Source organism: Citrus sinensis, chromosome 9 (genome assembly GCF_022201045.2).
Source record: "Citrus sinensis cultivar Valencia sweet orange chromosome 9, DVS_A1.0, whole genome shotgun sequence".
In the NCBI taxonomy this organism is placed as follows: Eukaryota; Viridiplantae; Streptophyta; class Magnoliopsida; order Sapindales; family Rutaceae; genus Citrus; species Citrus sinensis.
In genome coordinates, this window is record NC_068564.1 from 14201684 (window position 1) to 14273772 (window position 72089).

At 34.2% G+C, this 72089-nt stretch overlaps 1 protein-coding gene and 2 pseudogenes across 2 annotated transcripts; all 3 read left to right on the forward strand.

The window, feature by feature from the left end:
* Positions 1-2933: 2933 nt before the first annotated feature.
* LOC102608883 (uncharacterized) lies at positions 2934-12311 on the forward strand (annotated as a pseudogene).
* Positions 12312-16745: 4434 nt separating this feature from the next.
* LOC102617065 (potassium channel SKOR-like) lies at positions 16746-30696 on the forward strand (annotated as a pseudogene).
* A 17848-nt stretch (positions 30697-48544) lies between these two features.
* On the forward strand, positions 48545-55986 carry LOC102626129 (outer envelope protein 61). Of its 2 annotated transcripts, XM_025102097.2 has the most exons (12): positions 48545-48836; positions 49467-49543; positions 50204-50434; positions 50840-50896; positions 50999-51127; positions 51474-51551; positions 51676-51746; positions 52064-52113; positions 52242-52431; positions 53413-53995; positions 54302-54445; positions 55415-55986. In XM_025102097.2, the coding sequence occupies exons 3-12, from the start codon at positions 50204-50206 to the stop codon at positions 55559-55561; spliced, it is 1680 nt and encodes a 559-aa protein (XP_024957865.2). In that variant the 5' UTR covers positions 48545-48836; positions 49467-49543; the 3' UTR covers positions 55562-55986. The 2 variants fall into 2 exon arrangements, with proteins under 2 accessions (XP_024957865.2, XP_006487133.2); XM_006487070.4 differs by lacking the exon at positions 49467-49543 and having other exon boundaries at positions 48547-48836.
* The last annotated feature ends 16103 nt before the right edge of the window (positions 55987-72089 follow it).

Genomic DNA, 72089 nt, shown 5'->3' on the forward strand with positions numbered 1-72089 from the left:
TTTTAAAGCCGTCCTAAACTGGCAAACACAGAATGCCAGAGCACAAAATTCGGCTTTCAAAACCCTTGATGACAAAATTGAAAGGGTTGCGACTCAAGTTAAGCAGACTGACACAAAAGTTGATAAGATCACGGCTCAACTTGAACATATATACCTCAATCTGCAAAATCAAGTCTCTCAGCTTGATACAAAACTTCAGATGATGATTCAAAATCGGTACTAGGGTCCAATTCAACCAAAAAGAGGCAGAAATTAGAAGACTAAAAGCTCAACTAGCCAGAATAGATGCAGATAAGCAACAACCTTCCTCATTTGCCGAAACTCCTACCTTGCCTCTCCATACACCAACCTTCAATACCTACCAACCGTTTTATACACCATCTACCTCCCGACAGCCGGTAGATTATGCCAAATTTTTTGGATTGTCCCATACTTTGTATAGGTAAACTCCAACTCCAACTCCACCTAAACAAAAACCCAAACCCACCAAAACCATAGAACCACCACCAGCCCATCAACAACCACCATCTGTCCTAGATCTACAATCTTCGAAAGAATTAACTCCTAAACCTTAACCAAAAGACAAAGCACCTTTACATCAGTATTCGTCCCAAGTTTGTTCTCATTTATCTGAATCAGAAGACACTTCTTTTGATCAAGAATCCTCTGATGAATCCTCAAAAGAATCCACTCTTTCTTCAGACTCTGAAGCAAATTTGGCTGATATCTCAAAATTGTTAATGGTTCAACCCTCTACAGGGTCCAATGATCCATCTCCTTCATCTCCTCCTCCAACAACACCGATTGTTGAATAAACATAGTCAAATACCAACCCCACTACACCTTCTCATGACAATCCTCCTAAACCTTCAAATGGCCCATGGTTTACCTTTGATGATATCCCGAAAGTCAAATGGCTAGTCCGATTCCAAGAATTTTCAGCATAGATAGATGTTCAGATGCTCAGAACTGGAGCAACATCTCAAACAATCCTTAAAGAATTCGGTTCTCGTTTTACTGGCCAATACAGACAACTTCAGTTAGTCCAAGCTGAAATTCCTCAAGTTCTTGGTATCATTTATGAACAATTTCTTGGAGAAGCTACTGCTGCTAATGAACAAACACGACGAGAATTCCATCAAATGAAATGTTGTTCGTTACAAAAGAATGTCTACGATGTACTACAAGCTTAATGGCTTTAGTGATCCTTCGTTAAAGCACGTCTTTATGGCATCTCTTCCCAAAGAAATCCAGCCAGATTTACAAAGACAATTCACTATTCATCAGTTGGATATCACCAACCTTTCTTTAGGAAAAATCTATCAGTTGGCAGTAAATTGGTTGGAGAAACTCTGTGAACAAAAAGAGTTTTTCAAAGATCTGATGGAAAACAACTAGCAATCAAAAGTGCCTGCAAAAAACCTCATCTCTCTATCAAGTGTAAAAGTAAGAAAGATTGCACTTGTTTAACCAAGAAAAAATCTCGTTTCCAGAAATACCGCACTTCATCTAGACCCAAAAAACCCTACCACTTTTTTCGAAAAACAGGATCTTACTCAATCCTCCAAATCCAAAAGCAGCCGATGTTTCATCTATAAGAAAAAAGGGCATTTTGCTAGAAATTGTCCAAACTGCCGTTCTAAATCAGTTCGTCTCATTGAACATCTTCAAGGTTCTTCGTTGCTCTCCAACGATGATGATGTTCAATCTTTTTTTTTCAAAACAGGAAGATTATGACGAACAAACTGCTTTTGTTCTTACAAAAGATCACTCTGACCCAGATAGTGTCTCAATAATCCAAACAATACAACAAACACACACAACCTAGGTAGTCATACCAATTCCTTCAATCAAAATCCATCTTTTACCCGAAAATTTTGACAAACCAATTCTTGTCATTGGATTCATTGACACTGGAGCACAAAAAAGTATGCTCAATCCATCCATTCTTCCATCTCATTTTTGGGAAAAGCATAAAGAGTATTTCAGAGCAGCCAATTGTGAGTTATTCCAAACCAACCTGATTACCAAAAAACCAGTTGGTATTTAGTTTTTCCCAAATTGTGTTCTTTGGATCAAAATTATTGGATCCACTCTACCTGATAAGGATCTTTTAATTGGGTTCGACATACTTCACCTGATTAAAAACATTCACATTACAACCTCTGGGATTCGATACAAACAAATGTTTTAACCATACACTGATGTCCTGAGACTGTTTTCCATCTCAAACTCTCCCTCTTTTTATGACTCATTCAAAACCCAGTTTCTTCCTTTCTGTCCTAAAAGCCATAGTCAATTTTCACATCCATGTCCATTGTGGAAAAATAAAAACTTTTTCATTAAGCTTCCCTTTAAGCTCAACGAAGACATCAATCCTACCAAAGCTACCCATCCTGGTATGACACCATCTGATCTTAAATTAGCCCAACAAGAATGCTCTCAATTACTTGAACAAGGGCTTATTGAACCCACAAATTCAGATTGGGCTTGTCAAGCCTTCTATGTGGAAAAACGGTCCGAAATAGTCCGAGGCAAAAAATGTCTTGTCATAGATTATCAGCCTCTTAACTGTTTCCTCCGAGATGTAAATTCCCTTTGCCAAAAATTCAAACTTTGTTTGTCCATATTCGTGATGCTAAGGTCTTTTCCAAATTTGACCTTAAAGCTGGATTCTGGAAACTAGGAATTCATCCTGTTGACCGTCACAAAACTGCCTTTTGTATTCCAAATGCGCACTATCGGTGGAAAGTAATGCATTTGGTCTCAAAGTAGCACCTTCACTTTTTCAAAAGGCCATGATCAAAATCTTTGAGCCCATACTCCATCATGCACTTATCTACATCGATGGTGTGCTCTTATTTTCTAAACATCATGACTCCCATCAAGATTTACTTTCCTACTTTCTCAAGATAGTGGACTCACATGACATTATGCTTTTTGACAAAAAGAGCATCTTAGGCCAGGAATTTGTAGAATTTCTTGGAATGGTCATTAAAGATGGTCATTATCATCCTAGTCTACACATTGCTCAAGAACTGGTCCATTTTCCTAATGAACACTTGTCCAAAAAACAAATTCAGCAATTTCTAGGCATTGTGAATTATCTTCGGGATTTCTTCCCTCATGTGACAATCCACACCAGCCAGCTATCAAAAATGCTTAAGAAATCTGCTCCATCATGGGGTCCCTCTCAGACTGCTGCAGTTCAACATCTAAAGAAGATTACCCAGCATCCTTTTCCACTAAAGATTCCCATTGAAGGACAGTGCATTCTCCAAATAGATGCAAGTGATGAGTACTGGGGTGCAGTACTTTTAGAAAAGCTTGATGGAAAAGAAGCTTACTGTGCTCATGCCAGTGGTCAGTTTAAAGAATCGGAAAAACACTATCACGTAATCTACAAGGAGATGTTAGTCATAAAATATGGAATTCAAAAGTTTAAATTTCATCTCATTGGCCATAATTTTCTTATCAGATTAGACAACTCCTCTTTTCCAAAAATTCTTAATTTAAAAAACAAAATACTTCCAGATAAACAACTTCTCTGTCTTAAGACATGGTTTTCCAAATATGCTTTTTCAGTCCAGCATATTAAGGGAGATCAAAATCTCATTCCTAATATGCTATCCAGGCCTCCATCTTCAGCCCCTCTTACTCTCATATCCTCCTCTGTTACAATACCAGTGATCTTCATGAATTCTCCTTTGCCAAACTCAGCCTTTACAAGGAAATCTTTCCCTTGTAATCTCACGTTTTCCAGTCCCTATCAAATCCAAGACTTTGCTAAGAAATTTTTTTTTTGGTACTTCATGAACATATATCATGCTCAGTCATATGGTTTTCCTAGTTTTCACCCTGATTACCTTTTTCTCACAGGACTTACCATTGACCCCTCCAAAAATATTACAGAAGATAAACTGTGGTACCTATGGTGCCTCACTGTTTCATATGCTACTAAGCTTATCTTCCCTGTACATACAATATTCAGACATCTCACTGACCCAACCAGAGCCCATTCTTTGTTATGGACTCTCTTGGTGGAGAAAAAAACTCAGCCTTATCATAAATCACCATCACCTCAATCTTCTCCCTGATCAAGAAGGTGAACAATTCACCTCAATCTTCATTGTCCATCGTCCCTACTTTCAACACCCTGTCACTAAAATCTTCTGGACACAGGACCAAGCCTATGAGTGGAAAACCATCCCTCATAGTTTTCCCCTGACACGTGACCCTAACCTTGTTTCTACCCTGAAAAACTACCTCCTTGAACTAAACCATGTTCGGCCCACACCAACCAGCATTCAACATACCTCCTTTGGTCCATATCATGAATTTATGGCTGCAAAAAAAATCCCCGTGTTGCTTCTGCTTGATCCTTTTTATAATGCTTCAATTGTGGCTTTTTTAAATCCTTGCATGGAAAGAATTAAATCCAAAGCCCAAAACCGCCACTTTCATGCTTCAATTAATAAGCCAATAATGATTTGGCCATGATTTCCTAAAGCCAAAAGGCTTTATTCTCTTTCCTTTCACGTGCTGGCCACTTTTGGTTTGCAATCTTTGTTTTCCAATTTTGCTTTCATGTGATGGCTTGGCTTGTTAATTGGCTTGGCTCCCTTTTTAACTTCCATTTTCTAATTTTAGCTCCATGTGCAACATTAATTTTGCTTGGCCCATACAAGCTTTAATTAGAGAATATTCTTTATTTTCTAATTCCTTCCAATTCTTGATCTCTTGTGCACTTTTGACTCTCAATCTTCAATCAAATTTCTTTCCTGAATGCTCCGATTTAATTTCTCTTTAATTCCAGAATATACCTAAAATAACAAAATAAATAAAATTAAGATAAAAATTAACACAATAAAATATAATTTACTAAATTAAAAATTAACTAAAATAACTAGAATATTTAAGACCAAAACAAGAAAAAGATGGAGAAATTAATAGCAAAATATATGGAAAATATACACTTATCGCCTCACTAATGCCACTAATGCCATTAATGCCTAATTTTAATGCTATAATCTCATATTTAATTATGCAACATTTTGTTTAGTGTCTTTTGGCTTCTTCAAACTTTATAAACATTAAGTATTTAAGATTTGTTATGTTTGGATTTTTTTTTATTATTTAACCAACATCCTCTTTAGAAATATTCTTGTGTTTTTTATTTTTTGACTTATTTGAACTTTAGTATTGTGTGCTTCATGGAATACTCTTTTCTTCATTAGTTGAACAATGATAAAGATAGTTGGATGATAAGGGTTAGCCTTTGTAGGATGTGAGAGTTTGTTAATACCAAGAAGAATGGACAATTGATTAGTGCGAACATGATTTTTATTGATGAAAAGGTTGTATAAAAAATTCATTCTCCCATTGTTTTCTCCAATTTTTTTCCCAATTTTTTTACACTTAATGTAGCATTTTTTTTCATAGGAAAATCTAATGCATGCAACAATCAGGAAAAATTTAGTGATAAGGTTTAGGTACATGTTGAGTGATGGTTATTTGTACAGTGTCAAGAATTTGAAAGTTGTTTCAACTACAAGAGAGTATAGACCACTTTCAAATAAGTATAAGGTTATTTTCTTCCTTATAACTTTGCTTATGAGGTTAGAAGAAGGAACTGTTAAGATTCCGATCAATGAATTCCAATTCATATCTCCGAATTTGATTGATATACGTGTGAATGATAACCCAATCCTCTCAGGTATTTTTTTAACTATTAATGTTTGTTAATCTTTAAGTGTATATTAGAAATTATTGATCCTTATGTTTTAACATGTTTATGTTATTTTATTGATCCATAATATTACAGATGTTGTCAGAAGTTATGTGGTGTGGGTGATGAGATTAAGGATAAAACTATCACAAGCACATAGGATGAGGGATATTAAGATCCTATTCAAGTTCCCGTCATACCCGTTACAAGAGCTCGAGCAAAGAAATTCAAAGAAGCGTTTAATGGTTTGATTCAAGCAACTTGGTCTCAATCAAATTCATGGAGGCCCGTTGAAGGAATCGCATATGATAAATGCATGATTCAGGCTCTTGAAGTTTCCAAATAGTCACTTCCATGAAATAGGGAGTTGGCTTGCACATTATGGTGGGAAAATATATTATTTTTTTTCAAATACTTTCATGTTTCTTGAGGAGGCTATTAGGGAAACAAATCAGTTATTTCTATTTTAATCGCCTAGTTTCTATTTAATTGATGTAAGGCATTTAAGCCAATTAAGATCCTGATTTGATTTAGATTTTTTCCTATTTACTTAGATTAGGATTCTGATTTGGTTTAAATTCTTTCCTATTTACTTATATTATGATTATGATTTGATTTAGATTCTTTCCTATTAGGGAAGATTTAGATTCAGATTTGATTTTTGGGTTATGATTTATTTCCAAAAATTCTTGTAACCAACCTTATATAAAGTACTCGTTTTCAATAAAGATATAAAGAAGTTTTTTTTATGCAATTGGTGAGAGAGTTAATTGTCTTTGGGTCTTTATGAACTCTTTGAACTTATCGGATTTCCGTGGCGTTCAAACTCTTGACTTATCAATCAGACCATCCATAGCTGGTTGTGGCGTCTTCACATACCAAGGTTCGTGCTTTCAATAAGCATTGGGTCGAGGTTCCATTACATTCTTGGTTTACATTCGATCTTGGAAACTAAATTGATTAGGGTCGCGTCAGTTCTTGACGGGGTTCGTATCATTTGGTATTAGAGCTTAGGCTCCAAGGTCAGATCCATCTATCTTTATTGTTTTTCATTCTTGTTTGAATTTTTCATCTTGTTCTAGTATCTATAAATAAATAAAAAGAGGAATAGTGTCGTGTGAATAGTATTTTTAAGCTTTCCTTTTAAAATCAATTTTGCATCTTTGTGGTTTAATTCTCCTTAAATCTACAAGTTTTACCTATTCTTTTTCCTTAAAAAAAAAAAAAGAAACTCCAATCTCCTCTTAAAATCTTTCATTTTTTTTCTTTCATTATTTGTGTCTTGGAAGTCCACAATAAGTTTTACCCCATCGGTGAAAATTTTGCCCAAAATCAAAACTTGACTTTCGTACACGTTGCCTTCTTACTCTTGAAATTAAATTCTCCTTAGTTATCATCTTTTTGAATTGCTGCTGAAATCCTAATATTGGTTTGATTAGTTTGATAAGAACAGAGTGAGGATTACTAAAAGTGGAAAAAGGCAAGAGAGTGTGAGCGTATTAGAGGGTAAAAGCCAAATGAGTCATTTTTCTTGAGTGAAACCCGTAAGGGAGTGAGGTGAGGTCCTTCTACATTATTTCCAATGTTCTTTTGCAGATAATAGCTATGTCTCACAACCTAAAACGAAACACAAATGAAGAGGATCAATCTGCAACTACTCAGAATTTACAAATTCAAGCATTGATGGGAGAGATGAGAAGGATGATGAAGGCTGAATTAGAGCTCATCCATGAGCGTTTGGATCAGGTGGAGAACACACGTGCAGGGCAGCCACAACCCGTTCCCCAAACACATAGGAGAGAAAGAGCTCCAACTAAAGGAGAGATTGATAACTATTATAGGGATGAGTATGATGAAGGAGAGGACTCAATGGGTGGCTATAAGAGAGATAGACAAGGTAGGAGAGCTAGGAATATAGATGATGGATTGAGTGGCATAAAGATGAAGATTCCATCTTTTCAAGGAAAATCTGACCCAAAAGCATACCTTGAATGGGAGAAGAAAATGGAGTTCATATTTGACTGCCACAATTATTCAAAGGAAAAAAAAGTAAAATTGGTTGGGATTGAGTTTTCTAACTATGCTATTACTTGGTGGGATCAGCTTGTTATAAGCAGGAGGCGAAATAGGGAACGTCCAATTGAGACATGGGATGAAATGAAATCATTGATGAGAAGGCATTTTGTACCTAACCACTATTATCGAGACTTGTACCAAAAATTACAACGTCTTACACAAGGTAGCCGAACCGTTGAGGATTATTATAAAGAAATGGAGATTGCCATTATTGGAGCAAATATGGAGGAGGATAGAGAAGCTACCATGGCACGATTCTTAAATGGACTTAATCGGGAGATTGCAGATAAGGTTGAGTTGCAACATTATGTGGAGATTGAGGAGATAGTCAACAACATCAAGATTGAGCAGCGACTCAAGAGGAGGGGTAACACTCGTGCAGCCATAGCTCGAGTTCTACTCCTTGGAAGCCGAGCTATGTGAAACGAGACGAGAGGCCACAAGCATCTACTACACTTAAGCTAAGATTCGAGCCCTCCAAGCACAATACACAAGGTAACACCGTGACTCTTGCCATTAGGAATCGTGACATTAAGTGTTTTAAATGTCAAGGCAGGGGGCATATTGCAAGTGAATGTGCGAATAAAAGAGTTATGGTATTGCGGGACGATGGTGAGATTGTAACTGAAGATGAGACAGAAGAGAATGAGATACCACCATTAGAGGATGTCGAAGATGAAGAGTATATAGCCCTTGGGGAATTGACTTCAGTAGTGAGCTTTGAGTGTGCAAGTAAAGGAAGACGAAGTAGTGCAACGGGAAAACATTTTACATACTAGGTGGTACGTTCAAGACAAAGTATGTAGTATGATTATTGATGGAGGAAGTTGTACTAATGTTGCTAGTACTATCATGGTAGAGAAGTTAGGGCTTTCGACACTTAAACACCCACGGCCATACAAACTACAGTGGTTAAATGACAGTGGAGAGGTGAAAGTGAACAAGCAGGTACTAGTGACTGTTCGGATTGGCAAGTATGAAGATAAGGTGCTTTGTGATGTAGTGCTAATGCAGACTGGACACTTGTTACTGGGCAACCTTGGCAATTCGACAGACGTGTGAAACATGATAGCTTCACCAACAAATATTCATTTGTATTTAATCAACGCAACATCACTCTTGTTCCATTGACACCAAAGCAGGTTTATGGAAACCAAGTGAGCCTACAGAGAGAGAGAAAAAGAGATTGAAATTCAAAAAGAGGCTGAGGAAAATGTGAGAGAAAAACAAAAAAAAATACGGCCATTGAGGAAAATTAGATGGAAAACAAAAGAATTTCTACGCGAGAGCCAGTGAGATAAAAAAAGCGTTGTTCTTACACCAGCCGATGATTGTACTTTTGTACAATGAGGCATTTTTAAACACTAACGAATTTGACCATACTTTGCCTAATTCTATTACTTTTCTTTTGCAGGAGTATGAGGATGTCTTTCCTGAGGAAACACTACATGGTTTACCTCTAATCCGAGGGATTGAGCATCAGATTGATTTGGTGCCCGGTGCAGCCATTCCAAATAGACCAGCCTATAGGAGCAATCCGGAGGAGACCAAGGAACTTCAAAGGCAGATTAATGAATTAATGGAAAAATGATACATGAGAGAAAGCATGAGTCCATGTGCAGTTCCCGTTTTATTAGTTCCTAAGAAGGATGGGACGTGGAGGATGTTTGTTGATTGTCGAGCCATCAACAATATAACAATAAAGTATCGACATCCCATTCCTAGGCTAGATGACATGCTTGATGAATTACATGGGTCTTGTGTATTTTCCAAAATTGATTTGAAAAATGGATATCATCATATTAGAATGAAAGAAGGAGATGAATGGAAAACTGCTTTTAAAACAAAATATGGTTTGCATGAATGGTTAGTCATGCCTTTTGGTCTGACTAATGCCCCGAGCACTTTTATGAGACTTATGAATCATGTCTTGCGAGCTTTTATTGGCAAGTTTGTTATTGTTTATTTTGATGATATCCTCATTTATAGTAAAAACATAAACGATCATGTAGTGCATTTGAAATCTATTTTAGATGTGCTTAGAAAATAAAAGTTGTTTGCTAACCTGAAGAAGTGTGCTTTTTGCACCGACAAACTTGTGTTTCTAGGATTTGTTGTGAGTGCACAGGGTATACAGGTTAATGAGGAAAAGGTACGTGCAATCCAAGAGTGGTCGAGTCCCACAAGTGTAAGTAATGTGAGAAGCTTTCATGGGCTTGCTAGTTTCTATCGATGATTTGTGAAACACTTTAGCACATTAGCCGCACCGCTTATTGAAGTAATAAAAAAAGATGTTGGATTCAAGTGGGGAGAAGTGCAAGAGAAGGCATTTCAAATAATCAAGCAAAAGCTGACCAAGGCTCCTTTATTGTCTTTGCCTAACTTTAATAAAACATTTGAAATTGAATGCGATGCCTCATGTATTGGTATTGGCGCAGTCCTAATGCAGAAAGGATAACCAATTGCTTACTTTAGTGAAAAGTTGAGTGGGGTAGCCTTAAACTACCCTACTTACGATAAGGAGTTGTATGCATTGGTTCAAGCGTTAAAAACGTGGCAGCACTACCTATGGCCTAAGGAGTTCGTGATTCACACCAATCATGAGTCCTTGAAACACCTTAAAGGCCAACACAAGTTGAACAAGAGACATGCTTGATGGGTAGAATTCATTGAGACATTTCCATATGTCATTCGTTTCAAGCAAGGTAAGGAAAACATTGTTGCAGATGCGCTTTCCCGCAGGTATGTCTTAATCTCAACACTTAATGCTAAACTACTTGGTTTTGAACATATTAGGGAATTGTATGCTAATGACCATGATTTTAGTGTTGAATACCAAGCTTGTGAAAAGACCGTAGTCGGTAAATACTTTAGGCATGATGGCTATTTATTTTAGGAGAATAAACTGTGTGTGCCTAACTGTTCTTTGAGAGATTTGTTAGTAAGAGAATCCCATGGAGGAGCGTTAATGGGGCATTTAGGAGTTGTAAAGACTCTAGCAGTTTTACAGGAACACTTCTATTGGCCACATATGAAACGAGATGTTGAAAAACTTTGTGGTAGACGTGTTACTTGTAGGCAAGCCAAATCGAAAGTGCAACCTTATGGCTTATACACCCTTTGCCAATACCTAGTGCACCTTGGACTGATATTTCGATGGATTTTGTACTAGGTTTACTGAGGTCTAGACAAGGGAAAGACTCAATTTTTGTGGTTGTAGATAGATTTTCAAAGATGGCACATTTTATTCCATGTCACAAAACAGATGATGCTTCTAATGTTGCTGACCTATTCTTTAGGGAGATTGTGAGGTTGCATGGTATGACTAGGACAATTGTTTCTGATAGGGATGCTAAGTTTTTAAGTTGCTTTTGGAAAACCTTATGGGTTAAGTTAGAAACTAAGTTGTTGTTTTCAACTACTTGTCACCCTCAAACTGATGGTCAAACAGAAGTTGTGAATAGAACTTTATCTACTTTATTGCGAGCTATCATTAAAAAGAACATCAAAACTTGGGAAGATTGTTTACCACTTGTTGAGTTTGCTTATAATCGTTCCGTTCATTCTGCTACTAAGTATTCACCGTTTGAAATTGTTTATGGTTTTTATCCTTTAATCCCATTGGATTTAACTCCATTACCTGTTTCTGAGCATGTTAACTTAGACGGCAAGAAAAAGGCTGAAATTGTTAAACAGATACATGGGAGGACGAAGTTCAACATTGAGTGGAGAATTGAGCAATATGCTAAACAAGCGAACAAATGGCGACATAAGCTAGTCTTTGAACCCGGCAATTGGGTGTGGTTACACATGCGCAAGGAACGATTTTCGGAACGAAGGGACTCTAAGTTATTACCTCGAGTGGATGGCCCATTCCAAGTTTTGGAACGGATCAATGACAATGCATACAAACTGGATTTGCCTGGTGAGTACAATGTAAGTGCTACTTTTAATGTTTCTGATTTGAGTTCTTTTGATGTTGGTGATGATTTGAGGACAAATCCTCTTCAAGAGGAGGGGAATGATGAGATTAAGGATAAAACTATCACAAGCACATGGGATAAGGCATATTCAGATCCTATTCAAGTTCCCGTTAGACCCGTTACAAGAGCTCGAGTAAAGAAATTCAAAGAAGCGCTTAATGGATTGATTCAAGCAACTTGGGCTCAATCAAATTCGTGGACGCCCGTTGAAGGAATCACACATTAGGCTCTTGAAGTTTCCAAATAGTCACTTCCATGAAATAGGGAGTTGGCTTACACATTATGGCGGGAAAATATATTATTTTCCTTTTTCAGATACTTTCCCGTTTCTTGAGGAGGCTATTAGGGAAACAAATCAGTTATTTCTATTTTAATCACCTAGTTTCCATTTAATTGATGTAAGGCATTTAAGCCAATAAGGATCCTGATTTGATTTAGATTCTTCCGTATTTACTTCGATTAGGATTCTGATTTGGTTTAAATTCTTTCCTATTTACTTACATTAGGATTATGATTTAATTTAGATTCTTTCCTATTAGGGAATATTTAAATTTAGATTTGATTTTTGGGTTAGGATTTATTTCCAAAAATTCTTGTAACCAACCTTATATAAAGTACTCGTATTCAATAAACATATAAAGAAGTTTTTTTTTATGCAATTGGTGAGAGAGTTAATTCTCTTTGGCTCTTTACGAACTCTTTGAACTTATCTGATTTCCATGGCGTTCAAACTCTTGACTTATCAATCAGACCATCAATAGCTGGTTGTGGCGTCTTCACATACCAAGGTTCATGCTTTCAATAAGCATTGGGTCTAGGTTCCATTCCATTCCTGGTTTAGATTCGATCTTGAAAACTAAATTGATTAGGGTCGCGTCAGTTCTTAACGGGGTTTGTATCAGTGGGTGATATTAAGATCGTTGGAGCTGGTTAGAAAAAAAGAGATATAAAAGTTCTAATAGATTTGCTAGTTGAATATAATTTGGAACTTATCAACAACTACAAAATGTATAAGGTCTGTACACTTACAATATACACATTAATATATATTTTTAAAGTTAACAAAAAAATAATTAACTTTCATAAATAACATTAGTTTTATAAGGCTGCCTTATCTTTAGAAAAAAAAAATCAATTCATATTTTTTATCAGTTTCATCAAGTGCAAAGTAAGAAAAAAGAATAATACTAAATTTTTTTTTCAAAGCCGAGCGAATGGCAGTTCTATTTCCTAGTATATATATAAAGCTGGGACTAAAAGAACTGATGTGGCATCATTATTTCTCATCTTTTTATATTCTCTATTATCTAATATATTCATCACTATTCCTCATCTTTTTATATTTTTTATTATCTAATATATTCAACAATATGTAACCATTAAAATTATTAATTATAAGCCTTAGAAACATGCATTTCTTTTATTATGCTAGCAATTAAACCTTCGTAGCTTAAAATACATTAATAACTAATTAATATAGGAAGGAATGCTCATTCATATTCCCTCAACAATATATAAAGTTTGGACTAAAAGAGTTGATGTGGCATCACTATTCCTCATCTTTTTGTATTCTCTATTATCTAATATATTCAACAATATGTAACCATTAAAATAATTAATTATAAGCGTTAGAAACATTCATTTCTTTTATTATGCCAGCAATTCAACATTTGTGGCTTAAAATACATCAATCAACATGGGAAGGAAGACTCCTTCATTTTCCCTTAGCAATGCCTCTATCAGGGCCTAATTAATATAGGAAAGAAGGCTTCTTCATCTCCCCTTAACAATGCCACTACCAAGGCATAATTTTAATGTCATAATCCTATATTTAATTATGCAACATTTTGTTTAGTGCCTTTTGACTTCTTTAAACACTAAGTATTTAAGATTTGTTATGTTTGAATTTTTTTTTTATTCTTTAACCAACATCCTCTTTAGAAAGATTCTTGTGTTTTTATTGTTTGACTTATTTGAATTTTTAGTATTGTGTGCTTCATGGAATACTATTTTCTTCATGAGTTGAACAATGATGAAGATAGTTGGACGATAAGGGTTAAGTTTTGTAGGATGTAGGAGTCTGTTAATACCAAGAAGAATGAAAAATTTATTAGTGTGGACATGATTTTTATTGATGAAAATGTTGTATAAAAAATTCCTTCTCCTATTGTTTTCTCTAATTATCTTTTTTTCCCCAATTGTTTCACTTAAGTTAGCTTTTTTTTCATAGGAAAATCTAATGCATGCAACAATCAGGAAAAATTAGTGACAAGATTTAGTCACATGTTGAGTGATGGTTCTTTGTACAGTGTCAAGAATTTGAAAGTTGTTTCAACTACAAGCAAGTACAAACCACTTTAAAATCAATATAAAATTATTTTCTTGGTTATAACTTTGATTAAGAGATTAGAAGAAGGAATTGTTAAGATTTCAATCAATGGATTCCAATTCGTATCTCCGAATTTAATTGATTTGTGCGTGAATGATAACACAATCCTCTCAGGTATTTATTTTAATTATTAATGTTTGTTAATCTTTAAGTGTATATTAGAAATTATCGATCCTTATATTTTAACATTTATGTTATTTTTCCATATGATATTAGAGATGTTGTCGAAAGTTTACGTGGTGTTGGTGATATTGAGATCGTTGGAGCTGGTTGGAAAAAAAGAGATATAAAAGTTCTAATAGATTAGTAAGTTGAATATAATCAAGAAAACTATGATTATATATATTTTTAGTTATTGTTTTATCATAAGAATTGATTGACAGTTTGACTTCACTAATCTTATTAGTTATTACCTAATTTTAATTTTTTTTTCAATGAATACATCCAATATTTGTTTGAAGAAACACCGTTGAAAATACAATGAAAAATGGTATAGGCCTTAGAAATTATTCAACGTATTCACAAGAAAAAATGATAATACTAAATTTATTTTTCAAAGCCACGCGAAGCACGGTTCTATTTCTTAGTTAGATATAAATGTTGAGATTCTTATTCTCTATCATTGTTGTTTTAACTTTTATCAAATAGATGGCAACGTGTTGGGTGTCTAAGATATTTTATTGTATTTATGTGGACTTTCAATTATTGAATTATTTATTAATATATTTTTAAAGGGATTTATTTATTAAATTTGAAAAGTAGAGGTGGAAAACATCTAGTCCCTAATCACTTTTACATCAATACAGTGAAAATAAGGCTGCGTATCGAGAACATAAAGCCACCATCTTTCTTTGACTACACGAGCATCTCAAAGACAAAAAAGGCGATTGCCACATGCAAATAATAGATTACAAAGGGTTATTTCTCCATTTTAACTATTATTATTATTACATTAAAATCTCAATGAATTTATATTTTTTTATTAAATAATATATTTTTTAAATCTCGAATTGGTAACGTACTAAATTATAAGTCATTTAATTAATATTTACTTAATTAATAAATATTTTTAATATATTAATTTATTGAGTTTATATATACAATACTACACATAAATTTTCATAATTAAATTTTATTAAAAAAATCGACGGAATATAAAGAGACATCCAGACTTATCGGTATTATAGATAAAAGAGACATATATAAATTAAAACACAAAATAAATTCATGTGTGCTTATATACCGATTTTGCAATTTTTAAAACCATTGTAATAAGGCAGTGGCTACGGTGGAGCTGTCCCACTGTAGAGCACTGATGATAACTATTAGATAATAGCAATAAGTACATATTTAATATTTATTTATATGATCATACGGTCATTATTAATGTTTCACTGTATAGTAGTTCCAACATAACTGGACCTAACAAGACAACTTTCAAATCATCTTTGATTTTTGTATAATTTGTTCAATAATCAAGGATCTCTTACCAAGTCATCATGTTAGTATTGGAAACATTAAGATTCAAAAGATAAGCATATAGATTAGTAGATTACTCGTAATCAAAGGGTAATTTAAAAATAACACAAAGAATGCCTCAATCTTACTCAAGCTTACTCAATCAAACTCCAGCCGTTTTAAATTAAAATTACCGAAGCCTTCTTGCGAAGCACACATAATCTCCAGAGCAGACAAAAATTAAAGGGAAAATTTGTGTGCCTGAAACTGCCAATACCAATAAATTGATTAAACAAAAGTAAAACAACTGTGTAAGCCACTAGTTAGCTTACTGGTGGCATGGTCGCCTACTCTCTTCATCTTGAAGTTGAAAGTTATCAGTTTTTTACGTGTATTTTGGGAGTAATCTTGCTCTTTTTTTAATCGTATCTTCCGGGCATTTCAAATATTCTACTTTACATCAGTCTATTTTTAGATGTACATATACTTTTCAAAAAAGTAAATGAAAATAAAAAACTTCACTGTATAATAAAATTATTTTATAGTAATATTTTATATAGAAATAACTTCTATCTAGTCAAAGAAAATTTTGATTCTAATTTAATTTAATTATAGATCAAAGTAAACTCTATAGTGTAATAAATTATAATTTTGTAGATTTTTCTTAAGCAACTTACCTCTACATAATAATAATTATATGTATATTATAAAAATATATATACTATGTTCCATTAAATATTTTAGATAAAATAAAATATGTTTTTTTAAAGTTGTTTGGGACAATAGTTAATTTCATAAACTTTTTAAATTACTCTGCGTATTTCTAACACTAAATACATATTAGTTTTTTAAATTGGATCTATCTATTTTATTAATATTTATACGTTAGATTTGAAATGCTCCAATAATTAATTATCAATAGAGTAGCATATATATACACGCACTTTACTACTATATCACTTGATCCAATAATAATTACGTTAAAATAATAATTTTTATAACTATATATCTATTAAAATATAACTTTTTTTTGTAATAAAATTAATTTGGTTCAACACCGTCACGTTTGAGAGATTTTATTGTATTTAGTTTTTCTGGCTGTAAATTAGAGATGACGCAAACGCATGGAGCAAGTTGTGGTGGTATCTAGCATGCTGCCGCTTAAACAAAAACATCCAACCATTTATACTTTGAAAGTCATTTTGGTATAAGGCCCCCATTTTTCTCGTGATTCATCATCTCTCTGTCTAGTCTCTAGAAAGAGGTAATCCATACTTGCAGTTGGACTCTTTTTAATTTATTAGCTTGTATTTTTTTTTTTTCAATTTTTGGATAGAATTTAAAAGTCAGTTGAATTGAGTTGAGGGATCTTGGGGAGCAGAGCAAAGCAGAGGAGATCGATTGTGGGAGATTCTGATAAAGAAGGAGAGTATGAGGTGGATGATTTGAGAGAAGGATTCAGATCATCGAGAGGAAGCAGATTCAATTTGATTGCAAATCAGTTTGGATTTGGATTTGGATTTCGAAGAAACTTCAGCGGACATCTTTAATCACTGGTATCAGACATTTCTCCAAAGGCTCAGTCATTCATCCTGATAACAAGTCTGTCTGGTTTCTCTCTCTGTGTGGAAATTCAATCTCTTTTTTCAGAATAAATAATATGGTCTCCGTGATTATTGGGAAAATTTGGGATTAACTGGAGGAATGATAATTTATGATCACGGAATTCTGTTTGATTAATATACAACTTTAAAATTCTTTACATTAAGATAAAGATTAGTGTCAACCGTCTAAAATTCATCGAGCACTGTACGTCGGTGTAACCTCCCCAATCGCTAGAAGAGGAGACTTTGGCATGGTTGCAACCAGTGCTTTTGTGTACCATCCTCCTGGCATTAAGTTTTTCATCGGCCCAAAGTATACATTTTCAAGTTTGAGGTGAAAGGGTAATACTTCCCGCCACTATTCTACACGTGTTTGCTTTTTATTGGCTAACGCTACTGCCGTCATAAAACTGCGTCACTACTAACTAAGCCGAACATCTTTAAATTAAATGCAATGTCAGTGAGTGTCCCTACTTTCTAATGCTTTTCCAAGTTGTGTCCAAAATAAAATCCTCAATCCACAGTTATAATTTATAAATAATTAAAAATTTTGATTTTCTTAAGAACTTATATTTATTTGTTCTATTGAATTCCAAATTGTGCAATGAAATATTGATGATGAGTTTTGCATGTGCTTAGGGAGATACAATTGAGTGCACGTGCTGTAAATTTTAACAAATAAACTTTTCGTTTGGCATTTGCATAGAGAATTCAAATGTATTGGTGGAATTGATTGTAAAATACCAAATAGCTGATTTCAGTTGTTCGGTAACCTACTACAATGTGGGAATAATGTTGCTACTTTCACGAGCTGAAAACTCAGTTCTTTTGTTGAAAGATTTTTCAAAGAAAATTTGTGATACTTCATAATTCACGAATTGTGATTTCAAAAAAAAATTAATAATTTTTTTTTCTAAAAAAAATTGGGGGCAATTAGGGGGGAGGAAATATCTATAAAAAAAGTTAAAAAATAATTGAAAAATTGTGTCCATTTTTTTAACAATTGTTATTCGTACGTCAATTTTACACAATTCAACAATTACCCTTTTTGGTCTTGGGATTAATTTAGTTTTCATTTTTCAAAATATTTTTATAATTAACTTTTTTTTGTTCAGAGAAATACACAAAAGTTTCAGGGTAAAACCACAACTCTTTTTGATTGGGAAAAAAAATCGCTTCCTTACTTTAGGGGATGGGGGTAAATTTATTTATTTATTTTTAAATTTTTTTTTAAAGTATATTTGGCCTTTAATGGGTCAATGAGTCGTGTTTGTGTCGTGTTAATTTTGCGTCGTATTAAATTTAGGTCGATCCAAACACGTCTCATTTAGTAATCGTGTCAAAATTGTTGAGACATTAACCCGACACAAAAAATAAACAGGTTACCCAACTAACTTGCTTTATATCTATATACTTAACAAAATTTCATCAAACATTTAGAGATTGTTATATATATAATTTGTTGATATTATAAAATATACATATCTACCAATATTTTACACATTTACACTATTGAAATTCTAAATCTATATAAAATCTTATAAATAAATGACTGTATATTTGTTCATCCTTCCAAAACAAAAAGAAAAGAGAGAATCATGTTTAATATTTGAGTTTTTATGACAAGAACCTACACACAAATTTAGAGTAGAAAATATAATGATGTCATTGGTCGCGTAAATGGGTCAAAAGCTTTAACCTTAATCTGACACGAAAAAAAAAATCGTGTCGACTCGGACCTGATTCATTTAATAATCGTGTCAAATTTGATGATTCGTCCCCATTTATTCGTGTCTTACATGCATCGGGTAATCAAGTCGTGTTAAATTTTATCAGTTCTACTTTCAAGTATGCCTAGATTTAGTTTCTTAGAGGATAGATGGTCATAGACTCGGTTAGTGGGTCATAAGTTTGTAGATCCACCGATGATTTTACATAAGGATCGAATACTTTGCTACATTGCAGAGTTTTAAATTGTTGTACTATGGTAGTGAGATAATTCTATACAAAATTTTCTCCCACAATAGATAAAACGTAAACTACTAAATAGAAAAAAAATCATACATAATATATTTTTTAATATTATATACAATACAACCAAAGTCTAACACGTAGTAAAAATATTTAATTAAAGCTTAACAGATAATTGAAGCCCACTAAGCTTAGGATAAAAAATCAAAGGAAATACTCCCACAACTATTAGGGAGATTGAAGCCCTCTTTGCATGAGAATTAAGGAAAGAGGAATGCCAACCAATAAAATATTTTTAAAGATAAAAAATAGATAAAGTTCAAATTAATTTTTAATCCCACGTCCTCTAGTATACATCTTTTATTTTTCAGTACCATATAGTATAAATATTAATGTAACACATTAAAATATAACTTAAATAATAATAACAAGTATTCTATATTATTAGTCTGAATAATGGTTCAAAATTTAGGTCATTTTAAGTAAAGAATCTAAATTAAAATATATACGAAATATAAATAATGGAGTTAAAGATTAAAATGATGACTGCAGGTGGTATCAGATATGGACAAAATTCATACTGATATGGGCATTATATTCATCGTTCTTCAAACCAATGGAGTTTGCATTCTTCAGGGGACTACCAGAGAACCTCTTTATATTGGACATTGCAGGACAAATTGCTTTCCTAGTTGACATCATCTTGCAATTTTTTCTTGCTTATAGAGATAGCCAGACCTATCGTTTGGTCTACAAGCGCACCCCTATTGCTCTTAGGTAATTCAAATTTAATTTAATTTATTTGCTTCCTCTCTCATTCTCTTACTTCTAACTAAGTAATTAATTTTAAATTCTCTTTGCATCGCAGGTACTTGAAATCTAGTTTTATCATTGATTTACTCAGTTGTTTGCCCTGGGATGTTATCTACAAGATATTATTATTTCTTGATTGTACTACTTTTATAGTGCATAAATATTTGGTTATAACTCATCCTTAAAAACCGGGAAATTTACACCAATAGCCATAACAATTTTGGCTTTTTTCATTTTAACCCCCCAAATAAATTTCTATCAACATTAGCCATAAAAGACCCTTTTAGACCAAAATACCCCTCTCTTTCATCTCTCCCCCAACACTCTCTTTCACCCATCTCTCCCAAACCGAACAAACTCCCATCATCGGCGGCAGCTTCATCCCTCGTCGGCGGTGGTTTCATCCCTCTTCGGCGTCCGATCTACCATCTACAGTCTTCAACAAAATCTAGGTTAGCTATTTTTTTTTATTTTCATTAATTTAAAATGAAATTTTAGAATAATAATGGTGGTGGTGGTGGTGGTGGTGATTGTGGTGGTTGTTGTTGTTTTGGGAGTGTTTCTTTCTCAATTTGGGAGTGTTTCTTAAGGAGGGAACCGTTGCCCAGCGAAGGGCGCTAGAGCGCGCGCCGCTCTCCCAAGCGACGGGCGCTAGCTCGCGCCCATCCCTGGGCAGCAGCGCGCGCGCAAATGGGTGTTGTTTCACCAATTTGGTGCGACAGCAAGCCCCTCGCACCAAATCTGGTGCGACAGGCTGCCTGTCGCACCAAATTACTATGACTTTATAATTTTTTTTCCGTCAAGTAAATTTATTTTATTTTTGTTGTAAATGCAATGTAATAATGTTTTAAATATTACAAATACATTTCGAAATTAGAATCGTCTGATATCGAAGTAGGCAGGATGTATTTTCGTTATGTCGATCACTTTCCGGGTCGAATTTCAAGCATGTGTAATTTATCTTCGGTCGTAAAAGCCATCGATGAAAAATTAACAAAGCGACAGTTGAATATGTTCAAGAACGATATATTTGGGCATTTCTTGGAGTGTCAAAGTTTTCCATTTAGTGGGGTAATTTTGTACAATCTTTTACTGAGGCAAGTGGCCCATGAAAAAGATAGTCGTGAGGATCAGTTATGGTTTCAAATTGGTGAGCATTTGATTCGCTTGTCAATTGTTGAATGGTGCCTGGTTACTAGACTTCCACGATATAGCCCCTTCAGATGAGTACCATCTACAGCAATGACAGGCCGAATGTACTGCATAAAACCCTTGATGGAAGATCCGAGTGCTACAAAATAGTACAAGAAATTACCATCTCCATCCTGCTCGAGGTGAGTGACTGTACCCTTATTCGCTGTAGTTAGTACGTGAGAGTATTTATGGAGCAAGTTGTATGACTTCGCAGGGTTGCCTCCAACTATTTCAAGACCAACTTCTCTCGCCCGATATGCCTGCTGGTATGTTAATTGAACACCGTATTCCTGTTGCATATCTGCTCTTATGTTATTCGGAGTATAAATTCTCTTGTCTTGAATATATTTTTCTACGATAATATGACTGACAACCCGGCTCCTTACTTGATTACGTCCATCAACCAATACCTCATTATGACAAGTGTGTACATTATCAATTCTCCACACCACCCAAGGAACGTTTTGCTCGTTCGAACTTCTAGTTGCTCGAATACGCCATTTACATGATTCCGAACAACAGTGAGCCTCGAAACATGTCGTTGTAGACCGTGCAATCTTGAAATCAAACTTATCCCTAAAGGCAACCTTGCGTAGTTGTAATATAAACTCATTCTTCTCAGTAAATAGCTTACCCACACTAATATCATCTGAGTCACAACTGCTAACAAAGCTTGGAGCAACCATGTTCGAAGGCAAAATTGGAGCAAGACTTGTGAGGGAGTCAATTCTCCTTCTCGATCGAACCATAGAAGGAATAAGTCTATTGCCTCTGTTATTCACATAAGTATTGTCTTCACACTCATTCTTATGCTGAAACGACGGAACATTCGAAGGACCGGCTCCTCCATCATCACCATCATTATTGAAATGAGTGCCCCTCATATTATTAAAAGGTTCTGCACAAACATTATCCCCCTCTGTCTCATCATGAAAATCATCATTGTCCCGAAAATCATTGTTGTGATACGGAGAATACCGTTGCTCCAACGACGTCGTTATTGGAAATACCGTTGCTCCAACATCCTGTAACGTAACGCCATTATCATCAATGTTGTCATAATTGTCGTGCATTGGAGAGTAATATTATTGCAGCGATATTGTCCTTGGCAACACCTCTTCTTCATTATCGAGGCCAGACATTTTGCTCGAAACAAAGTTTCTGTATCAACATGTGGCTCAATACCTTCACTCGGAACTCGAGGTGATGTGGTCATGAATATAGGAATGCATCCAAAATTGGCTACGTTGGATGCCATAGGTAACACAACCCTCACCATTTCATCATCAAATATATCCATGGGCAGTACACATACACAATATAATGTGTTACTAGACCTCAAAGTTGTCTTCATTGTGATACTATATTCATTAGGGTTAATTTGTAACACATCGTATACTCTTGCCAATAACAGATCAAAGAGATAATTTTTCCCAACCAAAAAAGCTCTATTTTTACCGTTGATATACTCTATATGCCCATCCTCTAATGTCTCCCACCAACCATCGTAACGCAATTCAAGTACAACTGAATCTATTAAGCTTGAAATTATAAAAAAAATAAATTATTTGAGCCCTATCAAATTAATAGTTAATTGCAATGAATGTGGCTTTTTGTGCGACAGGCTGACTGTCACACGAAACTTAGTGCGAAAGGTTGCCTGTCGCACCAAAACTTGGTGCGACAGGCAACCTGTCGCCAGATTCACCCATGAAACCACGATTCCCAGTTCACTCAAACTCTCGAGCAAGTTCAGAAAATAACTCATACCACTATGTGATGCCGATTAGTGTTGGATCTGGATAAATTATGATCAGATTTCACTTTTTATCGTTGCCTTTTGCCTTTTGCCGTTGCCGTTGGTTGATGATTCAAGAGTGGGAAGCTACCTTTGGTTTGACGAAAGGGGAGAAAGAAAGTTACTTTTGGTTTGTAAAGAAGGGTAATTTGGGGAGAAAAACGTGTGTTTGGCTAATGTTGATAGAAAAAAGTTGAGAGGGTTAATTGTGAAAATAACAAAAGTTTTATGATTATTTTTGTAAATTTCCCTTAAAAACCGGCTTATAACATGGAGAGAGAGTCTGAGGACTTATAACCGCACATATTATTTCTTGAGTGTACTGCCTTATAAACTCACCTGTGAGAAAAGGGAGACCAAATGCCTATAAGCACATATGCCAAGATTTGTGATGTGGGACTCAATTAGAGTCTGTCACAGTCCATCCCTCTTTCAGGAATTAACAATCACGACGGTTCATACCTTAGTTAGGTGACACACGAAGGTCATGAGACCAGGACCAGCCGTAGCGAGGGTTATCTCTAAGAAAACAACTTGTTCTGGTACTAATTGTTAAGGGTACATCGGGTAAAACTCATCCTTAAAAATTGGATTGTAAAGAGAGGGAGCCCAAGTACTTATAAACTCACATGCCAAGCCTTAACTTACCAATGTGTGGACTTGATTAGAGTTGTTACAAACATAATGATCTTTCGGAGTTGTAAATGTGCAGATGTTGCTATTTTGACCAAGTAGTTTTCAAATTCTCGGGAGACAGTTGGCTAAATATCTGAGACTTTTTTGTTTTTTCTTTCCAGGCTTGTGGAAGAAAAGAAGAAGTTAGGTACCTTTTATGGATTAGGTTATATCCGGTACGAAAGGTGATTGAATTTTTCCAAAAGCTGGAGAAGGATATACGAATCAATTATCTGTTTACCAGGATTATTAAGCTTAGTGCTGTTGAAATCTACTACACTCATACTGCTGCCTGCATATTTTACTATTTGGCTACCACTCTGCCTCCTGAAAAAGAGGGGTACACATGGATTGGAAGTTTGAAGTTGGGTGATTACAGCTATTCAAATTTCAGAGACATCGACATCTGGACACGATACACAACATCTATGTATTTTGCCATTATAACCATGGCCACTGTTGGTAAGTTACCTTTCTAATTCATATTTGTACTCTATATAATCTACAGCATCGCGGATTCATATTATTTTCCTTCATCGTTTGTGTCTTGTAAAGTTCAAATCTAGAAAAATTTATTGAGTGATTGAAGTGCTTTGGAATTTTAATTTTCAATATCTCAATGGGGAAAGCAATGGACACTCAAAATGCCACTTTAATGGAAACAAAAGCTCTAGATTATCTGAAATGCAAACTTATTGTTTTTAAATTACATATCTTGAAACATTAATGGGGAGCCATTGATGTCAATACAAATGCAAGATTTTAACAGTACAATTAAACATATGTATGTGAAAAGGTTGGATCAAGATTCTGTCATCTGAAAAATTTATGCTTGTGTATACATACTAAGGCTTGAAAATGAGATATGGTAATCTATTTCAATCTATGGAAGGCTTATTTATTCAAACATGATTGATTGTTAGTTGTGACAGGCTGACAGCATAGCAAATAGTTGATCTCCACTTGTGATGAAAGCAATTGCCCTGTTATCTAACATATACATTTTGAACTGGATGTTTTGCGCAACAGGTTATGGAGATATACATGCTGTTAATCTAAGGGAGATGATATTCATAATGATTTATGTCTCCTTTGACATGGTTCTTGGAGCTTACTTGATTGGTAACATGACTGCATTGATTGTGAAAGGATCAAAGACCGAAAAATTTAGGGACAAAATGACAGATCTCATTAAATATATGAACCGAAATAGACTTGGTAGGGACATTCGTGATCAGATCAAAGGCCATATGCGGTTACAGTATGAGAGTAACTACACTGAGGCTTCTGTTCTCCAGGATATCCCTGTCTCCATTCGTGCTAAGGTAATACCTCAGTAGGAGCAATCACTTTATGTTTTTCTTCATTCCTTCTATCATAATTGGTTACTTTTAAAAAGAAAAATGATTAAAGCAAAGAACCTTACACAGGAGAAATTCTATTTTCAAAATATACTCATTTAATGTGCGGCAACACATATGCACGTCAATAAATCTAGATCCTTTTGTCTCATCATTTGCTTTCCTTCTCACCTACTTGAAGTCCATAATTATAGAAGAAAGTCTGTGTACCTACTTGAAGTCCATAAATATAGAAGAAAGTCTATCATATATGTGGCGTGGACATAATGTGAAGATATGCTCCTAAATAAGTCTAGATCCTTTTGTGTCATCATTTGCTTTCCTTCTCACCTACTTGAAGTTCATAATTATAGAAGAAAGTCTATAAACCTACTTGAAGTCCATAATTGTAGAAGAAATTCTATGATCATATATGTGGTGTGGACATTGAAAAAATTAGCCGAAACTGCTTCTTTGAATGTCACATATATTGTGAAAGCCAACCTCATCTAATGATTGGACTTAAAGTAGTTTCCTCCAGCAGACTTTTTGAGACATGTAGAAATCTAATATCCATGTGTATGATATTTTCAAATTTTTGCTGGTCTAGATAATAAGAAAGTATATTTGACCATAATCTGGAAAGATTCTTCCCTATTGGCCAGGATTTTCAGGACAGGAATCATCAAATTTAATTTTACATTAACCCAATACCCAAGGAGAGGAATTCCAGGAGGAAGGTTAATGAAAAGAGAGGCTTCCCTCTGTCTCAGAGTTACAGAAAATGGTCTCTAAATCAATGGGGAATTATGTTTTTCATTTTCTTTTCATTTTTCTCAAAGATAGTACCTGAATGATCTCCACAGGATCACAAGCCAAAAACTTTTGTGGCATTTGAATTGACTTCCATCATAGAAGGAATCTGAAAATGGGCACATAAGTCAATGTTTACCTAGTGAACAACCTTTGTCATACGTGATAGAACATTTACCTTTTTAAATCATTTTAATTATAGTATCATTCACCATTTTTTTGTAAATTTGTTTAAAACATATGTTATGTTATATAATATCTATTCATGAATGTTGTCTGTTATATATTACTTATCAAACATAATTTGTACTGTATTTAACAGTACAGATTATCACATTGACATAGTTTCCCTTTCTCTTATCATTCTTTTTTTTTTTCCTTTTGCAGATTTCTCAAACATTGTACATGCCGTATATTGAAAAGGTTTCTCTTTTTAAGGGATGCTCTTCAGAGTTTATTAATCAAATTGTAAGTTTTAGCCGTCCATTTACCTAGTGCATCATGCAAGAAAATGCCATAAATTGAATGTTGAAATAAGGGAAACTAACACTGATGCTATTTAGTTACCCATGACTTGGCACTTCTTTATTGTAATGAGTAGAACATGGCAATGGGTGCACCTTGAAACATGTGTTATGTACTACATGTAACGATTTCACAACTCTTAGCATACATCTTGAATTTTGTATGGCAAGGATGGATGTTTGGCTGTAACATAAGTCGTTGAAAAGGCTGTTTTGAACAGTATGACTTGTGAATTTAGTTTTAGTGCATTGGTGTAATGCAGTCACAGGGCTGGTATGTAATGGCTAGGCACTCTCATAGAACTCTCCTCATCTTCCATAAACATCCTCACTTAACTACTACCGAGAAATGAAAACAATCCATATAAATTATCTTTTGTATTTTTCTCTGTTTTGGCAGGTTATTAGACTCCATGAGGAATTTTTTCTCCCAGGAGAAGTGATAATGGAATAGGGGAATGTGATAGATCAACTTTACTTTGTCTGTCATGGGGTGCTGGTATGATCAAATATCCTTTTGTTTGCAATGTCAGTCATTCAGTTTGTTGTTTTCCTCATTTGCTTTATGTTCTCTGTCTTCTCAATGATTTTTCAAGCTCATTATTATTTTGCTTATATTCCCCAAGAATGAATGACATTTTTCAGCATGTTGCTGTGATTGTTCTTGCCACCCATTTATATATGTTATTTTGTCCTTTTTTCTCCTTGCTTGGCTTGAAATATATGTAAGTTTTTTTAAAAAAAAAAATAAAAACACAGCTTCACACATTTATATATGTTAAACTGGTTTTTCACATTGGGCTGCATCAACACATGTTGAAAGTGGCTGTATTTCATGCTGACCAGTTTAAAAACTTGTAAGTACAATCTATTTTAATATACCAATTTTTTTTTTAAATTGGCTCTTCAACGTATAAGGCACTTTTGATGATTCAACAGTCCCCCAAAAATAAAACAGAAAGAAAACATTTACTGGTTATTTGAGGGGAAAAAAATTGATCTTATAACATGTTATTTTCGTTGTTGAAAATAATGACACTGCAGTGATCAAGTGAACAATCTCTACTTCAAACAGAAAACAAAAACAATGACCAAGGGGAAATTTCTAGCATTGTATATTTCATATCTCTTATGTGCAAGTCTATTGTCATTTTATTTCTTCAGGTGTCAAATTACAATAAAATTGAAAGACAATATCCCTGCTGCATATTTGTGCAATGGTTTCCAAGTGTCAAATATGTGGTATGGCCAGTTTTGCAACATTTATAAGCAATAGATTCTTGTTCACCGCCTAATATATGTTGGTTATCTTAATTGATATTCTAAGCCACTCTTATAAACTACAAATCCATGGAATTATTTAAAATTAGCAAAATTTACCTTTGTGCAAGAGGATGTTGGTGTGGGGGAAGATGGATCAGAAGAAACTGTTTCACAACTACAACCTAACAGCTCATTTGGAGAAGTCTCTATTCTTTGCAACATTCCTCGGCCTTATACAGTTCGTATATGTGAACTGTCTAGGCTTCTGCGGATTGATAAACAGTCTTTTACAAGTATTCTTGAGATATATTTATGTATTAATATATGACTATGCTGATGAATTAATTGCTACTGCTGAAGTTCTACTTTTCTGTTTGTGGCTGTAGTAGGTAGAAAAGCATGACTAAATATCACTGGATTTTTCATTTAAACAATAAATAATTAAGTAGTCAATTTTTGCAATTACATAATTGACAGGGCAAAGAATCCAATCTTCGACTTAAGCAGCTGGAGTCAGACATCACATTTCACATTGGTAAGCATGAAGCAGAGCTTGCATTGAGGGTTAATAGTGCAGCTTACCATGGAGATTTGTATCAGCTAAAAGGTTTAATCCGTGCTGGAGCTGATCTGAACAAGACAAATTATGATGGAAGATCCCCCTTGGTATTGGTTTATTTTTCTGATAGTAGAAAATGGTAGGTCCAGGTCATCGTAGCCTGTTTGGAACTGCAATTGCTAACATTGCTACTTATTTGAAAATTTAATTCTATTATGGAGTTCTTAGTAGTGATATAACCCGCACCATTGAGAAGTTGTGACAGGATAGTTTCTTGTCTTTGCCTATGAAATTAGTACTGTTGAAGATTAAATTAATGCTATTGAACAATGGGTTTTGTACTGCATTTAAATGATTAGATAAATGCTAAAACTCTACGATTTCTACTTCTGGAATATTCAGGATAAAGACAAATTAAATATAAGCATGAAGAACAACCTCTACTACTTTTTATGTTACCTGTGTATATGTTTAAATTGAACAGAAAAGTTTATTTTCAGTTGTACTTTACCAGTTCTTTATAGGCCCAAGCCTTATTGCTAACTCCTTATGGATGAGAGTTCCAAGAAACATGCATTCCAATTTAATTGATATGAGATTAATGGGTTTTTGAATTTCTATGCTGTTGCAAGTTGTCATGGAACCAGAATTGCTGAGAGTTTTTCAACTAATTGTTGCCATCTGATCATGATCTTTTGCTTTCAACAGCATCTGGCAACATCAAGAGGGTATGAAGATATTACACTTTTCCTTATTCAAAAAGGAGTAGACACTAACATTAAAGGTAATTGTATAATGAAATAATTTCCATATTAGTTTGTCTATGAAACTTTAATCTGTCCGTCAAGTCATGGTAACATGTGTCGTTGATTTGTTTTACACAGATAAATTTGGGAACACACCCTTGCTAGAAGCCATTAAGTTAAAGAAGGGGCCTCCTTGAATGTAGATGACGCTGGTAGTTTGCTATGTACTGCTGTTGCCAGGGGGGATTCAGATTTCCTTAAAAGAGTTTTGTCCAATGGCGTTGATCCAAATTCCAGAGATTATGACCACCGGACCCCACTTCACGTAGCTGCTTCAGAGGGATTATATTTGATGGTAAAGTTGCTGTTAGAGGCTGGTGCCAGTGTCTTTACAAAGGACAGGTACCATTGAAAACTTTATTTTGCCTCATAGATATATGGATACAGTCATGCTATATATGTGCATTTAATTCAACCTTTTTGATGCCTTACTACAAATGCACTGATCTGTTTGGTGTCACTCTCTGTGAACCACCTTTGATGATTGAGAAAGAAACCAAAAAATAATAATAAAAAAATAAAATAAAAGAGGAAAAATGTATTCATTGGAAGTCATTGCTTTTTGAATACTTACTGTGCAGATGGGGAAACACCCCTCTTGATGAGGGCAGAATGTGTGGAAACAAAAATTTGATCAAGCTACTTGAAGATGCAAAATGCACTCAGCTGTCAAAATTCCATTATTGCTCTCAAGGCATGATAGGTATTGCTGAAAATCTATTACTACTTCCATTATGCTAACTCTGATCTATTTGATATGTCTTATCTTAAATACTACCCAAACTAGCTGCTGAACAAATTAGTTTTTCTAAAGAAGGTTAAATTATGAATAAAAACAATGAAAAAAAAACTGAATTATAGGTATGTTTATAGAGGATCTTGTTAGTTGGCAAAAAGTTGTCACCATTGGCATAGCCATGTAGGTTGGTCTTATGCTGAGATAATTCCTAATACAATATCTTTCAGGAAAAGGACAATGATAGTATTTATACACTGATATATCTACATGTAGATGCTCAAATGTAATTAACAGACTTGTTAGATGATCCAATAACTTGGGGATCCAAATGCAAACAACTTGCTCAGTTCTCTATTTTTAACTAATAGAATGGGGATCCTAACATAGGATCAATCATTTAATCAAAATCTGATGGATGTTGAAATACAAAACACAAGTAATAAAATATTTGTTAGTAATGGAATCTTTTGTTGATAATTACAAGTAAAAAGCACCCAAGGAAATGCACTGTGTTCCCTTTCCACCCTTGGGATGAGAAAATGCATAGAAGACATGGAATTGTGTTGTGGGTCCCACATAACATTGAAGAGCTTATCAAACTTACAGTAGATAAGTTAGATTTTCCAGGTGGTCATTCGATGTTATTAGAAGATGGAGGTAAAATTCTTAATGTAGACATGATTAATGATGGTCAAAAACTATACTTAATCAGTGAAACACAGTAGGTTATCAAATGAAAAATTGGGTGGCTATCAAATGAAAAATTGCAGCTTAATTCCTGTCTTATATTTGCTTACATATCAGTATATCTGCTGCATTTCTACATTCTTTACTATATATGCATAGATGATATGTCTTACGCATATACATGTTGTATAAGACAGCATATACATATTTGTAGCCATCGGCTTTGATTAAGCATGTATTTTGGTTCGGAATTTTAAAATCTGAGCTTATGAATTATGAGTTACGATGCTCTCAGCAATAATAAGAAGAAGCTTTAATTGAAAATGTATTGAAGATAGCACAAGTTGTATCATTATTTACAGGTCCTTCATTGCGTCGATATCAAGCCAAAAGAATTTTATATCTTTTGTTTTTCGGAAAATGATGCCCGAATCAATTTCTAAAACAGTAAAAAAAGCGACAGATAAGATTTGAAGATGCAGTGAAGATAGCTTAAGGAACGAAGGCTTGTTGTCTATCAAGTGAGGGACAAGCCCGAGTGATGTCAATTCTCAAGCCATCTCAAATTGATCTTAAAAAGTCAAAAAAATTAAGGGGAAATAACGAAAAGCAAACTCAAATTGACTTCTCTCAATATTCTCTAAATAATTACTTCAACTTAAGATTTCTGTGGAGTGGATAATTCTCTACACTCTGACACTCTCTTCTTTAATTAAATATTTATTATAAAAATATTTTTGATTAACTTCATATTTTCTCTTCCAATTTTTCAGCTCCTCAAACCTCTTTGAATAGAATTGTTTGTTTTAGGAATTGGCTAAAGTTATAAATTTTAATGCCAATTAGAAAGTATAATCAACAAATGTCCGAATTCAAGTGACACAAAGAGTGGAAATGAAGAAGAAAAATAATCCATGGCCAGAAGTGTAGTAAAAGTGAGAGATTAATTTGCAAGAAGTGATGGTGGAAAGAGAACATACACATACAATGAGATAGAGAAGAAGACAGATTAATGGGAAATTATTAAGAAATATTTATTTTTTTGCCACATCCATCTTAAAACCTCTTTGAATAAAACTGTTTGTTTTAGGAATTGGCTAAAGTTATAAATTTTAATGCCAATTTGAAAGTACAATCAACAAATGTCCGAATTCAAGTGACACAAAGAGTGGAAATAAAGAAGAAAAATAATCCATGGCTAGAAGTGAGTAAAAGTGAGAGATTAATTTGCAAGAAGTGATGGTAGAGAGAAAACATACACATACAGTGAGATAGAGAAGAAGACAGATTAATGGGAATTTTTTTAAAAAAAATTATTTTTAAAGATGGATGTGGCAAAAAATTTAGTGAGTTCAAATAACATATTGATAAGCATATAATACATATATTTTTTATGCTTAATATATGTTTGGGGAAAATTTTGATGCTGAAATAGACTAATGACTTGATGATATGTCAACCAAATTAGAGTTAGTTTGATTGAACGAGAGTATAACTCACAAAGAGTTTGAAGATTATCAGAACCCAAATTTAGTAGTTATACCAGCACATGAACAGTGCACACCATTATGGGAAAAAATAAAATATCTCTTTTTCTGACTTAAAAGAAGGAGTCAATAGGAATAAATATTCTTTGACCAAAGCAATAAAAAGAACTCATGTCAGTTATCCTTTGATGCCCCTAAAAAGCAACAAGACTACAATGTTGAGGGCCTACATGGCCAGCTATGGAAGTTAAAAGATTTTCTTTCCTCCCAAGGTCACGCATGTCACCATTAAAGCACCAAAGGCAAAAGCACTAAAATAACCTCACTTGCAAAGGACAAATCAGTGAAATTCTTAAATTGTCCAAAATTACCAAAATACCCTCAGGAACACTCCTACATGAGCGCTACATGTTCAATTTTGATAGAGAGCTCTTTTTTTTGCTTTATCCAACTCTAAACCCTTTTTCTAGATTTGATTTGTTGAGAGACTGTTTCATCTTCTTCTTCCTCCATATCTAGGACTTCTTTCTCTATTTTTATACCTCCACGGTAGATTTTGGCTATTTCATGTAGATCTTAACTCTTGGAGGCTCTTTTTCTAGATCTAGTTTCTTGAGAGGCTATTTCACCTTCTTTCTTTATTTTTATACCTTCATGCAAGATCTTAGTCCTCTCATCTTCCAAAGAAGCCTTTTCCCATAATCTTCTTTTAGAAAACTCTCTAATATTCATAAGATCCACATCTCCTTATGTTATTATGCACCATAAACAACCTTTAATAAGGCTTTGTTGATATTGTAAGGAAAGTCATGTAATACTTCACGTACATGTGGGTTGGAGATGATTGCTCCCATGGATGTAGGCCAAAACATAAAACTACATAAAATCTTGTGTGGTCTTTATTGTTTATGCTTATTTTTTACTTATTATGATGGTTTTACTCCATATCATATTTCATATATAGGTCACCTAAGTTATATACCATGATCCTCAGAGATAAACTCTCTAGAGTTATCCTTGAGTTCACCAAAGCTATTCCCTAAGCTCTCTTGAGGTCTCATGTCAACTTTCTAAATTAACGTCCATGAGTTCTACTGAGCTATCCATAATATTCCAAACTCAGAATACCTTAGTTCACCTCCTATATCACCTCAGCTCACCTCTCATATCACCTCAGCTATGCCTCCTATCCCCAAAAGTAGCAAAACACGCCTAAATCCAAACTTAACATAAATCTCCCATTTTAAACATAAATTTATTTGTTTAAATCAGATTTGACTTGAATTTGGTGAGAACAACTACTCAATAGTTCAAATTGAATCCTAGTGAAAATCTAGTTAAAACAACATATATGTATTAGTCATTTTTATTTTTATTTTTAGATTATTGAATTATTTTATTGGACATGGAATTAATTAGAGATTATGGATGAGCAATACATACATTGAACAATTAATAGAAGCCATGGCTTAGCTAAAGTGTACAGTAGGTAAAGACAAGTAATACACATGCAAGGCCATGAAAAAGTGAAGACATTTAATTTCTTCAGCTGACATAAGTCTGTGGCTTATTAAGTAATGGTGGCATTGAATTTAAAAATGAAGCTAATTGATTGTTTTAGATTAATAGAGTTGATGAAGATTTCGAGTCAAAATCCAACAAGGATTTTGTTATGTACTTTGTCACCTAGCATTATACAACATACAGAAGAGAAGAAGAGGAAGAGAAGTGGCAATAATGTTCATCAAATTCTCCCATGGTTTGTTCTATTTATTTTGTTGCTTTACAAATTAAGTATATTTAGGTAATTTTTTATACTGAGTGTTGATACCTAATTTTTTCTTGCCTAGAGTTAAGCCAAGTGCAACAGATGAAGGTACACCTGAACACACAGTAGCAAACAAAAAGCGGTGAAATATGGTTAGAAAAGGGGATTTCTTGTGATTCTGATCTGATGCTTAAGTTAGTGGCTGAAGAATTCAAGTTGAATCATAAAACTGGAGTTCAAGTGAACTTACCTCTCTTTAAGAGGGTAGCATAGCATTTATCGTATACCACATTTTTAGGTTCCCTTATTTTGGCGAATGAGGGCAGTTATTGACTTCACCTCCTGTATTTTAGGAGGTCATGGGATGGTGGTGCAGTTGGCATAATTGGCCCCCAGGTCGTGCCCCTACTTTCGTGTGCTTGGTGGTTTAGTAGTCAATTTTTCATCCATTATTATCGTGTTTCTGTGAGTCTCTTCCATTAATAAGCCTTATTCTTACATTTTTGCCCTACTGGCTTAGTGTCTTTTACTAATTCATGGCCTCGATTGAGAGTTCCTTGTTTCCAACCTCAAGGAGTCCTTAATTCCACGTGGTGATCCTTGTTCCTACATTTGAGGGATCCTAATTTCCCTTTGGAGATCCTAACCCCCTCTAGGTGGTATGAATGACTAATTTCCATATCAATACATATCCTCAATTCATGAAAGGAATTTTTGAAATTCAAAAATCTCTTTTTATGAACTAAATAAATAGTAAATACATGCTTACACTTAAGAATGATTAATCTTTTAAGCCTAAATTATTTAATATTCTTTTTAAATAAAATCATTATTTTTACATTATAAAGGTTTTATATTTAATGGAAAAATGATTTCATGAAATTGATTGTTTTTATTCTTTTTAAATAAATCATTATTTTCACATTATAAATGTTTCATATTTAATGGAAAAATGATTTTATGAAATTGGTTGTTTTTCAAAGTTTATGGTTTAATTGAAAGAATTTTGAAAACTTTGAAATAAACAAGTATTGCTTGAAATTTTGGTAAAGAACTTATTTGAAAAGTGTCATAGCATCTTTGGCAATATCATAATTTCAAAAAGTTTTGGGATAAACAAAGCATTATTTAGAAATTCTGAAATTGGACCTATTTGTAAAGTTTCATAACTTTTGGGCCATAGTACAATTTTATAAAGTTTTGGGGTCAAACTGTAAATTTTGGGAAATATTTTACTGTAGCAGTTACTGTATCAAGCGGCTTACCGGATACTGATAAACGGCAAGCCGGATACGGGGCAGTAAGCACCAGAACGAAAGCGGCTTACCGGATATGGTTAAACGGCAAGCCGGTTACGACAAAAAATGTGCATAACGGCTAGTAACGGCTAGTTTTTGAGTTCAAACTATATAAACTCAAAACCAATTCATTTTTGGTAACTCAAGCAAGCATAAACAAGTGCACACAACTTATATTGAGCTTCAAATTCGAAAATCTTCATAGATTAAATCTTCATTGAGCTATCATTTATAAATCCACTCTTAAAGAGAGTTTTTGTTGTAATTTTCATTTCTCATCAAATTGTAAGAGTACAAGTGTGAGAAACACTTGGAGTGAAGAGATTGGAGAGATAATCTCTTGTTGTAAAGGTTCATTGACACCTTGAAGTCAATTGTAAACGTTTGAAGCCTTGGAAAGGCTTGGATAGTGAAATCCTCAAGCCCGGTGTGCTTGGAGGCGTGGACGTAGGCGGGGATTGCCGAACCACGTAAAAATCCTTGAGTTTGCTTTCTCTTCCCTTGCTATTTAATTATTGTGCTTTGATTGAACTTATTGCTTTCAATTTTTATTAAGACATTAGATTGCTTGTTGTGTGGATTTGCTAGTATAATTTTTAAAATTCCAATTCACCCCCCCTCTTGGGTTGCACACTCATATTTCAGAGCGTCCTAAAGCAAAAGATAAGACAGGACCCTTATCTTTGAAAGCAAACGACAAAACATAAAGAAAAAGCACACGAAAAGTATACATGTGAAAAACACACTTTAGACAGGACATGACCCATGTCAACTTTTACTAAAGCCAGAAAAACTGGAAATCTTCTGTAGCCATGTGAAAAGCTAGAAGCTTTATGGAGTGGAGGGATATCTGGATGGAGATATGTCTCCTGTCTCTTTTTCATATTGCTTTCGAGCTTTGTGTATCTGTTGATAGAGGAGATAATCTTCATCAAGCTCATCTTTCTCTGTAGTGGCTTTAGCTGGCTGAGAAGCTGACTCAGTAGACATGCTTTGAGATTCTTGGGATGGAAGCAGTGAGTAGAAGTCTTCCCAAGGGTCTTAAGCATCCTGAAAGAGGACATTTATGTAATCTAGGCGTTCTTATCTGACGAGAATACCCTAAGGATTGGAACTTGAGCCTGGAGTGTTTTCTCGAACTAAGGGAGTGAGATGGTCCTATGGACATGTGATAAATATCTGTGGGTGCTGGTTGGATATTATTGAGTTCTAGCAGGTAACTCTTGAGGACTGAGATTATAGTTGGGTCATGGTTGAGTAGGAATGGATGTGGAACTAGGTGTTGAAAGTATGGCCTGTGTATGATGAACACTGAGGTAAACAGACTTGCTTCTTGATCAGGGAGTCTGTTTAACTAATGATGGGCTGAGATATTTTGAAGTTGTTTACCATTCAAGTAATGTCCAAATGAGAGATGGTGCATGGTCGAGAGTTGAGATATACCTGAGAGTAGGTTGAACAGGTAGAATAGTGTAGTGGCATACAGGATTGTGAGACACCAAACATACCATAATTCATCTTCTGAAATGGTAAGAGATGGATTGAGAGTGAATCCTGTAAGAAATAGGTATTCAAGATGAAGGGACGGAAAACAAAGTGGTTGAATTCTATAGACATTCATGAAATACCTGAAAAGGAATTTCCTAGCAAAATCTTGAATTTGAAAAGTTGAACTAAAAAAGAGATTGAGAGGAAAAGTCATACTTGGCAAACCAAGCTTTCAAACTGAGCAATTGCTTATCTGGGAGCAATTTGTTCTTGAAGTCAAGGATTTGGGGGAAGAGGAGTTGTCCATCCTGATAAGGAAATTGTGACTGACCAAATGGAATTCAAATTTTTTGATTCCATACTTGACTGCTTGTAAATGACATGATAATTCTTTTCTGCAATCTTGAACTGTCCACTTGCATGAGCGCAATAGGACTCTGTTTCTCCAATTTTTTCTAAAAGAATAGCACTCCAGTATTCATTACTGGCATCGGTCTGGAGAATTCTTTGTCCCATTGTGGGAATCTTCAGTGGTGGTGGTGACTGAGAAATCTTTTTGAGCTGTCTGACAACTGTTGTCTGTTCAGGACCCCATGGTGGGGGTTGTTTCTTTAGCATGCATGACAATTTGCTGGTGTGGACCGCAACTTTGGGAATAAAGTCTCTCAAATAATTCACAATTCCAAGGAACTGTTGGATTTGCTTTTTATTGAGATCTGTGTCTAGAAACTTTGTCAATTCTGCTGCAATATGTGGTCTTGGATGGTAGTGGCCATCTTGTAACACCATGCCTAAAAAGTCGATTGATTCCTTTACAATGCTGATTTTCAGCATTATGCCATGTGCTTGCACAATATCAAAGAAATCTGAAAGCAGTTGTTGGTGGGTCTGGTGGTTGGTGGAAAACAACAAAATGTCATCGATATATACCAGAGCATGATGGAGGATGGAAGAGAATATTTTGACCATTGCTTTTTGGAATAGGGAAGGAGCAACTTTGAGACCAAAAGGCATTACTGTCCATTGGGAATATAGAAAGTCATCTTAGGTCTATTAGAGGGTAAAATGCCCAGTTGCCAAAAACCAGCTTTGAGATCGAATTTTGAAAAAAAAATTGCATCTTGAAGATGGACAAACAAGGACTAGATTTTTGGAAGAGGAAATCATCTCTGAGAAAAGCATTAAGAGGTTGATAATCAATTACCAATCTCTTTTTTCCTCAAATTAACTCTGACCTTTTTTCAACATAAAAGGCTTGACAAGCTCAATCTGATGTTGTTGGCTCAATGAGACCTTGCTCAAGCAATTGATCACATTCTTGTTTGGCTAAGGAAAGATCAGAAGGTGGCATTCCTGGATGAGTTGCTTTTGTTGGATTGATATCCTCATTCAATTTGAAGGGAAGTTGAATGAAGAACTTATCATTTTTCCAAAGAGGAAAAGGATGACTGAACTGAGAGTGAGTTTCAGGACAAAACTGAAGGAGTTTGTGAGTGATGGTTGCATAAAGGGGGGCTGTATCTGAAAGAGTATACAGACGTAGAATATCTGTATAAGGCAAAACATTTGTTTGAACTTGATTCCAGTTGGTGTGATATGCAGATTTTTTACTAGGTGAAGGATATCAAATCCTATGAGAAGATCTTTGTCTGGTAAATCTGAACCAACTATTATTGCCATATGATACAGTTTGGAAAAAACTGAATCCCAATGGGTTTTTTGGTAATCAGGGAGGTTTTGAAGATTTCACCATTGGCTGCTTTGAAGAATTCAGTATGATGTTCCCAACAAGAAGAAGGAAGAACTGTGGGATTGAGCATACTGCGTTGTGCACCAGTATCAAGAAAACCAATAACAGGAATAGGTTTATGAAATTTGGAAGGGAGGACTAAATTTTTTACTGAATGTCATCCTCACAGAATCATCTATTGATTCTGTGAGGATGAATGTCGTATGATCATCATATTCTGTCTGTTCAGAGAAATTGGACTCAACATCTTCTTGATAAAAAAGCATTGAAGATTGTTGTAGATGTTGAATAAGGCAAACAGCTTTGGCAGACTTGTTTGGACAATTTCGAGTAAAATGACCGCGTTTTTTGTAGATGAAACAACGGTTATGCTTCTTTTTTTGAACTGGGATGAATCTTTCTTCTTGAAGTATCTATAAGGTATTTTGCCTTTCTTGGAAGATCTGTGAGGGTGTTTTTGGAAATGACTCTTCTTCTTGGTTGGACAGGTGCATTTTTTGTCATCTTTGCACTGGATTTTAAGATATGGTTTTTTACAGGCTATGGCAAAAGGTTGTCTATTTTCAATGAGGTCTTTGAAGAAGTCTTTCTGTTCACACAATCTGTCAAGACATAACATAGTCAATTGGAAGATTTTTCCAAAAGAAATGTTGGCTATGTTCCGGTTGAAGGCTATAAGCTGTCTCTGAAGTTCGGGCTGAAGTTATGAAGGAAGTGAAGCAATGAAAACATGCTTTAAAGTTAGATCATTGAATCCATTTAACTTGTACTAGAGCAACATTTCATCCGATGAAATTCTTTTTTGGAGGCTTCATTTGCTGCAGATGGTTCTCCAATGAACTGTTCATAAATGACTGTAAGTGTTGTGGCGACTGTGGTATGAATTAACTGAAGTTGTTTGTATTCTCCTAGACTTTCAAACCAATCTTGCAAAGAACCAGTGAATCTGGAATAAAATTCTCGGAGGACTGATTGAGATTGTGCATTTGTTCGTGTCATTTGTACATCGACCCAAGTAGAAAATTCTTGGTGTCTGGCTGGCCATTTGTGATGAGGAATATCATCAAAAGTGAACCACTGGGTTGAAGATGGTTTAGAGGAAGTTTCAGGTGCTGGAGGATTTGGGGGTATTGGTTCAGTTTGTGAACTACCTTGATCTTGATTTTCATCATCTGATTCATCTACAATAGGTGTAGATGTACTTGGTTCTTCTGTCTTTGTAGACGGTTGAACCATGAGAAGTCCAGAGATATCTGCATATTGAGACTCTGAGTCTGAGGAAGATTGCTCATAAGAACTGGAGCTAGAACTATCCTCAGAGGATGAATCTGGATTTGGACCATCGTTTTGTGTACCAACACTTTGATAGAAGTATTGGTGTACATGAGCTTTGTCTTTCTTTGTTGGCTCAGGGGTTGATTTTGGAGAATCTTTAGGTATTGGAGAAGTTTCTTTTGGTTTTGGTTTTGAGATTTTTACTTTTGTGGATGGTCTTTTGGATGTTGATGGTGTTGTTGGAGGTTCTTAATTTTTGTAAAGAAGATGTGAAAGACCAAAGAACTTGTTATAGTCCATTGGTGGTCTGGAGGGGTTATAGAAAGGCTGATATGTGTCAAATAAAGGGGCAGGAATTGGTAAAGATTGGGTTTTGGTAAAGAGAGATGGTTGCTCTTTGTCTGCATCAATTCTGATTTCAGCTTTCTAATCTCTGCTTCCTTTTTGTTGAATTCTAGACCTCATATACGATTGTTAATCATCATTTTGAGATCAACATCTAACTCAAAGATTCTATTCTGCAAATTCAGATAGATCTATTCCAGCTGAGCATTGAGAGAATCCACTTTTGTTTCAGTTTTTGTCACCTGAGTTGCGACTTTATCGATCTTTCTCCCAAGATTATGAAGTGCTTGGTTTTGAGCATTAGCATTTTGAGTTTGCCAATTTAAGACTGCTTCATATTGCTTTGGGGCTTCTAGTTGACCAGAAGAAGTTGTGGCTGACTGCACAAAAGGCTGTGAAACAACCTTTGTTTGAGGATCTGTTTGTTTTTCAAGTGGGGGAAAAGATTCTTGATAAGACTAACTGGAGGAAGAGAACATCAGGCATGACCTGAGTTGTGGTGCAGAAGGAGTTGGTGTTTGTGGAACAAGTTTTCTGTCTTCTTTTTCTATCCATTTAAGAGCCTTGTTGTAGATCGGCAAAGGATGGCTGGGAGTTTTTGAATGGGAAGGTTTCTTCTTTCTCCTTCGTCTTCTCCTCATTATTTCAAAGTCTTCATCATCGTCATATGGATCTTCTAGGCAAGGGCAATCAGGGTTGCACATATGGGCTTCTGGAACATCCCATAAGAAGTGTCCATAAGAGAGCCTTGGAGCTTCAGGATCTGAAGATTGTCCTGGAGTTTGAAAGGACATCTTAACTTGGCCATAAGATCTTCTTTCGAAGATGGCTTCAGAGGTCTGGATTGGCTTAGAATTCTAGTGGAATTGCTCATAATTGGAAAGCCATTCAAGTGGCATGAGTTTAAGCAATTCTTGCTTTTAAATATGTTTGGGGATTTGTATGATTATAGGGATTGTATTGGTGTCTGCAAGGATCACCAATGCATCTGTGGTGGTTTGTGAAGTGGGAAGATCTAGTGCATGATTCTGTAATCGATACACTATTGGTGATGAAGTGTGGCTATCTTTGAAGTGGCTGTTTGGTTTGCTCCTTGGAGCTGGATTTGGACATTTATAGTTGTGGGAAGATTTGGGTCTTCAAGGGACATGTTGAACAATACACTTCCAGCATGGAGTGTAGTTAGAACGGTTCCAATGACAACATGTTGGTATTCCTTGAATCTAGTGTCTAGCAGGGCAATTCTAGCTGTAACAGGCAAGCCTTTTCTCCCATGTAGAGTAAGGATTAGCCTCACACCTCCAAGATGAAGGTGTGTATACCCTTCTTGCTTCTAGTTTGTTACGAGATCAGTAGGTATTTCGAGTGTAACATATTGTTCACTCTGAGAGGCTTGAAGAGCACATTGATCTAGTCTTGAAGACTGGATGTACTCTTTGGGTAAAGTTCTTTTAGAGGAAATCAAGGTTTTGATGCTTCTGGTGAAAGAGGTTTTTTGTTTGTAAAGATGGTATGGGCTCATTACTGGAAATTGTGATTTATTGATCTGGGCTAATTCAGGAATATATAAGTATTCAACAAGGTTTTCAATTTTTGAAGCAACATGTTTTTGACAAGAATGAGGTAAAGAAAGAGTAGAAGAGAGAGAAATATGAGAAGATTAAGAGGAAACTGGGTTTGTAGATGAAGATGCCATTTTGATGAGATTTCATCTAGGCTCACAAGTAACACTTGAACACATTAAACTATGAAAATATTTTTATAAATAAAGGTTAATAGACCATTAACAATGCAATGGCAAAGAATTATTATTTATAAAAGTAAGGGAACATTCAATAATTTTTTTTAAAATTTCAATAAGTGAAGAGGAGATTTCATTTTTTTTAATTTATAATTTGGCTAGCTATTAATTATTTGCTAAGATGTAAAATCAGCGCTCAGGATCAAGCATTACACATGTATTAGAAAGTTTGGATAGAAACTTTCAACTTAGTATTTCAACTTGTTCATTAACTATAAATTTCTATTTGGGTCTTATTCTTCTTCTTTAACTCTTCTTCTATGACTAAATGATAGTGTACAAGTCTACAAGATGGGTATTTTGTTAATATCAATTTATTTTAGTATGAAATATCGAATATTAGATTTTTTTAAATTTTTTAACTCTTCTTTTTAATTCTATGACTAAATGATAGTGTACAAGTCTACAAGATGGGTATTTTGTTAATATCAATTTATTTTAGTATGAAATATCGAATATTAGATTTTTTTTAAAATTTTTTTGGGGGTCATGGCCCATGTTGGTCCTTAAAAGATCACCCTCGGATACATACCTGACAATTATATAGAAAATCCTCCAATAGCCAATTTTCACCTATATATAATCCTAATCAAAGGAATCACCCTCACTTTTTTGTGGAAAAAAATCAAGAAGGACAACAATTTAGCAAGCTCAATCAACAATCTGCCTCTCCTAATCGAGCATATCCTCCTGTGCACTAACCTATGTCTCAATTTATTACACCAGCAAAAAAAACCTTTTTTAGAGGATACACTTTAAAATTTCATACAGTCAATTTAGAATCAAGTACTCAAGCTATTATAAGGCATGAAAATCAATTGGGTCAATTAGCAACAACTATAGCAAAGAGAGAGAAAGGAAAACTACCTAGTTAACCAATTCTTAATCATAAGAGTCAATTTGAAACTAAGATCGTCATCCATTTCTAATATGCCTAATGAGGAAGCCAAATCTATAAGCACCCTTAGGTTTGGAAAAACAATTCATAATCATGACAAAGAAGTCAACCAACTTCAATTTAGAAGCAATTACTTAGTGAATCTAATAAGAATAAAACTCAATCCAATCTTTATATTCCTAAAGTTCCTTACCCATAATGACTTGTTCCACTAAAGCAGAAACGTTTAAGTAAGTTCTTATAAACATTCGTTTAGTTGATCCTATTCAACAAGTGCCTGCTTATGCTTGGTTCTGAAAAGCTTGTTGTACAATAAAAAACAAAACCAACGTCCCACAAAAAATATTCTTGATTGAAAAGGTTAGTACCATTGTCCCAAATAAAATTCCTATTAAGTATAAAGATGCCGGTTCACTTACAATTTCGTATGTCATTGGAGACCCTGCATTTGATAAAGCTTTACTTGAATTAAGAGCCAATGTTAACTTACTGCCATACTCTATCTATGAGGAATTATGATTAGACGACTTGAAACAAACTCGTGTCACTCCAATCAACGGATAGATTTATTAAAATTCTTAGAGGACACATAAACGATGTTCTTGTCAACATAAATAAATTCTACTTTCCTGTTGACTTCATGGTTCTTGATACTGAATCCATTAACAACCCATCTTCTCATTCTTATTATTTTATGTCAACCTTTCTTAGCCACAATTATTATATGACTTAATTACTAATTAACCACTTATAGATAAATAATGTGCCAAGCCATATTGATGTGTCGACATTATGTATAAATGCCAAATGGATTCAAAGTGGATCTAGATCTGAAAATAACTTGTGTAACTTACTTGAGAGAATAATCGCTTCCATAGTTTAAATCTTTGAGCTTCACCTTTCAAGAGAACACTCATTTTATTAACAAACTTCTGAAATGTATTACAAGAAAATTAACTACTCAAGAAAAGAGACAAAATTGTTTCCTAAGCTTATGGCTTCCGCGCTTCCCCCCATTCACTTCTTCTTCCCTCAATTTATAGCCAACCAACAACTTCATCTTTCCTTTTTTTTTAATTATTTATTTAATTATTAAAGAAAGAAGTGTTTGTCAAAAATGGTAGCTGCTACTTGACACTTTATTATTATGAATGATGTATATATATATACACATGAATGATGTGAATCTAACAAGGATATATATATATACATGAATGATGTGAACCTCACAAGGATAAATGAGACCCTACACTTAATGAGGATTTTCGCTAAGGATTGTTCTAGTTTAGGTTCAAACAATCATAAAATAAAGACCTTGACCATTTATCAATAAACAAAAGAAGCAATGGTTTAAGAAATCTGGGGTGAAGTGATGAGATTGAGACAAAGTTGTCACAAACAGGTGGGATTAGGCATATTCAGATCCTATTAAAGTCATCAGACCCGTCACAAGAGCTTGTGCAAAGAAATTCAAAAAAGTGATTAAGGGGCCGATTCAAGCAACTTGGGCTCAACCAATCTCGAAGAGATCCAGTGAACCTGGAACAAAACTCTCGGAGAACATTATGAGATTGTGCATTAAGACTTGATTCGGGACCCCAAATACGATTGTTGATCATCGTTCTGTACATGATATTCAGACCACTAAATGTGTGATTTAGGCTCTTGAAGTTTTTGACTAATCACTGCTATGATATCAGCAAGTTAGCTTGCTTATTATGGTTGGAAAATATGCTACTTTAGGTACTATTGAGGAGGAAAGTAGTGAGATAAATCAACTATTTCTCTTTTAATTGCCTATTTTCCATTTTAATTGATGTAAGGCAATAATCCCATATAAGAGACTTTCCTTATTTGCTTAAGATTAGGAATTTTCTTTATGTAATTAATTCTAATTTTATTTTGGTTTGGGATTTATTTCTGAAAATTCTAAGGGCAATTATGGGATGAAAATTCTTGTAACTAGCCCTATATAAGAAAGACATATTAGTTTTAATGCATTCGGCTTGAGAGTTTAATTCTCTTTGGTTCTTAAACTAACTCTTTGAACTCATTCAATTTCCATGGCATTCAAACCCTTGACTTATCAATCAGCCCATCCATAACTGATTGTGGTGTCCTTACATATACCAAGGTTTGTGCGTTCATTAAGCATTGGGTTGCGATTATTTCAAATAACTAATATAGATGATAAAAGTGAGGACCTTACTTTAACTTCGAAAGCAATGTACCAGGCATTTGAAAGGATGAATATGAGATTTGAAGAGATAGAAAGCCAGTTGAGGTAACATGGGGCTGCCATTAAGAGTATTCAGAAGGAGCAAACTAATACAGAGCATAACTGGGCTAGAAATGATGAAACAAGATATAACAGAGGAAATAATAGGCGTAGATGATACAAAATCCCACAATGAAACTTTGAAACTCACACTTAAATTGTAGTTTCAACTTCCCAAGAAAGTTCTAAACAGATTTATGACAAACAAAACCTTGACCCAATGCTTAAGAAAAGCATGATCCAAAGCTATAGAGAATATTATTGACGCCACACTCAAGAAATAGATGAGAAGGTGAGTGATAAGTCTAAATTTAGAACGCCACAAGAATGTAAATTCTTGATAAGTTCACTAGTTCTCAAAAGAACCAAAGAAAGAATAATATTTCAAATTCAAATAACATTAATCTCTTAATTTTCATACATAGCAAGGTTGCTGAGTTTAAATAGGCTAAAAGAAACCCAAGATCCTAAAAATACAAATGTAAACATTGGAACAACCCTCCACAACTAAGTACATATACTTAAGTAAATGTCATAGGTACATCAATAAACTCATTGGTGAGATTACTTGTAACCTAAAAAATACTTGATCACACATGATCAATTAGTCCTTAGAGAATTTGCTACTCGTTTTACGGGTGCTCTAAGAGATTGGTTTGATTCTTTAGGCCGATATCGCCAATTACAGTTTGTTGATCTACCAGAAGTCTTAAGTGCCTTTGCGGTTCTCCATGATCAATTCCTTGGAGACCCCTCTGCAGTCTTTGAAGCTGCACGACGAGACTATCTCAACATGAAATGCCGTTCCCTTAATGCTAAGGATCTTGATTTCCATTACAAACGCATGTCCCTGCTATTCTATAAGCTTAATAGATTCAATGAGCCAACATTAAAGCATGTATTTCTGGCTTCCCTTCCAGATGAACTCCAACCAGATATACAGCGACAACTCACAGCATCCAATCTTTCCCTTGACGACATCTCTCTTGGCAAAATTTTCCAGCTTGCCAAAACTTGTCTTGATAAACTTTGTGAGCAGAAGCAGTTTTTCAAAGAACTGTTGAAAGACAAAGAGCCATTTCGGAGTGCTTGCAAAAAGCCTTATTTGCAGATCAAATGCAAAAAGAAAAAGGATTGTGATTGTAGTCTTAAAAAGAAAAGGCATTTTAAGAAATTCAGAAATCCAGAATTTTCATCCAGACCTCGCCGATCCAGAAAGCCTTACAGATTCTTCAGAACGAAGTCATCCTCTTCCAGAGATTTTAAAAGACAAAAATCAAGCAGATGTTTTATCTGCAAAAGAAAAGGTCATTATGCCAAAGATTGTCCCAACAAGCGAGAAAAATCTATTCGGTTAGTTGAGCATCTCCAAGCCACTACAGATTATTCTCCAGAAAAGGATGAACTGGAATTCTATTTCTCCGAACAAGATGAACCCAATGATGACACAGTGTTCGCCCTGCAGAACTCCTCTGATGATTCTGACAGTGATCAATCCCAAGTGATTTTCCATCAACAGTTACTGTCCCTTGACACTACTGTCCCTATACCTTCCATCAAACTCCAGATTTTACCCTCAAAATTCCAAAGGCCCATTCCAGCAATTGGTCTCATCGACACTGGTGCCCAGCGCAGTATGTTAAACCCCCATATTCTCCCACTAGACCACTGGATAGAATCTGAAGAACATTTCAAAGTTGTCAATGGCAAACTCTTCACCACTTCTTTGATTACCAAAAAGCCCATTGGTATTCAAATTTTCCCCAATTGTGTCATTTGGACCAAAGTTATCGGTTCAACTTTTCCTAATAAGGATATCTTGTATAAAATTTAATATCTTATATTAAAATACTCATTATTTTATATAATATTAAAGACCATTGTATAATTGATCATGAAGTATATATTATTATTTTTAACATCTATTTAACATACATATTTTCTGAACTTTTTGTTTACGATTTCTTTATAATATTGTATGAGTTTTTACAACATTGATAGTGGGATTGTTGTGGACTCTTGGATGTTAGTGTTTTCATGTTTACCATTCATTTGGTATATAAATCATAACAAGTAATCTTCAGGCTGCAAGTAAATATAGATTTTTTATTTTTAATTAATTGATAAAAGAAATTTTATATTATAATGGATAAAAATCCCATGATCAATAATGGGATCATTGGATTTAATATTAGAATCTTCACCATTAATTTAATTTTAATGGATAAGTAATTATGTAACAAGTAATCTGAAAGTTGTGATATTTCTTCATATTTTAAATTATTTTTTATCTAATCAATTGATAAATATTTTAAATCACCAAAAATGAAAGAAATACAAATAATTTTGGAATTAAAATTATTATGTATTAATTCTCTTACTTTACAATTTTACATTTTTTTACTTTTACATTTAGTAATAGAAATATATTTAATAGCATTAAAATAAATGTAATTAACAAGTAATGTTATTTCAATAATACTTTATATAAAGATATTACATAAAGTCTTATAATAATTTGTATTGTTTGAATTTTATTACAAACCATTAATACCTAAACAATAATGATAATAGAAGGTATTGTAATAAAATATTTTATATATGTTTTATTAATAATATTATATGAGTCACAACAAATGAGAAATATTTTATTGACCAATTATTATTGAAAAATATATATGGCTATATAACTATATAGTGAGAAATATTTTGATTTAAATTTTTAACAAAAAAATTAAACTATTAATTTCATGCAATTCAATGGTGGAGGATATAACATTATGAAATGTTGCTTTAACATTCTATATTAACCATTAGATTATGAGATATTAATGGCTCAAATATTATGTCAAAATTTTAAGTTAAAATATCCCAAACCATGTCTTTATAAGGGAAATATAAAAACATACAATGAATTTTTTTCTCATTTTGTCCATTAAATATTATTTGATGAATATTTTATATATTGTCACTATTACTTATCATAATAAAAGTAATGACTCTTAGTAACATAAAAATTTTATAATTATAATCAAAGGATAATAATAAAATAATCTTTCATGATTCATAAATTAAAGGTAATTAGGAATATGTGTTAGATTAAACTTTTATGAAATTGTAAAATGAAAACAAACTTGTGAAAGTTAAATTTTATTATTATATAAAATAATGAGCATTTTAATATATGATTTTAAATTTTATTAAAACATGAGTGATCAAGTATTTTTTAATTACAAGCAATCTCACCAATAAGTTTATTGATATAATTATGACGTTTACTTAAACATATGTACTTAATTGTGTTATTTATTAGTGTTATATTATATATAAATTTTGTAATTACAATTTATTTATTATATTTTATACTTAATGATAATAGATTTTAAAAAATTTATTTAAAAATAATTATTACAATATAAATTTAAAGGAGCGTTGAAAAATAATTTTAAATAAAATATATTATTTAAGTAAAATTACTTTAAATTCTAAGGATAATAATAGTTATTTTATAAAAATTCTCGAACACAATTATTGTATATCATTAATTAAATAAATGGGAGCTGCTAACTTATAATTAATATAAGGTACATCTCTATTTATTGGCTGTGAGTTTAAATGGAACCCACAGTTTAATTTGTGAACATTAATCCTTACATTGATGGTAAAGTAGAAAAATCCTAAATATAATGATACACAGTTAAAACATCATCGAAACTGTACAGAAATTAGGAATAATAATAAAAGAAATAAATATTGGATTGCCAGTTTGTATTTACTTTTTCAATTTTGTCTTTCATCGGTGTTCCTAATCCTAAAGCATTTAAATAAAAAATAATTGAAAACCAAAGAATCAAGCATTGAACAAACAATCAAATTCAAAACTTTGCCGATTATTGCAATCCAGCAGTCGCAAGGCGTCCTCGAATTCAAGAATGTTTAACGGAATGATGGATCCAGAGATGATTAGACTTGCTCAAGAACAGATGAATCGCATGTCGCCCGATGACTTTGCAAGGATCCAACAACAGGTTTTCTTCTGTTCATTGTTGTTTTACTTGATTATTACTTAAATTTTGATATACTTTTGGAAATTGCTTGAATTGTGCAATTTTGTGTTGTGATCATGTGAATTCCGATTAAGGTTTCTAATGGAAGTTTCTGTTGATTATTTTCCTATTCCATAGTTTCAGCCTGTAGCATCCGCCTAGGATGTTTGAGCTATTGATTTTTTTTTTATTAAACAAAAGCATAAAGAAATAGTAGCAATAGAAATCAAAGATTTACCAATAGTAAAAGCAGATTATCAAAAAATAAAAAAATAAAAAAAGGTCTGTTTAACCAATATAATATTTGAAATTTTGTTATAACATTTAGGTTCAACAATGTAATTATTAATCTGAGTGTAACTAATGGTTGAGCTTTGCTTTGTTGGTCATAAACTCGTCTTCAGAGATGTGGCAACTATTATGTTGGTGAATTCATATAGCTGTCCCAACACTATTAGTTGGTTTATAACTTAAATGTTTATTAAGCCAGAATAAAATCTAACTATATCGAATCATGCTAGATGCCTCTGGGATTAATTAGATTGATTTCATATGTTTCTGTATTTGAATATGTACAAATAATCAATAGCATATAACCCTCTACCTCCCCAGGATTCTAACTCAGGCAGTCAATCGAGTAAAGCTACTTGAAAATCACTTAGACAGGCCCCTATGGCAGCATCCCACAGGTATCATCACTACTAAGGATAATATGAAACCAGTTAAAGTAATTTTAAAACCAGATATGGCTCGTTTGAAACCTTCCAAAATCTTTTGTGGATGACTTCACTGTTATTCTGTTTATATCACAATGACTAACTATTAGGTTTTAAAATCTCAAGAACTGTGCAGCCCAACCATGATAAGATGAAACAGAGACAGTCACTTAAAAATAAGTTACAGTTTCTGCCTTCTAGATCAACCTCAGTAAATTAATTCCCTAAATTCTATGCTGAACTCATTAACTGTATGACTGAATTGTTCATTTGGTCACTAGGCACTGATGACACCTACTATGTTTCTCAAATTGGCCATGCCAGGCAAATATTTCGCAAAAGATTTTAGTTCAAGTAGAAAATCTTATCATACAGTTACATCTTTTTAAAAAGAACAAAATAAAATAATATTAAAAAAAAAAAAAAACTTGTAGATGCTAGAATGTAATAATTCAAGTAGGTGATCTGAAGGCGATACAAGCCATTAACCTCCTTTTGGAAACCAAGGATATACAGTTAATTAGTTTGGGGTGATTGTGGTTAATGGTGTTTAATGGGCCTCGAGATTTTCAATGGTTTGGTTATTTTGTAATCTTCTATAATTGATTGTCATAATGGCCACTGGTACTGCAGATGATGGCTAATCCAGAGTTGATGAGAATAGCTACAGAAAACATGAAGAATATGAGACCTGAAGACTTGAAATGTGCCGCAGAACAGTTGACTCATACCCCTCCAGAGGAGGTAGCTGAGATTGGTGAGAAATTGGCTAATGCAAGTCCAGAAGAGATTGCTACCATGCGTGCCCGTATTGATGCCCAAATGAATTATGAGTTTAATGCTGCTAAGATGTTGAAGAAACAGGTACCTTTAAAGGATTTGATGTCAGGAAAACCATATTCATTTTGCCTCTGAAATGGGAAAATGATGTATTGATTTTGTAACTCAAACAACCATGCTTGTCATGGGATGACTTCTCTAGTAGAAAGCCATAGACATGTTTGATGGAGCTTAGATTTCATAGGTGAGATCATAACATAGACTATCTTACCGCCAAAAAAAAGAAAAAAAAAAGACTATAACATAGACTGCAGTTGAATTAATTGATTCTTATTTACTTTCTACCCTGCATATTACTAATGTGTATGGTAAAGGATAATGAACTAGAGAAATAGATCTAGGATTTGCAATTAAGCATGTTCTGTTCACATCTTCCAGTAACATATTGGAATCTATTTTTTATTTTATATTTTCGTTTCTCTATTGCAGGGGAATGAGCTTTATAGTGAAGGAAGGTTCAGCAATGCCTTGCAGAAATATTTACTTGTAAAGCAATATTTTCAACTTACCTAATCCACCTTTCACAAGCTCTTTGATTGGTGTATGTGCTCGAATTGATATTGATGTTTCCCCATTTGTAATTTTTAGGCAAAGAAAAACCTACAAGGAATCCATTCCTCTGAAGGCAGAACACTTTTATTGGCATGCTCCCTTAACTCGATGTCCTGTTACCTAAAAACAAAGCAGTATGATGAGTGTATAAAAGTAGGCTCTGAGGTAAGAACTAGCCATTTTATCCTTGTCTTTGTATTGTGATATGAAATCCTTCATGTATGGTAAGCTAACGAGTTATTCCAGAGTGAGAAGAACATGGGAGAACTGTTTGCAATCTTTACTTCTTTCTTCACGGACTTCTTGTCACTTATTTGTATGCCTACATTTTTATTATATTTAAGTTTCTCTGTTTCCTAAAATGAAATAAATAAATAACTAAGATGGGAGAAACAAACTGAATTTTGGCAATAAACGTAATAAACAAGTTAATGACCGTTAGACTGTTGGTTTATATTTTGTTAAAGAAGAGAATACAAAATAAAAAGATTTTCCTTCGGATTTATTTCAGGTATTGGCATATGATGCAAAGAATGTCAAGGCTCTTTATCGAAGGGGTCAAGCCTATAAAGATATTGGCCGATTGGAAGTAAGTTCTTTCATAAAAACTTGTGAGTTGCTACCCCTGATTACCAAGTTGTGCTTCTGGAAGATTTCAAATTTATGCAATTTATTTGGTACTTATTTATTACGAGCTTTCTGAAATTGTTTAGGAAGCTGTCTCTGATTTGAGCAACGCCCATGAAGTTTCCCCTGATGACGGAACTATTGCAGATGTCTTAAGGTATGATTTCAACTGGCAATGGGCCAAACATGGGATGTCTTTAAGTGCCATTACTTGCCATTGCTTATGCTGTACATGTCATTAATGTTAGTATAGCTATTCTCGTGAAATCGTGCTGGTTACGCTATAGGCCAAAAGTTGCATATAGTTAAGAAATATCAGAAAATTATTTGATATTTTAATTCCCAATATTTATGGCATTCCTTCGTTTTATGGTTTTATCACATTTATTAATAGTTTATGGTAATTGAAAGAATAAAAGAGAGCATTCTGGGTTTTAAATGTACCATATTATATGATGGCAATATTTTATACAGAGATGCCAAGGAAATACTGATGAAAGAAGATGGTCATCATGGACCAAGAGGTATGTTGTTTTTTAGCTTTATACTGTTGATGGTTATGATATTTCTTAATGGTTTACTTCTTAATTGTGTATTTGTTCTTTATCTTGAAATTTGTGTTAAGTGTTTGTTCTCTGCTTATATTTGATAGGATTACTAATTGAAGAGATAACTGAAGAAGTTGGGGCAGTGTCTTCTGGAAGCCATAGAAGTTCAGGCACAGAGTACTTGGCACGGGAAAAAGCTGACCCTTCTAAGAGTGAACATAGTGCTAATGGTAGAGGCTCGTCAACTAAACCCGAGTTTTTGCCAGATTTGAAAGATGACCCTGAGTCAATCAGGTTTCATAGCCATCCATTTTTAAATTGTTTAATTGATAGTCTTCTTTTGTTTATTTTTCCTAATTATTGGCTGAAGAATGAAGCACACATCTAAAACCAAAGCTGATGTTTTAAGTATAGAGCTCATGAAGCTCAATCTTGTATAAACGAGGAAACTCCTGAATTTGAGATAAGCTTGGGAAAGCATGATCTAATATGATGCAAGAAAAGCCAAATTTGTAAGGAGCATCTAGTTGGGGGATGAAAAGCAAAAGTGAAAAGGCAGAGCAAACAGAAATTTCCCATTAGTTAAGCTATTGAGTTGATGAAATGAGAGAGAGAAAATAGCAATATGCCAAATTAGCAATAGGAAGGAAATAAAGAGGTATAATTATTTTGTTGCTAGAATGAGCTGTTGGAGTAGTTATAATTAATCCTGGTATCAATGCGTGATGAGATTCTCTTGTTTCTAAAAATTGAATGGTCTACGAAAAATTGATGGCGCAGTGAAGCATGAAAAATATTTGAGCATAAAAAACCATTTGGAATTTGAACTGGTATAATTACCTCTTCTCCCTTGCTTCCTTTGGTCCTGATGATGAGTTTCTTTATCCAATCCCTTTTTCTAAATTTATGGTTTATACTTAGCATCATTTACTTATAAATTTAACACAGAGCTTGGACAGTAGTGTTATTTTTTCCTTTTAAAGAAAATTTTTGGGACATTTGGCAGTAGTATTTACATATGCACATATTGTCATATTCTCTAATTTTATACACCTACAAATTTACCGCATTGCTCTAAATTATTAAGATTAACATTACTGCAATCAGATCTCAAAGGATTTAAGTTGATTTCTGGATCAATATCCAATTGCCCTAACTCATCCATTCAAGGCAGAAGTGGTTGTTTTGTCCTTCTGGTTTATTCAATGACTGAACCTTGATTATGAAATTATAATGTTTACTAATTCTGCTTCTTGTATTTGGTGACTCCTATAGATCATTCCAGAATTTCATTTCCAATGCCAATCCCGATTCCTTCGCTGCTTTAAGTGGCGGAAAAGCTGGAGAGATATCTCCTGACATGTTCAAGGCTGTGTCGATTATGATCAACAAGATGTCACCTGAAGAACTTCAAAGGATGATTCAAATTGCGTCTTCATTTCAAGGGGAAAATCCACATGCAAATGGGGATTCCATTGAAACTAATTTTAATGGCTTTAGGCCTGGGTCAACTCCTCCAAATATGAGACCTGACATGCTTAAAACAGCATCCGATGTCATGAGTAAGATGTCATCAGAGGATCTTCAGAAAATGTTTGAAATGGAATCCGCCTTGAAAAACAAAGTCGCTGGTCAAGCATCGGCGGCTGTAGACCCGAAAGGAATAAGTTCAGATCCTGGACCGAGGTTATCAGAATCCAGGGAGAGATCTGCTGTTAATGGGAATAATGTTTTGGGTCAGCCTAGTTCTGGTGGCTTCTTTCCAAATTCTAGAGCCAATCAACAGTCTAGCTTTTCACCCTCAACTGCTGATTTACAACAAATGAGAAACCAGATGAATGATCCAGCTATGAAACAGGTACTCGCTTCTCTTTGTTTCATTTTTCAGTAATTGTTGCTTCAAATCTATATGGAAATGAAATCATTTAATTTGTATGGGACAACATTTAAAATCGCGCTGATAGGATTGATCTAATTAAATTCACTACTCAATTTTATCTATGATACTTGAATATTTGGCAATCACTCCATGCTCTAAAGCTTTTCATAGTAAAGATTAATTAATGTGGCAGTGGAATGATATCATTCTCTTTAGAATCCCTTGTATATCATAAAGAAATTCGAGACCTAATACCTGAATTTCTGTTCACTTGCAAATTGGTAGATGTTCTCATCCATGGTTAAGAATATGAGCCCAGAAATGATGGCAAACATGAGTGAGCAGTTTGGAATCAAGCTTTCTCGGGAAGACACAGAAAAATTTCAACAAACCATGTCATCTTTATCACTGAATGACTTGGATAGAATGGTAACTTCCTTTTGTAATTTCCTCTGTTCATGTGACTGTTTTACAATTTTCCTCCGTTCATATTACTATTTTATATATAAAATAATTAAATAACCCAGCTCTTAACATTTAGAACATTTGACCAACTACATGATTTTTATATCTTAGCTTTTACAACTTGTAAGTTGATAGATTCATCTATTAAGATTACGTTTAATCAGTACTTGCTTATACTATTTTATTGCTATCGTTAATATCAAAGTAACTGTTTTTCTTTTTGGATAATGAGAAAATGGATGAAAAAGATCAAAGTAAAGAGATTTTTATCTTCTTCTTCTTCGTCTTTCATTTCTATTTTATTATTTTATTATTATTATTGTTATTATTTTTAACTGTAAATTTGTTTTGCCTTTGGATATTGTTGTTAGCCATGAGGAATTCCGTAAAGCCATATAATCAAAATATATATATATATTTCCTATCCTACACTTTACACGCATACAAACACCTGATACCAAAGGTTGAAATGTCTTCGAATGAGTTGTAAAGTTTGACAATATTGAACACTTGCAATTAATGTACTAGACCCTCGAAACATGGTATGTGGTCTTTAATGTGTTATTGCAGCTTCTGATTTTTAATTGTTTTTTTTTTTCTTTTTCGAATTTTTTATTCCACAACTTGCTTGCTAGATTTTTGATATCCTTAGTAGTTAGGTAAGTCCGATGGTAGTCTTATAGTACCATTGTTATTGGTGCTTGGGCTTTGTTGATTTGCATGTGTATAGTTAAGTTTAAGCTATGTAATTATGTATAACAGTAGGTAAACGTCTTGGTTTAATTATCAAGGGCCTCTAATTGTGTTGGTCTTAGTTTTTCCCTCAACTTCCACTCTTTTCAGACAATTAAATGAGTTTAAATTAAACAATATTATTTGACTAGCCTCAACGGTTGGATATATTAAATTTTTTCTTCATTCAAATTGTTGCAGATGCTGTGGGCAGATAGGGTTCAGAGAGGAGTTCAAGGTGTCAAAAAGACAAAGAATTGGCTGCTGGGAAAACCTGGTATGATTCTGGCTATATGCATGCTCATATTAGCTGTGATACTTCATCGGCTGGGTTTCATTGGCGGTTAAAAGAACTCTCCATGTGCTATATTAACATTCCACACTACTTAAGACAATAGATGAGAGAAGTGTCTAGACCAAACATGTCGCTTCAATTGCACAATTGCTGCGAGTTAAGTGAAGCTGAGAGCAATTGGTATTTGGAATGGAGAAAGGATTGGAAGGTTTTGTGGTGGGTGAAAATAATACCCATAATATTTTTTGTATGTTATATTGTCATTGCTGAAAAATGTATTAATTGATCGTCCTCAACAATTGAATGATTGTTGGATTTTTTTTCGTATTTTTTTTTTTGAGCCAGGTGATAGGAATGTCAAATTTTAATTTCATTAGGAACATCCAAATTGTTAAACTTCTCCACTGATCATATCCTGTATGTGATTGGCATGTTGAGATGCGAAAACCACCACTCAATATTTGTAACACTTCATTAATAGCCGTTTGTTCTGGTGGTTGCATGATATTGCAGTGATGTCTGAAGGGAGTTTCTGGTATTACCTAAGGTTTTATTCCAACAATATTCATGGTTGGCAATGGCAAATGGGTTAGTTTACCTCACAACTTTTGAGAACATCAAAATAATGGTTTGCGTTGTTAAGATTCTCAGTCTTTTTTTTTTTTTTTGGGCCCTCTTAATGATAAGGGAAAATATCCATTGTCCATCTGTTTTTTTTAATTTTTTTTAAAATACATAATTTTTTTTTTACTGGAATCCACCTAAAGTTACATTTTGTTTAACTTTTCGACTTCCGTTTGGAATCCATTAAGAAATCTAACGGAACTTAAGCAAATGACTATTTTACCTCCCAAAACTCAATGAATAATAAAACTAACGAAAAATTCCGTTTGTAATTTTTGTTTGATGAATATCATTATTGGTATGTTAATGAAGTACAAAAAAATCTTAACTACTAGAGATTATAACTCAATGAATAATAAAACTCTACTTATCTTAAATTCAATTGATGGTTTGCAAGATTAGGTTATTTCTAATACTATTGTTATAATTTAGCATTCTAATACTACTGTTATATTTAAAATAAAAAAACTCTGCATTTGATGGTTGGAGAATTAATTTTTTTATTGACCGATGGGGGAAATAATTAGATTTAATCTGATTATTTTTGGCATTTTTAGGGTGAAATTATAATTTTCGTTTTGGGGGGTAAAATGGTCATTTGCTTAAGTTTCCGTTAGTTTTCTTAACGGATTCCAAACGGAAGTGGAAAAGTAAAACAAAATGTAACTTTAGGTGGATTCCAACCAAAAAAAAAATTGTGTATTTTTGAAAAAATTTGAAAAAACGGGTGAACGGTAAATATTTTTCCCAATGATAAATTAAGGGGTGCTATTATCTGGAGTAAAATGAAAATGGTGGTGAGATTTTGATCCCATCTTTTTTTCTTTTTTTTTTGTAGCATCCCATTGATAAATGGGTTAATTTTGGCGTACCCCTTTCATGAAAAGGCAATCTTCAAATTGTCTCCTTACTATTGAAAACATTATGCTACCCGCTAGAACTCGTTATCTCTTCGTTAGTTTAAACAACAAAAAGGGGAAGATGGTACTTGTATAAATTCGTAGCAATTGTTAAGCATAGAGCCATGTGGACGACCACAACATATGCAAACAAAATCAAATCATTTAGTATTTTTACCTAACCTTCATTTTCTTATCCAAGTAAATGGGTGCTGTAGATGTGGGAAAAAAAATTGAGCAAAGTGTCTTGTACCTACAATTGTAAGACTTTACTAAGACAAAAAACAAAGGACAATTGAAGACAATATAAAGACGAAATTGGAAGTAGCAAGATGAACTCATGTAGTAGTAATGGAGAATCTGAGTCTGAACAACCTCCTCTGACAATTAGGGTAAGAAAAATAGAATTTTTAGTAACATATTACGATCATTTTTTGTTTTGGCTGTATGTTGGTATTTATGTAATTCATGGGCTTGATAATGTTAGGTCAATGACACCGCATCAGGGTGTTAGTCGTTGATTTTGAAACATTATTGGAAGCCCTAGGTTTTTTTGAATTTGTTGGTTTTTGTTTGTAGTATAAAAAACATAAGAAATTCTTGTTTGTTTCTACACTTAGAAGATTGAAAATGACAAAAGAAAACTGGGAATTCTGTTCTTTGTGTAGGTTTTTACAAGTATTACAAGTTATTGTTGTTGGTTATGGTTGCGAGGCTCATTCTAAGTGATGATTTTGAAATTTGAGTGGCCAGGTTGTTGTTTAATCTTGTTTTTGTTTCATTGTGCTTACGGTTTAATTGCCATAACATTTGTAATGGATGATTTACCTAATGAGGTTGTATATGCTTTTTCTGGGGGCATAATTTTAAATGTACATGTTTATATAACTTGTTCACAAAATTTATTGGTTGCTCTTCTTGTATGTTATAATTATTAGTTTGTTGCAAAATATTTGATTGTTACTAGTATTTATGTGGATTATGGATTTTGAAACTTGTTTGTGTGTTGTGATTAGGAAACAAAATTTAAGGTGTTAGCTTTTGTTAACTTTTTGGGTGTAAGGCGGGATGTTGGCCTAATATAAGTAGAGTGATCTTGATTAATGGTGCAATGAGATAAGATTTTGGAAAAAACAATTGGCCTGCTCAGAGGTTTCTCATTGAGGTTACATTAACTTAAATTAAAAAAAAATGGGACAATAAGAATGATAATGAAGTATATCAGGTGCAACACTTGTTTAATGAGAAGAAGTACAAAGAGATTAACTTCTATATGAAGCTGCTTTGATGAGTATGGATAGAAAGAGATTATTTGATGATGACATTCAGGGTACTGCAGCAGAAGCACCACAACCTTCTAAACCTGCACCTACTAAGAAGAGTTGTAGAAATATTAAGAGAGTTTCAAGGAAGAGAAGAAAAGGCAAGACACCTACCCTTACACTTGAACCTTAATTTAAACCTATCATTCCATCACTCCCTAAACCTGAGCCTTTACATGAAATTGAAATTGAACCTCAACATGAAGCTCAACAAGTCGTAGCTGATCCTAAACTATTAATCACACATGATCTTGAGCAACCTATGACAACAATAATCAACGTACTAACCACACAACAACTTCTTGAGAAAATTAGGTCAGTAAAGGAAGCTAATCTACAACAAGAGCAGCCTTTGACACCTATAAAAGACTTTGTCAGTGACTTTAATGACACACATCCAACTTATGACCACCTTATTGTCTACTCCAAAAATTAACCAAAAAATTGGCCAAACAACAGCTCATGCAACTACCCATGCAACTTAGCCAAACCAAGGAAATGATAATAATCTTCTAAATCTCTACACCTTTCTATAGTGACCATTTCAGTGACTTCGATGTTATTGATGATTTTTATGATTTTGTGATAGAAAATGAAAATAATGATGATGACATTGGGTTGGATGCTGATTACATAAATCTATTATTGTCCCAATTTTATGGAAAGGTCAATCTATCTCAGATCCTGCCATTCCTCCTGTATCATCAACACGTTTCTAGCCAATGTTTGAACCTGGACAATGAATAACTACTCCATAACAAGCACCAAGTCCTAATCATTAACCTTCATTGCCTCTTGAATTTCTATCTCAAGTTGACTAAGTTGAACCATTTCAGTCAACTATAAGAAAGTCAAACTAAGGTAAGGGGAGAAATAGTAAAGTATAGTTATCTCATATGCTTGCTAACAAAAGAAAAGCTGGGTCTGTCAGGATAAAGGCTTCTAAGAGGATTATATAGCAGATGTAGAAAAGACAGCCTGTTCCTATTAAGTCATCAAAGACTAGTGGAAGGACAAGAAAAATAAATTCTATAGATTGTTAGTTTGTTCAAAGCAGGCCTAAGCCAACAAAGACAAAGGCAACTAAAAATGCCTCGGTTGCTGGTCCTTTAACACAGACAGTAACATATGATTTGTCTTCTTTATGATGCTTAGATGAGTTTTATTTATGGTCTAATTCAAAAAATGATGGTGATGATAAAGGAGCAAGACATGAAGGCAATAATAAATTTGATGATGATGATGGTAATGATAGAGATAATGGCTTGTTCAGAGCTTCAAGAATTCTTGGAACTATGCTCACATTATAAAACAATAAATGCCAGGTGCACTAGTAATGCTTAAAGTTACAAAATTAGGCATCTCTTTCCACAAATGTAAGTTCTAAAGATTCGTTATTAATTTTCCAAGATTCAGAGATGGTTTCAAGGAGGACCGTAGACCATTTATTGGTCTCGATAGATGTCATTTAAAGGAACCATTCGAGGGTGTACTTACTAACTAGGCAACCTAAGAGGGGGTGAATTGGGTTTCTAAAAATTTAAGCAACTAAAACTTACTGCAATATAAACAAAGCAACCAAATTTGAAATAAACAAATTAAAGTACGATGAAAACTAAAGAGATAGGGTAAGAGAAAGCAAACACGCAATTTTTATGTGGTTCGGCCAATCGTGCCTACTCCCACGCCCCCAAGCTCACCGGGCTTGAGAATTTCACTAAGCGAGCCTTTAAGGGTTCAACGACTCTTACAATTGACTTCCAAGGTGTCAATAGACATTTACAACAGGAGATTATCTCCAATCTCTTAACCCAAGTGTGTCCAAACACTTATAACTTCTCAACTTGATCTTACAAAAATGATTACAAAAAAATTTCCCTCAAACAATGTGTTTGATTATAAATGAAAGCCCAATATGTGTGAATAAATGAAATAAATACACAAATTTTATGCTTAGATTGCAGAGGATTGCTCAATGAAAACAATGGTTGTCTCTTAGTAATTGAATTTGATTTAAGCCATTTTATAGTTGGAATAGAAAACTAGCCATTATTGACTTTCTGGTGATAATCGGCTTACCGCTTTGTGTTAACCGGATTGCCGCTTAATGTTACCATGAGGATTTGATAGTGGAATGATATATTGACTTTGATTTTCAATCATATGTTGATGATAGAAATCCACATAAGGTTTCATCTTTCTTCTTGGTAATTGGAGAAGTTATAAGCAAGATATTGTTGCAGATTCTACAATAGAAGCAGAGTATATAGTTGCAAGTGAAGCTGCAAAGGAAGCTATATGGATTCGTAAGTTTATTCAAGAACTTGGTGTTGTTCTTTATATTGAGTCAACAAATCACGATTTACGGTGACAATAATGGAGCAATTGCAAATGCTATTGAGCCTAAATCTCACGAAAGAGTAAAATATATTGAGTGAAGATTTCACCTTACATGTGAAATCATAAAGAGAGGTGATGTGGCAATAGCTAAAATATGTTCAGCTGAAAATGTTGTAGATTTTAAAACCTATTTGGGTTTATAATATTTATGGGTACTCATTTATTTGTTATATGTTTTATATAAAATAAGATTATTGTAGAAAAAACATGCTAGTGGTTATCAAACACTAGGCTGGGAGTAATGATTTTTCAGTACCTTTTGAATCTAATATTTATTCTAGACAATTTTATGTTAATATTAAAATACAAATTTTTGTCTAAACTTGTTATGCTGCTAAATGATATAATGATTTACTCCATCATTGAGTAAAAGAACCATGACCTGTCAACTTAATTCGTTTCACCAGTTAAAACCCATGTTGTGTGAAACGATATTGGTTGTGTTAATGGACTCTTAAGATCTACTGCCACTTCTGTAGCTGGGATGACATGCCCAAATATTCAACGGAAGATGTAGCAAAAGAACATTAGGAAAGCTTCACACTAAGATTATGTTTTTTAAGGCAATGCAAAATTGTAGAAAGGTGTTGACCATGATATGTAAGACAGAAGCTATACACAAGAATATCATCAAAATGACCGAGACAAACTACTCAAAGTAAGGCTAAAATAACTTATTCATCAAATTTTTAAAAGTTGCTAGTATGTTAGTAAGATCAAATGACATTACTAAGAATTCATAATGGCTATAATTTACATGAAAAACTGTTTTGGCAATATTAGTATCATGCACACATATTTGCAGTACCATGAAATTCATCCAAGAGCTTGTTGATGACCAGAATCCGATTTTGATCTTTCATAGTAATTTTGTCAGAGCTCTATAATCAACGCAAATATGCTACGAACCATCTTTTTTTCTTAACCAACAACAGAAAGAGGAGTAAGCCTGATACTTGGCCGAATTAAGCCAGCAACTACCATTTCTCATGCCATCTTCTCAATCTATTTTTTTAGAAATGCGGATACCTTTAAGGATAAACATTAACAGATGAGCTATCTGGTGTTAATGGAATGTGGTGGTTGTGAGAATGGTGAGGAGGAAGATCTGTTGGTTCCCAGAATATGCTAGAGTAAGTGTCCAGAAATCTAGCATCCTTAAATTAGACCGTCTTTCAATAGGTAGGTTAATGCCATCAGCTAAATAAAAGCTCCCTTCTTTTCTTAAAATAATGATATGTTCGTTTCACTATAATTAACAAGGGCGGAAGCAAAAGACCAATGACTTGTCAACTTAATTTGTTTCCCATTTGGATTAAATTTCATGAGGTGCACTAAACCAACGTAAATCTAATTCCCAACTTGCTAGAAATAGAGATATCAAATGTTTTAAATGTTTGGGAATAGACCGTATTACATCTTAATGATTTTGAAAGATAATAGGGATATTGAGACTAAAGGTGAATCTAATGATGATTTCATGCCACCTTTGAAGGATGTAAATGATGTTGAATATCAAGTTTATAGGGAGCTTTTGGTTGCAAGAAGAGCTCCCAGTGTGCAAATAAAAAAAGATGAAAAGATGTAACATGAAAACATCTTTCATACTAGATGCCATGTCAATAATAAGGTATGTAACATGATTATTGATGGAGGGAATTGTACTAATGAGGCTGCCACTATTTAGTTAAAAAATTGAATTTGATAACTTTCATGCATCCTAGGCCATATAAGCTATCATGACTGAATAATTGTGGAGAAGTTAAAGTAAACAAACAAGTGCTTGTTTCATTCTTAATTGGGAAGTACAAAGATGAGGTTATGTGTGGTGTGATGCCATGCATGCGGGACATATTCTTTTAGGGTAACCATGGTATTTTGATGGACATATCATTTATGATGGTTATACCAATAAATACTCTTTTATACTAAATGAAAGGCCTGTACTACTTGTACCTTTATCCCCAATACAAGTGTATGATGATTATGTGAGGGTAAAAAGAGAGTGACTTGAAAAAGATGTGAGAGAGTTCAAAATCAAGAGGGGTTGAAACTAAAAAGAGAGTGAAAAAAGGAAAGGAAGTTTCAGTGAGCAAGCAAAGAAAAGAGAGAAAACAAATAAATTAATATATGAAAGAGAGTGATATTAAAAGTGCTTTAATTTTAAGACAATCTATGATTGTACTTTTGATGAGAACCATCAAGGGAATACCATTAAAACTTCAAGTGATCCTTTGCACATTCATGGAGGCCCAATTACAAGAGCTAGAGCCAAAAAGATGCAAGTTGCTTTAAATGGATTAATTGAGAAAATATGGATTGAAAATGCAATTAAAGATGCAAGACATCATGAATTGGGCTTGAAGAGAAGACAAGGCATTGTGGGCATTATTCAAGTTATTGGGCAGTCAAATACACAATTTGTATCAAATGCAGAAAGGTCACAATCGGAAAAAAAACTGTATTGATTGAGCCAGAAATAATGTATAAGCTATATACCGTTGCAAAGATAATTAAGTTAGCTTTCCAATAAATTTTACAGAGATGGATTTGGAGTTCTCTAGAAGGAGTTATGACCAATTCATTACAGCTTGTTCAGACTTGGGATTTTCAATGACTCCTTTGTTTTTCAACTTCATTTGTTTTTTTTTTTTTCAAGTTTGTCAATGGGTAAGGTAAGTCTACCATCAATGATGGTGGGCTAACATTAAGTTTGTCAATGATAGCATTACTTATAGTAGGTTAGCATTAAGTTTGTCAAAGATAGGATTAATTATGGTGGGTTGGTGAAGACTTTTGAAGCATCCTTTGACAAACCTACTTGGAGGGTTGTTCCAATATTTTCATTTGTATTTTTAGGATCTTGGGTTTTGATTGGTCTATTTAAACTCAGCAACCTTGCTATGTAAAAAATTAGAGATTAATGTTATTTGAATTTGAAAGATTATTCTTTTTTTGGTTCTTTTGAGAACTAGTGAACTTATAAAAAATTTGCATTCTTGTGGCATTCTAAATTTAGACTTATCACTCACTTCTCATCTATTTCTTGAGTGTGGCATCAATATCATTCTCTATACCTTTGGTTCATGTTTTCTTAAGCATTGGGTCAAGGTTTTGTTTGTCATAAATCTGTTTAGAACTTTCTTGGGAAGTTGAAACTACAAATTAAGTGTGGATTTCAAAGTTTCATTGTGAGATTCACATCAACTTTGTACAAAGATGCTTATTTAAGTACTAATGAACTTAATCCTTGTTTACGTAGTGTAATTATTTCTGTTTTACAAGAAATTAAAGATGTAATTCCTAAAGAGATACCTAATGGTTTACCACTAATGAAAGAAATTGAGCATCAAATTGACTTCATACCTAGAGCATCAATTCCAAATAGGCCAGCCTATGGAAATAACTCTGAAGAGACAAAGGAACTTCAAAGGCAGGTAAGTGACCTTACGAAGAAGTGGTATGTGCATGAAAGCATTAGTCGTTGTGTTGTTCCAATATTGCTTGTGCCTAAAATGGTTAGGTCATGGAGGGTGTATGTTAATTGTCACGCCATCAACAATATTACGATAAAGTATAAACATCCCATTCCTAGATTAGATGATGCCAGTGGGTAGTTGTACGTGGTGTTGTTACACCAGATCTGTAATAGAACAAAGTCTATCCTTAGGGCCAATAGCCCGCAAGTTCTGGTTTCCAGCCAATATACACTTATCTATCAAATACCAAATCGGAAAATCATATTTGAAAATAGTTTTTCACGATACCACCCGAAAAAATGGCACTCTTGGCCTTCAAAGAGGGTGAATGTTGTGAGAAAATAATTTCATTTTACAAAAATCACTTTTGGAGGATAAAATAGGACCTTTTTGATGCACAGGATCCTTAGGCTGAAGGCAAGTGCAGAGCATACTCAGTTTAGAAAATTAGAGGTGAGCGTATCATTATTAACCCAAATAATTTCTTTGATTCTTAGAAGAGAGAAAAGGTTTAGAGAGACATGATATGAAGAAAACCTGAATTTTATTTCAAATTAACTCCTGCCTTACAAAGGGATAGAGAGATCTTTATATAGAGATCTCGAGGAAGGAGAGATAAGGTGGGTCCCTTATCTTTTACAAAAGCATAATCATGAAAGCACACCACGCCAAACTTTAAAAAAGGAAAAGCATAAAACATACTTTAGACAAGACAGGACCCTTGCCTAATTATTAAAGCAAACTTTAAAAAAGCAAAAGCTAAAGATTCCCATGTGTGTCTGCAATCATGGAGTGGATGGGTAGTGTGATGGAGACATATCGCCAATCTCTTTCTCATATTGGCGTTTGGCACGACGGATCTGTCTCTGATCAAGATATGCTTCAGCTTGCAGATAGGCTTCTTCATCAGTGTCAGTTATCTTTTTTGGGGCTGGTGGAGCAGGAGGATATGGATCGGTGACAGTGTAATGGGAATTTTCAGTAGGGAGAGGGGACTGAAAATCTTCCCATGGATCCTGAGCGTCTTGGAATAAGACGTTAGTGTAATCAGGGAGTTGAACGATGAAGACTGTAGTGAACATGTTGGCTTCTTATTCTGGCATTCTGTCTAATCCGTGAAAAGTACACAGATTTTTAAGTTGTTTTCGCCACCACGTGAGTGGTGAATATCATTCAAGGAGAGTCCAGAGGAGATCTGACGAGAACTCAGGAGTGGTGATGTGAGTGAGGATTGGTTTAACAGGAAAAACCAGTTTGTGGCATACAGGGTTGTAGACACCGCATGTACCATAACTCATCTTCGCAGATGGTTAGGGAAGACAGGGTAAGACCTATGAGAAACAGGTTTTCCATACATAGGGAAGGAAAATGATTAGGCTTTTTGCTTTGAACATTAAAGAAATACCGGTAAAGGAATTTCTTTACAAAGTATTGGATCTGGTAGGCTGAGTGAAAAGGAATGTTCATGGGAAAAGTTCTCTGGTTGAGAGCTTTAAAAGGAAGTTGATGATTCATGGCTATAACTGGAATGGTGTGAATGGAAGAAATAAGTGAGGGTTTATTTATAGCCGGACGTGTAAGGAAGTTTGGACAGTAAAATCATATTTAGCAAACCAGTTTTTATGGCTGAGCAATTGTTTGTCAGAAATAACTTATTTTTAAAGTCGAAGATTCGAGGAAACGAGGAGTTGACTGCCAAGATCTCTTTGTAGATCACATGGTAATTCTTTTCAGAGTCTTTGAATTGTCCGCTTGCATGTGCACATAAGTGACGTACACATTTATCTCTTCAAGAAGGATGGCACTCCAGTAATCATCACTGGCATCGGTCTGTAGAATGCGTTGGCCAGTTGTGGGAATTCGGAGAGGAGGAGGTGACTGGGCCATCACCTTTAGTTGTTGGACAGCTTCTGTTTGTGCTGGTCCCCATAGAGGGCACTATTTTTTTAGCATGCGGACAACTGGCTTGTGTGGATTGTAACTTTAGGGATGAAATCACGGACATAATTAACAATCCCGAGGAATTGTTGGATTTGCTTTTTGTTGAGATGTGTGTCCAAAAACTTTAATAATTCAGTTGCAATGTGTGGACCAGGTTGATAATGGCCATCTTTAATCACCATGCCAAGAAAGTCAATTGATTCTTTTGCTATGCTGCTTTTCTTTTCAGAAAGCATGATTCCGTGTTCCTGCACAATATGATAGAAATCCAAAAGGAGCTTCTGGTGGCTCTCATGGTCAGAGGAAAATAATAAGATATCATCAATGTATACCAAAGCATGATGAAGGATAAGACTGAAGATTTTTGTCAAGGCTTTTTGGAATAATGAAGGAGCGACCTTAAGACCAAAAGGCATAACATTTCACTGATAATGGGCATCAGGGATGCAGAAGGCAGTTTTGTGATGGTCAACTAGTGAAATACCAAGTTGCCAAAAACCAGCTTTTAAATCAAACTTAGAGAAGATTCGAGCCCCTTGAAGATGGACAAACAGGGTCTGGATTTTTGGAAGGGGAAATTTATCATCTTTAAGGAAAGAATTAAGCGGCTGGTACTCAATAACTAACCTCTTTTTAGCACGAACTAATTCAGATCTTTTTTCAACATAGAAGGCTTGACAAGCCCAATATGAATCAGTTGGTTCAATAAGACCTTGCTGAAGCAACTGAGAACATTCTTGCTTAGCAAGTAGGAGGTCGGAAGGAGACATACCCGGGTGTGATGCTTTTGTGGGGTTTATGTCTTCGTTGAGTTTGAAAGGAAGGTGAATGAAGAATTGTTCATTTTTCCAAAGAGGTGAAGAATGGTGGAACTGTGAATGGTTTTCTGGACAAAACTCTAGGAAGTTCTGTGAAATATGACTGTATAGAGATGGTGTTTCGGAAAGTGCATACAGACGTAATGTATTTGTATAAGGCAAGAACATTTTCTTGTAGCGAACTCCAGAACTGGTGAGGAATAGGTTTTTAACCAAGAATGTCAAAACCTATAAGTAAATCTTTATCTGGGAGTTTAGATGCTACAATCCTTTTCCAAATTATGCAATTCGAAAAGAATTAATCAAAGTAGTTTCAAAAGTTTCTCCATTAACTGCTCGGAAAAGTTTCAAGTGTTTTTCCCAACAATCAGAGGGAAGGACAGAAGGATCAATCATACTGGTATCTGCACCAGTATCAATAAACCCGATGACAGGAACAGATTTATGAAATTTGGAAGGAAGGATTGATATTTTTAAAGAAGGTCTAGGAATAGCTGAAACGTGGTTGACAGTTTGAACTGTAGAAATGACTGAAATATCATCAGAATCAGAAAATTCTGCGATAATGAAAGCAGTCTGATCATCTTGTTCTGACTGTTCTAAAAAATTTGATTTAACATCTTCATTCTCAGATAACAGTGAAGAATGTTGAAGATGTTGTATGAGACGAACAACTTTGGCAGACTTGTGAGGATAGTTTCGAGCAAAGTGATCACGTTTCTTGCAAATGAAACAACGGTTATGCTTTTTCTTTCTGTACTGGGAAGCATCCTTTTTCCTGAAATATCAGAGAGGTTTTTTGAAGGATGATTTTCTATGGAAGTGTTTCTGGAAATGTTTCTTCTTTCTGGTTGGACAGATACACTTCTTTTCATCTTTGCACTCTATCCTGAGATAGGGTTTTTTACAAGATTCAGAAAAGGATTTTTTGTCTTCCATGAGATCTTTGAAAAATTCTTTTTGCTCACAGATCTTGTCGAGATATAGCATTGGCATTTGGAAAATCTTTCCCAGAGAGGTATCAGCTATGCTGAGGTTAATGGCTGTGAGTTTCCTTTAAAGATCAGGTTGTAACTCAAAAGGAAGTGAGGCTATCTCATCCTTTTGTAATGAGATTCCAAAAGATGTCTTTTGAGAGAACAACATTTCATCTGGTGATACTCTTTTTTGTCTGCATCAGTAGACGCAGTTTTTTCACCGATGAATTGTTCATGGATAATATTGAGTGCTGTACCAATTGGGGATTGCATGAATTGGAGCTGTCTGTATTCTCCCAAGCTTTCTAACCAGTCACGTAAAGAACCCGTGGATCGGGCCATGAATTCACGAAGGACAGCTTGAGGTTGAGCATTTGGTTTTGTTCCTTGGAGGTCAATCCATGCGGCAAATTCTTGAAGTCGAACAAGCCATTTGTGACGGGGAATGTCATCAAATGTGAACCAAGATGCTGAAGAATGTTTTGTTGAATGATCAGGAGCCGGTGGAGGCATTGATGGTTCTAGCTCTATCGGAGATGCTTTATTTTCAGTATCCAAAGAACTATCTTCAACAATAGGTGTGGTAGTTGAAGTGCTTGGATCTTCAGTTTTGGTGGCCATTAATATGCTTGTAATGTCAGTATATTCGGATTCAGTGTCAGTGGAGGTACCGACTGAGTTTGTGGATGAGGAAGAGGAAGATGGGCTGGACTCTGATGGGTTTGACTTATATACTATTTCTGGCAAGAATATCATCAAAATGACCGAGACAAACTACTCAAAGTAAGGCTAAAATAACTTATTCATCAAATTTTTAAAAGTTGCTAGTACATTACTAAGAATTCATAATGGCTATAATTTACATGAAAAACTGTTTTGGCAATATTAGTATCATGCACACATATTTGCAGTACCATGAAATTCATCCAAGAGCTTGTTGATGACCAAGATCCGATTTTGATCTTTCATAGTAATTTTGTCAGAGCTCTATAATCAACGAAAATATGCTACGAACCATCTTTTTTTCTTAACCAACAACAGAAAGAGGAGTAAGCCTGATACTTGGCCGAATTAAGCCAGCAACTACCATTTCTCATGCCATCTTCTCAATCTATTTTTTTAGAAATGCGGATACCTTTAAGGACAAACATTAACAGATGAGCTATCTGGTGTTAATGGAATGTGGTGGTTGTGAGAATGGTGAGGAGGAAGATCTATTGGTTCCTAGAATATGCTAGAGTAAGTGTCTAGATATCTAGCATCCTTAAATTAGACCGTCTTTCAATAGGTAGGTTAATGCCATCAGCTAAATAAAAGTTCCCTTCTTTTCTTAAAATAATAATATGTTCGTTTCACTATAATTAACAAGGGCGGAAGCAAAAGAACTTAATTTGTTTCCCATTTGGATTAAATTTCATGAGGTGCACTAAACCAACGTAAATCTAATTCCCAACTTGCTAGAAATAGAGATATCAAATGTTTTAAATGTTTGGGAATAGATCGTATTACATCTTAATGATTAAAATTGAGACTAAAGGTGAATCTAATGATGATTTCATGCCACCTTTGAAGGATGTAAATGATGTTGAATATCAAGTTTATAGGGAGCTTTTGGTTGCATGAAGAGCTCTCAGTGTGCAAATAAAAAAAGATGAAAAGATGTAACATGAAAATATCTTTCATACTAGATGCCATGTCAATAATAAGGTATGTAACATGATTATTGATGGAGGGAATTGTACTAATGAGGCTGGCACTGTTTAGTTAAAAAATTGAATTTGATAACTTTCATGCATCCTAGGCCATATAAGCTATCATAACTGAATAATTGTGGAGAAGTTAAAGTAAACAAACAAGTGCTTGTTTCATTCTTAATTGGGAAGTACAAAGATGAGGTTATGTGTGGTGTGATGCCATGCATGCGGGACATATTATTTTAGGGTGACCATGGTATTTTGATGGACATCATTTATGATGGTTATACCAATAAATACTCTCTTATACTAAATGAAAAGCCTGTACTACTTGTACCTTTATCCCCAATACAAGTGTATGATGACTATGTGAGGGTAAAAAGAGAGTGACTTGAAAAAGATGTGAGAGAGTTCAAAATCAAGAGGGGTTGAAACTAAAAAGAGAGTGAAAAAAGGAAAGGAAGTTTCAGTGAGCAAGCAAAGAAAAGAGAGAAAACAAATAAATTAATATATGAAAGAGAGTGATATTAAAAGTGCTTTAATTTTAAGACAATCTATGATTGTACTTTTGATGAGAACCATCAAGGGAATACCATTAAAACTTCAAGTGATCCTTTGCACATTCATAGAGGCCCAATTACAAGAGCTAGAGCCAAAAAGATGCAAGCTGCTTGAAATGGATTAATTGAGAAAATATGGATTGAAAATGCAATTAAAGATGCAAGACATCATGAATTGGGCTTGAAGAGAAGACAAGGCATTGTGGGCATTATTCAAGTTATTGGGCAGTCAAATACACAATTTGTATCAAATGCAGAAAGGTCACATTCGGAATAAAAAATATATTGATTGAGCCAGAAGTAATGTACAAGCTATATATTGTTGCAAAGATAATTAAGTTAGCTTTCCAATAAATTTTACAGAGCTGGATTTGGAGTTCTCTAGAAGGAGTTATGACCAATTCATTACAGCTTGTTCAGACTTAGGATTTTCAACGACTCCTTTGTTTTTCAACTTCATTTGTTTTTTTTTTTTTCAAGTTGGTCAATGGGTAAGGTAAGTCTTCCATCAATGATGGTGGGCTAACATTAAGTTTGTCAATGATAGCACTAATTATAGTAGGTTAGCATTAAGTTTGTCAAAGATAGCATTAATTATGGTGGGTTGGTGAAGACTTTTGAAGCATCCTTTGACAAACCTACTTGGAGGGTTGTTCCAATATTTTCATTTGTATTTTTAGGATCTTGGGGTTTGATTGGTCTATTTAAACTCAGCAACCTTGCTATGTAAAAAATTAGAGATTAATGTTATTTGAATTTGAAAGATTATTCTTTTTTTGGTTCTTTTGAGAACTAGTGAACTTATCAAGAATTTGCATTCTTGTGGCATTCTAAATTTAGACTTATCACTCACTTCTCATCTATTTCTTGAGTGTGGCATCAATATCATTCTCTATACCTTTGGTTCATGTTTTCTTAAGCATTGGGTCAAGGTTTTTATTGTCATAAATCTGTTTAGAACTTTATTGGGAAGTTGAAACTACAAATTAAGTGTGGATTTCAAAGTTTCATTGTGGGATTCGCATCAACTTTGTACAAAGATGCTTATTTAAGTACTAATGAACTTAATCCTTGTTTACGTAGTGTAATTATTTCTCTTTTACAAGAAATTAAAGATGTAATTCCTAAAGAGATACCTAATGGTTTACCACTAATGTTCATTGTGGGATTCGCATCAACTTTGTACAAAGATGCTTATTTAAGTACTAATGAACTTAATCCTTGTTTACATAGTGTAATTATTTCTCTTTTACAAGAAATTAAAGATGTAATTCCTAAAGAGATACCTAATGGTTTACCACTAATGAAAGAAATTGAGCATCAAATTGACTTCATACCTAGAGCATCAATTCCAAATAGGCCAGCCTATGGAAATAGCTCTGAAGAGACAAAGGAACTTCAAAGGCAGGTAAGTGACCTTACGAAGAAGTGGTATGTGCATGAAAGCATAAGTCGTTGTGTTGTTCCAATATTGCTTGTGCCTAAAACGGTTAGGTCATGGAGGGTGTATGTTGATTGTCGCGCCATCAACAATATTACGATAAAGTATAAACATCCCATTCCCAGATTAGATGATGCCAGTGGGTAGTTGTACGTGGCGTTGTTACACCAGATCTGTAACAGAACAAAGTCTATCCTTAGGGCCAATAGCCCGCAAGTTCTGGTTTCCGGCCGATATACACTTATCTATCGAATACCAAATTGAAAAATCATATTTGAAAATAGTTTTTCACGATACCACCTGAAAAAACGGCACTCTTGGCCTTTAAAGAGGGTGAACGTTGTGAGAAAACAATTTCATTTTACAAAAATTGGTTTTGGAGGATAAAACAGGACCTTTCTGATGCACATGATCCTTAGGCTTAAG

Coding starts and splice junctions, on each gene's coding strand:
- LOC102626129 (XM_006487070.4), top strand. CDS start 48,741: ATGTTTAACGGAATGATGGATCCAGAGATGATTAGACTTGCTCAAGAA. Junction 51,552..51,675: donor AAGATATTGGCCGATTGGAA/GTAAGTTCTTTC, acceptor GAAATTGTTTAG/GAAGCTGTCTCTGATTTGAG. Junction 53,996..54,301: donor ATGATCCAGCTATGAAACAG/GTACTCGCTTCT, acceptor GCAAATTGGTAG/ATGTTCTCATCCATGGTTAA.